At 38.2% G+C, this 72,089-nt stretch overlaps 2 protein-coding genes and 1 pseudogene across 2 annotated transcripts; 1 reads left to right on the top strand and 2 right to left on the bottom strand.

Annotated features, from left to right (window-relative positions):
- Positions 1-17,943: 17,943 nt before the first annotated feature.
- LOC104115353 (uncharacterized) lies at positions 17,944-23,810 on the bottom strand. The gene is made up of 5 exons (XM_009625964.4): positions 21,714-23,810; positions 20,805-20,884; positions 18,680-18,944; positions 18,310-18,591; positions 17,944-18,213 (listed from the first exon to the last, which is right to left on the bottom strand). The coding sequence occupies exons 1-4, from the start codon at positions 22,474-22,476 to the stop codon at positions 18,320-18,322; spliced, it is 1,380 nt and encodes a 459-aa protein (XP_009624259.1). The 5' UTR covers positions 22,477-23,810; the 3' UTR covers positions 17,944-18,213; positions 18,310-18,319.
- Positions 23,811-26,888: 3,078 nt separating this feature from the next.
- Positions 26,889-57,599, bottom strand: LOC138907669 (uncharacterized; annotated as a pseudogene).
- Positions 57,600-70,383: 12,784 nt separating this feature from the next.
- Positions 70,384-70,863, top strand: LOC138907670 (uncharacterized). The gene has a single exon (XM_070198275.1). The coding sequence runs from the start codon at positions 70,384-70,386 to the stop codon at positions 70,861-70,863; it is 480 nt and encodes a 159-aa protein (XP_070054376.1).
- The last annotated feature ends 1,226 nt before the right edge of the window (positions 70,864-72,089 follow it).

The following is a 72,089-nucleotide window of genomic DNA, read 5'->3' on the forward strand; positions in this document are numbered from 1 at the left end:
ATAAAATATTCCATAATCTACAACTATTAATTGAATAAGATATTATACAACCTGAACATAGTAAAAGTATAAAAAGATATACCCTATAAATATGGTAGCTCCCTATAAAGAAGGAAACAAATTCTGAAACTTATCTCTTCATCAATCTATCCCTAAATATTCTCAATTACATTAAAGATTTATAATTATCCGAATCCAAGACGATCTCCATTCTTTCAACTAATTTTTCCGATAAGTCATTTTGATAAGGTTCTCTTTTTTTGGCCTCCTTTTCATTTTTATTTTTTACTTTTACTTCTTCTTTTTTATGACTAAAAAGATTGTTGGAATTATTTGTGTTTTAATTATTTTAAAATTGCTTGAACATACGTATTAGTAGCTATTATTCGCGCTTTTGAAAGCAAGTCTTGTGAATTTTCAATTCAACGTTTTTTTACTAACATAAGGTATATATATATAATTTATATATATTTAGTATAATATGCATGTATAGTATGTGTGACATATTTTGTATATTGTTTACCCGTAAAACGGTACAGTTGAATTTATACGTGGTTTCTAGACAAGTGAACTAATTTGATCCTGAAATAATACAATAATTGAAGAAATGTATAATACTTAGCCTTGAAATATAGATGAAAACAGTAGAGATGACAATTCCGGGAACAGTGTTTCCGGGCACAGCGATGATGAGATCAAAAAGCAAGAAAGTAAAATTGTATAAAGTTTTGTATAGAATAGAGTGTAAGTTTTGCCCGAAAATTTGTGTCCTTTACAATAATAAATGAGTTCACTATTAATATGTGTTACGACCCAAAAATCTGACCTGTCGTGATGGCGCCTATCTCAATACTAGGCAAGCCGATAACATCAATAACCCCCTATTTCCTTTAAGTTTGAAAAATATAATATTTGAATACAATACAAAATCCCACAAATACTGATACAAACACTCCCCAAAACCTAGTATCACTGAGCACATGAGCATTTATCATGAATACAAGTCTGGAAAAATACGGTCTATAATAGTCTGAGACCAAATACAGTAAGCAAGGAGATAGAGAAGGAGAGACAAGGTCTACGAAACACGGCAGTTACCTCTAAATCTCCGAAAAACTAACTGTGTGAGAGAATTAGCACCTGCTATGTCCGGAAACACCTGGATCTGCACACGAAGTGCAGGGTGTAGTATGAGTACAACCAACTCAGCAAGTAACAATAATAACTAAGGAACTGAAGATAATGACGAGCTACACAGTTATAGTTCATTTTCAATAATTCCAATAGAGATTAGACATGCTTTCAAATCCAACAGTTTAAGTCAAATCAATTTATACAGTTCAGGTTCATGTAATCCGGATATAAAATCTTTCAGAGAATTTCACAACAATGACATATAGCAACTAAGTGTAACGAGAAATGGAAGCAAGTATAGCCTCCCAGGCAACAGTAACTCAACTCATCACAACAGCTCACACTCAATGGGTACCCGCGCCCACGGGGCTGTACAGACTCCGGAGGGGCTCCTACAGCCCAAGCTCCATAATTCGCACGGATAACTCACGTGTTGTACGGACAACTCACGTGCTATAATATCCTGCACGAACAACTCACGCGCCATAATATCCTTACCTCACCGACAGGCCCTCAGCCTTACTCGGTCCTCAACCTCTCTAGTCTATCGGGCTCTCGGAAATCACAAAGATCAGCCCAAATAAAGATAACATAGTGTATCAACAAATATCAAGAAAGACTGAGGTATGATACGCAAGTAAAATTATGACTGAGTACAAGATAATAATTAACAAATAATTCAACAAGTACGTGACCTCTGTGGGTCCCAACAGTACCATCACATAGCCTAAGCATGATTTACAGTCAAATTTCTTCAACACATAGAGAGCATATAGCTAACAATAAGTTATTCAACTTTACAGTTTCACGGGACTGACCAAGTTACAATCCCCTCGGTGCACGCCCACACACCCGTCACCTAGCATGTGCGTCACCTCACAAATAATCACATGGCACAAAAATTCGGGATTTCATACCCTCAGGACCAGATTTATAACTGTTACTTACCTCAAACCGTGAAATTCTTTACTCTGATATACCTTTGCCTCGCAAATCGGCCTCCGAATGCCTCGAATCTAGTCACAAATAATTTGATTCAGTCAATAAAATTCATTGGAATTAATTCCATAAGAAAATGCTAATTTTCCATAAAAATCCAAAAATTAGCTATAAAATCGCTCGTGGGGCCCACGCCTCGGAACCCAACAAAAGTTACAAAATCCGAAAACCCTTTCAACCACGAGTCTAACCATATCAATTTTACCAAAATCCAACCTCAACTCGACCCTCAAATCTTCAAATTAAACCGAGAGGGTTTTCCAAACTTTTCTAATTAATTCACCCATTAAATGATGGATTCAAAGGCATAATCATGAAAATTAACGAAAAATGGATAAGAATCACTTACCCCAAACACCCACGCAAGAATCTCCTCAAAAATCGCCTTCTACCGAGCTCCTAATTTGATTTTGTGTTATGAACTCAAAACCCCCGTTTTGGAACTTTTAATTCTGTCCAGAAATGCCTTCATTGCGTTCGCGACCATGGCTTCGCGTTCGTGAAGCACAAAAAATGTGCTGCCAAGGTTCCTTCTTCGTGTTCGCGACCTCTTCATCGCGTTCGCGATGCCTTCCTACCTCGGCCCTTCACGTTTGCGAGAAACGAGCCGCATTCGCGAAGGCTTAACACTAGGTAGGCCCCAGCTCCCTTTCCTCTTCGTGTTCGCGTCTACCCACTCGCGTTCGCGTAGGCTTTCCCCAGCTCCCTTATTTGCGTTAGCGTCTTCTTCATCGCGTCCGCGATGGGCAAATCCCAGTCGTCCAAAATCCTTCTTCGCGAATGCGTGAGACCCTTCGCGTTCGCGAAGAACAATACCAGATATCAGTTCCAGCAGTTGCAAAACAAGAAAAAATGATCTGAAACCGTCCCGGAACTCACCTGAGCCCTCCGGGACCTCAACCAAATATACCAACAAGTCCTAAAATATCATATGAACTTAGTCGAACCCTCAAATCACCTCAAACAACGCTAAAACCATGAATTACACCCCAATTCAAGCTTAATGAACTTTGAACTTTCAAATTCTATATTTTGTGACGAAATACATCAAATCAATCCGGAATGACTTCAAATTTTGCACACAAGTCATAAATGACATAACGAAGCTATTTTAATTCCAGAATCGGATTCCGACCCAGATATCAAAAAGTCAACCCCCCGGTCAAACTTTCCAAAATTTAACTTTTGGCATTTCAAGCCTAATTCCACTACGGACCTCCAAATAATTTTTCGGACACGCTCCTAAGTCCAAAATTACCATACGGATCTATTGGAATCATCAGAATTAAATTTCGAGGTCGTTTACACATAAGTAAATATCCGGTCAACTATTTCAACTTAAGCTTCCAACATAAAAATTTATTTTTCCAAGCTAACTCCGAAATACCTTAAAACCAAACCCGGCAATTCACACAAGCCATAATACCTCTAGGAAGTTATTCAAGACGTCAAATAGTTGAAAGGAGCGTAAATGCTTAAAACGACCGGTCGGGTCGTTACAATCTCCCCCACTTAAACATACGTTCGTCCTCGAACGTGCTGATCATGCCCAACTATGCCTTATTAAAAGGACTAAGCGGTCGTTACAAACATAATCCGATTTACAAGTCTGAAGTCGAATCCCACATAGAACTAAGGCTCAGCTACAATTGTTCAATATCGCTTAGAAACACAAGTCCAAACAATTTCCTAATTATAAAGATTATATTATTTATTTTTATCTAATTAACTAACAAATACTAGAAAGCAGTAAAACTATCAATTAACAAGGATAAGGATTGGAGACAAGATTAAGGAGGTCTAGAGTTATGATTTTTCCTGTTGTCGGAATCCTTTCCGCTACGTTTTCTATAAATTTTTCTAAGTTTTCACTATCGCTCATGAGCGCTCTGAGTGTCGTAATTCTCTCCCGAGTAACTACCACAATTTACTAGACATATTCTTCCAAACTACGCTAACTGGCACAAAGTTACGGCTCACTCGGATCGCATCAAGGTTTCATTATCCCTAATCCCACCTTTAAACTCTCCGTATTGATCCCTCATATATGTTAGGAGTGATGTTATTCAACAAATACCTAAATATACACTCTCTCCCGAGTAATACACACTAAATTGGCACAGTCGATTGAGAGCTCTTCAACCAACCACAATATAAACGTAGTTGAACAAATAGAGAAAAAGCTACAGCAAATCTATATTAACGTAACAGAAAAATCATCCTCCAATAGGTTCCATCAAAACCCTAGATAACAAATTAGCTATTCATAATAGTATGCATAACTACAATACTAGAATTCATAACTAATAATGGAAATAGGAAGAAGGAAGTGAAAAACTCGTAGAAGAATTCTCTGCCTTGCTCCTAGTGTGTTCTTGCCTCCTTAGATCAAATCCCTGTCCAATCTCCTCTCTCAAATTGATGTTTAATGCCTATTTATATGTGTAGTAAAAAGGCCTAGACGAAATAACCAAGTCCAAAACCAAAAAGGAGACAAAATAGGTCTCAAACCCGGAACACGCATCGCCTCGCGTTAACCCTGGCGGCGCGAGCTCTAACGCGAGCAAACTCCCTCGCGTCGCCAGGCTCTTTGCTGCTTTGTTTCTAAAATTGATTTTGCTGCCTAACTTCACATTCTCTTTATCAATTCTTTCTTCATTTCACATTAATTTGCTTGTTTCTTTTTGTCTTCTTTTAATTTGTTTTGTCATCTTTTCATTTTGTCTTCAATCATTGTTTCATTATCTCATTATAATATTTCTCATCATCAAATAATCACGAGTCATTCTTGTAGTGCATAAAATGCACATAAAATCTCTACTTTGCTCCTAATTTCGTCTTCAACGTACCTACACATAAAATAGACTCAATTAAGCACAAATATAGTATAGTTTAGCATTAAAGCACCTAAATGTAAGGTAAGCGATGCACTAAAAATATATAATTATAACCACACATCACGTGCCAAGAGTTGCTTCTAACCTTCAAATCCCTATTCCACATTACCACGCACATACCCGGGGTGATCTCACGTCACCCTATTCTATATAGGCCTGACCGTACAACTGAAAATCCTTAATTTAGCCTTAGCCCAAAAACCTTGGAATTTAATTCCCAACCTTCAAAATTTCTTTTCAAGACACGAATCTTACATTTACACACTGTATGAGTCTGAACAAGCTGCATCGAGCTATAACTATAATCACGGATATAATCACCCAGCATATTACACAACTCGCCCGCTCGTAGCACCATTCCTGATCACAGTAACTACTCCAAACCAACCAAGTACTAGCATTAAACCCCATATCGAACAAAAACTCATCCCAACACCTTCGTACACTGTTGATAATAAAAGAAACACGCAAAAACTCGTAACCATTCATCAGATCCACCAGTTGGAGTTCCCTCTCCTTCGACAAGAACCATAGCATATTTTTAAGCCGACTTTCAATATTATCCTTCCGAATATACTGTAATCAAACATGATAGTACCCATTATAGGTTCAATGACCTTAGATTATTAAACACAACTATCCCATAGACACGCTACATCAATATAACTCAAGCCACAACTGCGCAATCTGTGTACCCAAATAGGGGAGATGTCTTAAGGAATAGAACTGTATTGCAAGTTCAACAAGCACCACTACAACCGCAATGTTACAACTAACTCCTCAAATTTCATGAAGAGGATAACTGTAGGCGCATATGCACAATTGTAGAGGAAGGAAATTAATGAATCAGATAAATTATCATAGAAATAAAATTCTCACACACGGCACGGACAACTCACGCGCCAATAATATGAATCGCCTGGCATGGTCACACGCCTCCAGTCCCACCATATCATACAGGAGCAATTAAACAAGTACACTTGTATATGATAATGAAATAAAATTCTTATGCTCCTGGACTGGTATAAATAGTACGCCATAGTGCAAGCATGTGCAAAGTTTGCTATCACACTTCAAATCGGTAATTTTACGCAGAATTAGTAACTACCCCATTTATTTAGGGAATCATCTTCTTTGTAACCTCAAGTATAGCCTAGATAGTTCTCAACAAAGGTACGAATACGGAAAACATTATAACTTTACACTTAACAGTCAACTCTAGGCATATTATAGCCTAAGCATTCCTCCGAGTCTGAATACTTGTTCTAATGCCCGCACATGGGCTCAAACCTCACATATATGCGCACTCATAGAGCATAGCTCTTACAAATAATCAACGCAACTAGTGCCTCGACCGAGTTTTAAATAAAATATCCACCTCAAATAGGTCGCAACCTCGAAACAATATACTTCTGAGAACTCCCAATCTCCAAATTCATTGAACACACGAATCACCGTAACTGATCCCAACTCTAGCACTAAAATGACTAACACATCCTCCATTCCCGATAATTTCATGAGGAATACTTTCATAATTCTTCCGTGCCACATAGCAATAATTTGAATATCAGCAGTCTATCAACCAGGTGAGTACTGCAATACCGATAAACATTCTTAAGTCAAAACACAACGCGCCTTATGAAATGCGCACCCTTCTCAGGAATTACCGAGTAGTTATAACATTCATCGAATATCTGAAACTGACCATGCTGTCCAACATTCGTTACCTTCTCTTCAAGACTGAACTGCCACCTTGTACATGTAATCCTAATCTCGCACAACACACCACATCTATTATGTCATCATGTGACAAGCACACGAATCCTATTATCAACTCTGAGTCACCAGCAAATTACATACCTTATTAGTTAAAAACCTCTCTCTTGCTTCTTTCCAGGAGGAAATCACAATACACAACACGTTTCATACACCGGTAGAAAATATCCGGTTCAAACCATGGTAGAAACCATCATGAACACTTTGAAATCCATTTGCACATAACCAAACTATCAGAACTGAATTCCTCCAACTCCACCAAGCCACACAAGTTGCCAAATCCGAGAGTATTGCCACAAAACACCCGTAAAGTCCCATATCATCATAAGAACCAAAAGAACCGAGCATACCATTACCATACTGATCCAGCATGTTACCCATTTGTCCTATTTTCTCCGAGTGCTTCTGAATAACCCTCAAGTTGACATTTCTCCTTGTCAAAACACTACTATCTTTACCCAACGCTCACTACAAGACATCCTAACATAAAACCACATCGCCCTAAGGCCCATAAACTACTGTAATCTTCTTAAGCACCTTCATAAATACCCTAACCGTAACACTCACTCTGAAAATACCTTATGCGAATTTAAAATTATTCCTCTTTCCTTTCTTATACTGAAATGTATAATCCATAGTCAAACAGAATTACCGCACGCCACGATACCATCCAATGTAAGTAATTGATTCTAGTGATATACAAATTCAAAAAAAATTCAATTTCCACATATACATTTTGAATCCATTAGAACCCTCTCGATAGCCATCCACTCTGCCCAAATCTAATTTACTCCGCCCCAAACGGGCTGAAAGACATGTGCCCTTTTAGCACAGTCAACACTCAATTAAGTAACCCTGCCTTAATACGACCAATCAAATTCATACTTCGTGTGCACTACATCCTTCAAAATAACAACTTAATCGCTCTATAATTTTTTTCATATTTCTATAAAGTGCCATATAACCCGTATTCAGGAATTTTCTTACTCGGGTCATCCTCGATCTCCATCTCTGCAAGTCATAACTGATCTACAAGTATGGCTCCAACCAAATCTAAAATTTAACACATAACCATGAAATCAAATTGTCAATAGCAGGCTCCCTCACTTAGCCTTAAGATACAATTATATAAAATTAGAACCCGCAGGGATTTCTCCTTCTCAATTACCAAGATCTGGCAGAAGTTTCATCAACATCACACCACCGCTAACTACTCACAGGAGATAATCCACCTGTGAAATTCCTTACCGACATCTTTCAATGACGCTGCACTAGGTGCAACGACTACGTAATTAGTAAATTCTCCTGAGCTCATGTTCGCCCACCATTTGTATAAGTCTGCACTTTCCCTATTGACATCAACTGAAAGTTCAACAATACCTTCTGAACTCAAGTCATATTGCGCCTGAAACGATAATCAGATCTTCATATCCCGCTTCATTTCAAACAAACTCTTTTCTGCCATATTCAATCTTTCTCCATACAGTAACCATCACTTCAAATAAAGTCTGTAGGCCAATCACATTCTATCATATTTCCAAACCGTTCTACACTTTCTCAAGGCACACGACTACCCTACCACAGAATCCATATGCTAATCTGCCACTCTTACTTTGGTTAAACCATCTCCTTTAAGCAAGTTCTCAACCTCTACTTCTCCTACTTGACATGCTAGTACATCAACCACCGCGAAACACTTCCCGTCATATCTTTCCTCACACTTTGCTTCCCAACTGTTGCATCAAATCAAAATGCATCTCTGTCACACCTGAACCAATAAAATGTTACCGACTCTAAGTCTCTTCGAATATCATCTTTCTCGAGCCATCAATATTAGAAATATCCATTCGCAACCACAATTACTACATAATCACTTACTCTTCTTGAGTCCAAACCCATTGACAAGACATGAGAATTTAATTTGTCCCACAATTTAACATGAAAGATACTTCAATACACTCACAACTCGAGACCATACGTCAAATCAAGACAGAAATCAAGTACCCAATAGCAAATTCTTGAGTCACAAGTAAACATTATTTGTCTCATTCAACCCATCTGAACACATCCTGCATTCACATCATACTTATCATATAGTCATTCAACCGCTCATCGATCCACAAATTCTACTCGTAGTGACATTACCGGACATATGAGTCAAAATGTACACGTTACAACTGAAGCTACCGAGCTTAAGCTGCGGTCTAACCCTGGCCTCAAGTCCTCCAGACTGGCCCATCATCAAAACACAAAATACAGATCTCGAACCTCGTTCACGGAATCACAAGCCAACGATGCACAACTGATACTGAGCGCTCACATACGCACACGAATGCGTGGAAGGAATTCAAAGAGTTATGTTTCAAGCTGAATCAACTCCGCACGATAGAATACAAGAAAGTGAAATTTTCCTAAGGTTTCGGCAGCCTCTCGTAGATAAGTACAGACGTCTCTGTATCGATCCGCAAGACTCTACTAAACCTGCTCATGACTCGTGAGACCTATGTAACCTAGAGCTCTAATACTAACTTGTCACGACCCAAAAATCTAACATGTCGTGATGGCGCCTATCTCAATACTAGGCAAGCCGATAACATCAATAACCCCTGATTTCTTTTAAGTTTGAAAAACATAATATTTGAATACAATACAAAATCCCACAAATACTGATACAAACACTCCTCAAAACCTGGTGTCACTGAGTACATGAGCATCTATCATGAATACAAGTTTGGAAAAATATGGTCTATAATAGTCTGAGACCAAATACAGTAAACAAGGAGATAGGGAAGGAGAGACAAGGTCTGCGAAACACGGCAGCTACCTCTAAATCTCCGAAAAACTAACTGTGTGAGAGAATTAGCACCCGCTATGTCCGAAAATACCTGGATCTGCACACGAAGTGCAGGGTGTAGTATGAGTACAACCAACTCAGCAAGTAACAATAATAACTAAGGAACTGAAGATAATGACGAGCTACACAGTTATAGTTCATTTTCAATAATTCCAACAGAGAATAGACATGCTTTTAACTCCAGCAGTTTAAGTCAAATCAATTTATACAGTTCAGGTTCATGTAATCCGGATATAAAATCTTTCAGAGAATTTTACAACAATAACAGATAGCAACTAAGTGCAACGATAAATGGAAGCAAGTACAGCCTCTCAGGCAATAGTCAGTCAACTCGTCACAACAGCTCAATCACTCGGCTCTCAACCCTCACCACTCACACTCAATGGGTACCCGCGCTCACTGGGTTTGTACAGACTCCGAAGAGGTTCCTACATCCCAAGACCCATAATCCGCACGGACAACTCACGTGTTATAATATCCTGTACGGACAACTCACATGCCATAATATCCTTACCTCACCGACAGGCCCTCGGTCTTACTCAGTCCTCAACCTCTCTAGTCTCTCGGGCTCTCGAAAATCACAAAGATCAACCCAAACAAAGATAACATAGTGTATCAATAAATATCAAGAAAGACTGAGGTATAATATGCAAGTAAAATCATGACTGAGTACAAGATAACAATTAGCAAATAATTCAACAAGTATTTGACCTCTGTGGGTCCCAACAATACCATCACATAGCCTAAGCATGATTTACAGTCAAATTTCTTCAACACATAGAGAGCATATAGCTAACAACAAGTTATTCAACTTTACATTTTTCACGGGACGGACCAAGTCACAATCCCCTCGGTGCACGCCCACACGCCCATCACCTAGCATGTGCGCCACCTCCAAAATAATCACATGACACAAAAGTCTGGGGTTTCATACCCCTCAGGACCAGATTTATAACTGTTACTTACCTCAAACCGTAAAATTCTTTACTCTGATATGTCTTTGCCTCGCACATCGGCCTCCGAATGCCTCGAATCTAGTCACAAATAATTCGATTAAGTCAATAAAATTTATTGGAATTAATTCCATAAGAAAATGCTAATTTTCCATAGAAATCCGAAATTTAGCTCAAACATCGCCCGTGGGGCCCATGCCTTGGAACCCGATAAAAGTTACAAAATCTGAAAGCCCTTTCAACCACGAGTCTAACCATACCAATTTTACCAAAATCCAACCTCAACTCGACCCTCAAATCTTCAAATTAAACCGAGAAGATTTTTCAAAATTTTCTAATTAATTCGCCCATTAAATGATGGATTCAGAGGCATAATCATGGAAATTAACCAAAAATGGATAAGAATCATTTACCCCAAATACCCACGCAAGAATCTCTCCAAAAATCGCTTTCTACCGAGCTCCCAATTTGATTTTGTGTTATGAACTCAAAACCCCCGTTTTGGAACTTTTAATTCTGCTCAGAAATGCCTTCATCGCGTTCGCGACCATGGCTTCGCGTTCGCGAAGCACAAAACATGTGCTGCCAAGGTTCCTTCTTCGCATTCGCGACCTCTTCGCGTTCACGACCTCTTCGCATTCGCGATGCCTTCCTACCTCTGCCCTTCGCGTTCGCGAGACACGAGCCGCGTTCGCGAAGGCTTCACGCCAGGCAGGCTCCAGTTCCCTTTCCTCTTCTCGTTCGCATCTGCCCACTCGCGTTCGCGTAGGCTTTCCCCAGCTCCCTTCTTCGCATGCGCGTCTTCTTCATCACGTTCGCGATGGGCAAATCCCAGCCGTCCAAAATCCCTCTTCGCAAACGCATGAGACCCTTCGCGTTCGTGAAGAACAATAGCATATATCAGTTCCAGCAGTTGCAAAACAAGGAAAATGATCTGAACCCGTCCCGGAACTCACCCGAGCGCTCCGGGACCTCAACCAAATATACCAACAAGTCCTAAAACATCATAAGAACTTAGTCGAACCCTCAAATCACCTCAAACAACGCTAAAACCATAAATTACACCCCAATTCAAGCCTAATGAACTTTGAACTTTCAAATTATATATCTTGTGCTGAAATACATCAAATCAATCTATAATGACTTCAAATTTTGCACACAAGTCATAAATGGCATAACGAAGCTATTCTAATTTCCAGAATCGGATCCCGACCCCGATATCAAAAAGTCAACCCCCCGGTCAAACTTCCAAAAATTTAACTTTCGGCATTTCAAGCCTAATTCCACTACGGACCTCTAAATAATTTTTCGGACACGCTCTTAAGTCCAAAATTACCATACAGAGCTATTGGAATCATCAGAATTAAATTCCGAGGTCGTTTACACATAAGTCTATATCCGGTCAATTATTTTAACTTAAGCTTCCAACATGAAAATTCATTCTTCCAAGCTAACTCTGAAATACCTTAAAACCAATACCGACAATTCACACAAGTCATAATACCTCGTAGAAAGTTATTCAAGACTTCAAATAGTTGAAAGGAGCGTAAATGCTCAAAACGACCGGTCGGGTCGTTACATTATGTCTAGGGAAGGAGGTCCTAGGATCGTGCTCTCCTTTAATGTCATGAAAGTCATTGATGAAAACGTAACGGTGAACATAAATGCCAAATTCTTTGTAACGGATCGTCGCTATTAATGTTGCAGAATATTCCCTATTAAATGCTACCGGATGCAGAGCATTTAACACACATCTATGAACGTTATCCTTTTCGCTGACAAGCGGAATGGCTGCATTCGGTCTTCGGCCATCCCTGTCTTGGGTTCCACGTGTCCTCCCTTTAGACGACCACGTATCATATCATATTTCACCCTATACAGATAGTCCCATTGCTTTCCGGTGATATAACTTTGTGTTACCAGGAAGTTGGTAGAAATACCTTTTTGGCGGGAATTACTATAACTCCCTGTGAAAGTCCCTGACAGTTGATTAGACGCACGTCTCTCTGTATTTAATTCCCTGAACATGCGTCATCCCATGATTCAGCACAGCTTTTGCCGATTATCGAGGTAATCGTGGCCATGAATTTAGCCGCCAAAATTTTACTTATACGCCACATTCTTTTCCTTTGCGTTTCAGAATTTCTCGAACTCCTGATTTGCATCTTTGTTTTCCACTCTTTCTCTAGTTTTCATCAAACACAAAACCTTTTCCTTCTTCTTTTTCAATGGCTTCTTCCTCTAAGCGTGATGATTCTACAAAGAACAAGAACAAAACTGAGGACTCCGTTCCTCCAATGGTAGGTTCCATCATCCCAAGAAAACTCAGTACCACAAAGGACCTTGAAGAGAAATTCCCTACTGCTAACCCTCATACATGGATTGTTAGTAAGTACCCTTCTTCCATTCGTCCTTCCAGTATTCCTGCTGTGAAGGAAGATTGTCGCTGCCATGAGTTGGATATCATCGCTCCTGATCTATCGGAGCGAGTGACCTTCCCAAGGATGGCTTTACATACTTTTACGTGTATCTCTTTACTTTGGATACGTTTTCTTTGAGTGGAGAGCTTGATTCCGTGATTGCGGAGTTTTGCCTTCGCTACCAAGTGTGTTTGGCACAGGTAAGTCCTTCAGTGTGGAGGACGGTCGCCTGTCTTCGACGCTTGTGCTAGGAAACTGGAGATGAGCTAACCTTAGCTCATATGATGAATCTCTATTCTCCCAAAATCTTTCGCGGGGGAATGGTAACCTCTGCAAGCGTGGCCACCATACTCCGTTGTCTAGCATGGATGATGACAATGACCGTGGGTGGATGGAACGGTTCATTGTGGTTGCCACCAACGACATCATTCTGACAACGGCTTCATCCTTTCCGGTTGCTTGGAACTGCACTCGTAAGTTCTTTGTTTTGTATTTCTTTTTACTAGATAGTCCTTTATGGTCGTATCAACTCTTCACCCTTCGCATGTTTCACCAACTCAATGGATCGCACCGGTGGTGGAAGGTTTGGACTGGTGGGTTCAGAAGATGTTGGATGTCACAACTCCCGAAACTCGTTTGTGGAAAGAACTTGCTCTTAAATATGGGTGGAAGGCCAAAAATCATGGTAATTTTAATTTACCTTGCTTCCAATTTTTTGTATATGGAAAACTTGGATGAACCCTTCTGACTTGTTCATGAAATTAGGTCTACTTGCGGGCTCTGTTGTTGTCCCCGAGGAGGACGTTTTGGCTGATCCTGCCGATGCAGCGAGGCTGCTTCAGGAAGCACTTACTCGAACATGTATCTCCGGGCCTATTTTGAGCGCAAACACTTCCTTACGGAGTCCCCGGCCGGAGGATGAGCAACCAAAAAAAAGACATTCCTCTACCGCCAGGGGAAAGAATAAGAAAGCAAAGACTGATGCCCCTGAGTCATCTCTGGTGGCGATGATGACTGGTCCTCCTTCCGGGCCGGTCATAGACACTGTGATGATTGATGACGATGAAGAAGTTGTCGATGATGGAGCTTCTTTACATATAAGGCGACGATCCTCATCATCTCAACAGGATGCTCGACCTGTTGAGATAATTACGCCAACTGAAGACGATGTCTCGGCACTTTGGGGAGAATCTGATTTGGTAGAAAATGCCGACTCCCATTTTCGGGCCCCAATTGTTGTAACCGGTGTTGCGGGGCTGAGTACCGGGTCCTTGCCGTCTTTGGTTGGAGAGCATCCAACAGCCAGCACTGCATTTGATGCAGCTGTTTCTCACTCTTCAACTCCATCAGCTTCATCTCCACCTTCACCAATACCAGCAACAGCTACATCACTTCCATCTTCATCCACTCTTCCATCAACAGTTGTTATATCTCCTCCATCGGCCGCATCTGACCATGAAGAAGGTGTTCCTCTTCCACAGTCCCCAGTTCATGGGAATTTGGGGCAAAATTACGTTGCCCCTTCTGAAGATCCACAAAGGAGGAGGAACGTTACTCTTTCAGTCTCTACCGGATGCAACTTGCTATCCCGGCCGGTGGAGCTTGCTAATTATCTAAAGCCTTTGGCTTCAGAAAAAGACTGGGAAAAGATTCAGGCACTCTCGGGAGAGTGCTTGTTGAACAATACCATGCACAATGCTGTAGTGGTACGTCATTCTCTTCCTTTATTATTTCTTATACTTTTGTATGAATGTATTATAAGTTTTACTTCTTCTTGTCTTGTAGGCCAACTTTCTTGCTTCTGAGGGCCTTCAAAGGTTGATTCGTGAAAAGGAAGAACTCACTTCTGAATGGAATCAGCTTTTAGTGGAACGAGAACAAACTGTTCTCCACCTCTTGTAATTGGAAAACAAAGCTATTGAGGCCGTTGTTTTGGTGGCTCGTTTGCAGCAAAGAGAGCAAGAAGTTACCCTTAGCCAAGAAATTGGCTTGCCTGCTCTTCTCCCGTCCTTTGGCCGATGATGTAGAACCGACCTGGGCATCCTCGATCTTTATCTTTGACTCGTACTGATTGTGTACATCTGCCCAAGTTGTTCCTTGAAATTCAAGCAGGCTCTTCTTCAGCTTCCGGGAAGCGTCTGAGCTTCTCGGGCTTAATCCTTTGGTGAATGCTTCAGCTGCCCATTCATCCGGGACAGTCGGGAGCAACATTCTTTCTTTCTGGAATCGGGTAACGAACTCTCGTAATAATTCGGATTCTCCCTGTGCGATCCTGAATATATCGGTCTTTCGGGATTGCACTTTTCTAGCCCCGGCATGAGCCTTGATGAAAGAATCTGCGAGCATCTCAAAGGAATCTATGGAATGCTCGTGTAATAATGAATACCACGTTAGGGCTCCCCTCGTGAGAGTTTCTCCAAATTTCTTTAGCAGCACAGATTCAATTTCGTGAGGAGCTAGATCATTCCCTTTTACCGCCGTTGTGTAGGTGGTAATATGCTCCTATGGGTCTGAAGTCCCGTCATACTTCGGAATTTCAGGCATCTTGAACCGCTTCGGGATTAGTTCTGGTGCCGCACTCGGCTTGTACGGTAATTGAATATACTTCTTCGAGTCTGGGCCTTTCAATACTGGTGGCGCCTCCGGGATTTGGTCCATGCAGGCGTTTACTTCCTTCATGAACCGTAAAAGTTCATTCTTGAACGGGTCGTTCTCGTTGTTGAGACCGGATCTGCTCCCCCCAACCCCGTCGGAGCCAACTTCGCCCCTGGGAGTGTTGTTATTGATTCTCTGTGTTGTTTGGTTTGCGGGAACATCGGGAGGAATTGGATCTCGTCTGTTTACATTATTCGAAGCCCCCGATAGCGCCTGCTTCAGTTCCATCATAACCTGATCCTGCCACGTGAGATTGCCTAAAATGATTGCATGTTGCTCTTGCAGGATCCTCACCGCATCCACAACATGTTCCTCATCAGCATCATCGGGAGTTGCATTCCGAACCTGTCCTAATCATGCACCAGTGTGGCGTCGTTCTCCTCATTGCGGGTGTTACTGATTGAATCCTCGAAATGAGGTTGATCCCCTCGAATTTCGGGGTTGTACGTGTTGTTAACAGTGTTATCTACCTTTTTTTATTTTTTCTAAGACAAAAATAATCAAATCGCGTTAGTAAAAAAGACAAGGATTAATTTAATTGCACGGCTGTCTAGGCCCCAAGGTGGGCACCAAACTGTTTACCCGTAAAATGGTACAGTTGAATTTATACGTGATTTCTAGACAAGTGAACTAATTTGATCCTGAAATAATACAATAATCGAAGAAATGTATAATACTTAGCCTTGAAATATAGATGAAAACAGCATAGATGACAATTCTGAGAACAGTGTTTTCGGGCACAGCGATGATGAGATCAAAAAGCAAGAAAGTAAAATTGTATAAAGCTTTGTATAGAATAGAGTATAAGTTTTGCCAGGAAATTCAAGTCTTTTACAATGATAAATGAGCTCACTATTTATAGTTATATCTAGGGAAGGAGGTCCTAGGATCGTGCCCTCCTTTAATGTCAATTATGAGAGTCATTGATGAAAACATAAAGGTGAACATAAATGACGAATTCTCTGTAACGGACCGTCGCTCTTAATGCTGCAGAATATTCCCTATTAAATGCTACTAGGCGCAGAGCATTTAACACACCTTTATGAACGTTATCTTTTCCGGTGACAAGCGGAATGGCTGCGTTCGGTCTTCGGCCATCCCTGTCTTGGGTTCTACGTGTCCTCCCTTTAGATGACCACGTGTTATATCATATTTCACCCTATATATATATATATATATATATATATATATATATATATATATATATATATATATATATATATATATGTGTGTGTGTGTGTGTGTGTGTGTGTGTGTGTGTGTGTTATATTAACGATATATACTAGTACATTTAATTATATGTCTATATTTCTACATGTTACGTTTGAAGTTTGGATTTGGCATTTACCCAATTGAAGAGAACAAGTGTAAGTTTAAATAGTATGTTAATGCTGTGTGTGTATATGTGTATGTATGTGTGTGTCTAAATAATATGTGACACATTTTATATATATATATATATATATATATATATATATATATATATATATATATATATATATATATATATATTAAGTATTAGATATACAATAGTATATGTGATAGTTAACTTAATCTTAAAATTAATTAAATTTTCAAACCTTGCTATTGAAAACGGCAGAATAACTGACATGCAGTTCTGTAAAAAATTAAAAGAAAGTAGATTTCTCAATTAAATCCTCTTTTTCTCTTTATTTTTGCTATGTTTTTTCATGTTTCTACTTCTCTTCTGCCTTCTAGTTCGAGGTTGTCCTTGATTTTGCTCTTCTTCTGATTGTTTTTGTGAAAAGATGGCGGCTTGAGAAATTGTGGTGGAAATGATGCAGAGAGATGATCTAGTTGAGCCTTTTTTATGCATTTTGACCTACACAGAATATATGGGACGAAGAAAAGGGGATAAACGCGTGTGATATACAGTAATATCTTTTGCTGAAGGAATTTGGGGGAAATTGATAGTGATAGATACTTTAGGTGAGAGAGAATGAGAAAGAGAAATCTTTTAACTGGGAGGGAATCTCAAGGGAGAGATTTTAGGATATGAAAAGTTGTACATAATTTAATTAAAAAGGTAAGATTTTAAAATAAATTGTACTAAAAGTAATTTTGTAAAAGCAGTTGTAGAAAATATAAATAAGTCTTTAAAATTAAAATGTTGTATTCTATGTAAATTCCTCCATTTCGTTTTCATTTTTAGAGTGCTACCTCTAGTACCTGTTTTCGTGATTTAGCTTCCTATATTCATCCATCAAATATCTAGAACTAGAACAAAAAAGAAAAAAAAAGAACTGTCACATTGTAATAACAGCAAAGCTGAACTTCTGGAACAATTGGAAAAGAGAATTCTCTATACAAGCACAAGATTTCGTAAAACAAAGAAAGGAATTGGTAAAACATTGGCTCACCTTCAACTCACTATTACGTCCATCATCCTTCTAAGTAAGAATCGTGTGAGAATTTGTGTTTTCAGGGAACAATAAGACACATCAACTAAAATGTCAATGTTGCGCATGCGGTGATATGACCAGCTTGAAGTGTGCATATATTTCCTGAAAGAAGAAATTGTACCAAGCCAGAGTTATTTAACAAAACTGATTCTGTTTCATGTTGGAGAAAGATATGAAGGAAGAAGCAGATTAGCCTACCAATTTCATCTCAGTATAGCCTCAAGTAACCTCCCTTTTCATTTCTTTCCCTAACTCCTGTACTTCTTCTAAGGAAGGATCTCCGGTTGAGAGACCAACTTCTTTTCATGTCTCGCCTTCTCTTCCAAGCTACTACGTGACTATAAAGCGCGGGAAAAAGGAAGCAAAGGAGAACCAACAGTAGCAGAGCCACACAGAGCAACATAACATTGCGGAACCCCTCTTTCAACTCAGGTTCTCTTTGATTGGTCCAAGGAACTCCTCCAACATTCATCCCAAACACTAGCATAGCAGACAAATAAGTGATCTCAAACTATGAAATGATAAAACATGACTTGGAATTATGAAAGAAGTTCCTTAAGAAGTTCACCTCCGGTTACTACTGACAAGGGAAGAAAGACGATGGAGAGGAAGGAAAGGTAGTAAAGTTTTTTATTTATCTGCTCAGACTGCCAACTGTCAAGACCCGCCTGAATTGCTGTTACACGATTGGCGATAAACCCAACATTCTCCTTTAGTCTTCTCAGTCGACCAATTAACTCTTCAAGTGAATTGATGTCATCGCTGGCAAACCAACCTTTTGAAGAACATTTCTCCTTCACTCGCGGAAATACTTGCTCACCATGTGCAATCACCTGCAACAAGAGTGATTAAGATCAAATCTATCTCTAGAATCTAAACTATACATCTGAAATCTCAGGAAAAGGAGAAGTTGTAGATATAGCATAAGGAAGCTGCTATTTATACGACCAAAATGGGCAAGGTATTCTCAATAAACTATTGCCTTCCATAATGGGGACTAAATTTAGAAAACCACAAGAAAGCCAGGAAAAGTGAGAAGATAACAGCTCAGGCTTGGTAACCAACAGAAGTCATTGGCTCATTGAAAGATGCCGGTGTCATGTGTCACACACACACACACACACACACACACACATATATATATATATATATATATTGATGATGGGAATAATGTACTTTAGGCTGGTTGTGCAGCTTGTGGAGGTTACCAGCCTCTTTTTTTTTTTTGGACAAGGAAAAGGACAAACTAAACCTAAGCCAGCACCCTTTCAGGAAGCCAATCCAGCCTTTTTGTTTGTGCTTGTCGATCTTTATGTCGACTAACATTTCCCCTTAATCCATTCACTGCACACTTTTCCCCTTACACTTAGTAGCTTTTCCCTCCCCTAAATGGTCATAGAAGTTCCCTCTATGAACTCGCTCTGCAACTCTTCTTTCTCAATTTACTTCATTCTTCTTCATTTGAAGTTTTTTCTTCCTAAATTGTTTTAGTGCATGTGTTTGTGATGCTCCTTTCTGTTCCCTCCCCCAACCCCAGGGAGTTAATGATTAGAAAGCAAACCACTCCACCTATATGCATTAAAGAAGATATATAAAACTGGTTATATACAAGTCATGCATATTGTTTTTTTTTTTTTTGCCCAGACCTTGTTCTTCGTTATAGGATAAAGTCAAGGATGTCATTTTTCTCTTCCCCCTTACCTCAATTAAGTATAAGGCCACTTAGGTAATAAATCAGTGCAGTATGCCGCTCCGCCAAGCAAGGAGTGTCAAGCACAGAGCAAAAAGAAACCAAATTTAATATCATGAGGGTACGTTACCTTTTTGTTGCGACAACTACCAACCCCGAACTCTTGCCCTAGTGGCATGGAGAGGACTCTCTCGACCACTATGAACAAGATTTGCCGGTTTTGTGCCACTTAATTATTTTCTGATTCATCTTGCAATGTTAATGTTTCTGTACTTGGATCTTCTTTCATTTGATTGGGTTTGATCAATATGTAAGGAGACGGCGGAATTGAAAAAGTAATAAAAAGAAATGGAGCAGCGAGAACATAACATACAACAAAACCTATGTTTTGAATTGAACTGCAGCAAGGGCGTCTAGTTATACAGAATATTTGTTGAGAGATGAAACTGATAACAAACAAACCTACCTCTTTTACTACTCCTCATCTATTTCTTACCCTAGACTTTTATCAAGTACTAGTGCTTTACATGGTGTGTCATGTCTTTCTTCTGTCACTTGAACATCAATCACTTTTCCATCGAAGGTTAAACAACCTGACAACTTTCCTCATCCCCTCCATCCATCTACATTCACTAGGCAGCATCACCATGCAATTAAATTTAATTGTTTAATCACAGATTTCTTAAAAGTGGGGCGACCAAAGAAGAAGAACAACATCCATGAAGGAACTAAAGAATCTTAGCACAAAGCAAAAATCAGTAGGAAAACAGAGAGGATCAGATTAAACCAATCCCAAACTTAAATGTTCCTCAATAATTGTTAAATTTAACAAAAATGGAGAACATTTTGTGCTAGTTAAAAGATATAACCCTCTTTTTAGTCATAACTACATCCTCATTCTTTCTAAATTTAAAAAAGGAAGAAACAATTTTGTTCAGTGAAGGAAAACAGAAAAAAGAACTAATCTTTCCCCTTTGTCAGATCCACAGGAATGAACAACTACCTGGAGGAGGCGCTGCAGGTCAAGATGCATCTTTGGAAATCTTCTATCGTCCAGCAATTGTTTCTTCAAAGCAAAACCACCTGCAGCCAAAGCAGAAAAAAATCATTCATTCAAACAATCAACAACGAACTCCAAGAAAATTAATAAAAGGAAGATGGTTTCAGGAATTAAATAAATGAGTATTTGTTTTCTTCATAAAGCAGCACCAACCACTAAAATCAAAGGAAAAAATGTAATGCATTGCAGTGAGAGAGTAAAATCAAGAAGTAATTTCATGAGTGATTTTAGCACTAAACAATTATAGGAAGTAATGGGGATATTTCCTAGTCACCTTTTGTTGGTATGGTAACCCCAGGTCCACCCAAACCTTTTGCACTCAGGAAACTGAGCAGTGGGCAGTGGCTCATTCCTATTTTTTCTCCTTTGGTGAGTCGAACCACCAACCTTGATTGGAGGATGGAGAGTCTTTACGCTATCCCTCAAAATGTAATTCAGGAAATCTTCTTTATCTTTTTAGTATTACTAAATAGTTATTATTCTAGCCTGCTGACCCAAACGTAAAGGCCGACTAATGAGATGTCTATTTTGATCTGAGTTTATGTACTCCTACTACGCATATGAATGTGCAAGTAGCCTGCAAATAGAATTAGTATGAGGGTTTAAGCTTGAAACAAGGATTCCTTCAACAAGTAAAACATGAACTGTCCATCAAACTGTATCATCAATCATGAGGACTGCCATCACGAATTGACAATGTTGTCAGGTTGCAAACATTCCATGAACCTTATGTGATGGAATGTATTTTCCATCTCCAAAACCAGAACAAAATGATTGTTTAATATTACACAATAGGAAACACAAAATCACAACAATTGATTTCCCAGTTTAACATTTATAAGGAAAATATACCTTTGTCCAATTCCAGCTCCATTGAATCCAACTCAATCTCCAGCTTCGTCACAACATCTTGAAGGTGATCCACATGAGTGTCTATGATGTGAACAACCAGATTTGAAAGAGATTTAGGTACAGGATTATCAGCTTCTTCGGAATGATTCATCATCAACAGAAAATCAAGAACATGCTCCCTGATAACAGTCCCACCCCTTTCTTTCAACTCAACACCACCAGATCTTGGACTTTCCACAATGGGAACCTCTGAGAGAAGAGACTCATTTACTGGGGAGAAACCCAATCTTGGAACACGGCCTAGTGACACCGTGATCACAGAATTCTCGGTAACTCTTGCTGCAATTCTAAATGTAAATTTACTGGATGCAGGGCCGGGTGAATTAACTCGAAACACAAGAGCCCCATCAACATGCCCACAAAAAGGTCCATTGCTAACAAGTGACAAAATGTCTTGGAGCTTCAGAGGGGGACAGAGTACATCAATAAGATACTGTGCAGATTGTGAGAGTCTCTGGTTCCACTTTGGTAGCTCAACGTGGTACCAACAGAATTCCTTGCCTCTACCCTCTGTTAAATCCCATTCCTTATTAAAATAATTCCCTTCTCCATCAAAAATATAAGCTTTTTGCCTCATAGCACCAGACAAACGGGAGTTATGGTAAGAGATGTCCCTAATATGTGCTCGTGAGGTCGGTTCTCTATCCATTTCCTCTTCTTCTCCCTCTCCCTCTACATTTTGATCTTCGCGACTAACTTCCATCACTCCTCAGCCAACTTTTAAATCCAGCAAAACAATAAAGTAACCCTCAATAACCTAAAGGCTATTTCAATATGGATATCTACTTAAATTCCCAGATATTTCCCACTTTTATATATTCCCCAGAAACAAATTTCGGGCACAAAGAACTAAACCAACAATAATGACCCAAATCAAGATAGGCAGAAATGTAGAGAATTCATGGAAACAGCATTATCAGCATTTTCCCCCAAAAAATAGGCTAAGCGCATTCACATTTTCCCTTCAAGGAATTCATGCTCATAATAATTCGATCTCATCACATGCTAACTGATAAGAATAAGCACATTTCAAAAGACACGCGGATTAACAGAATTAAAACCCGACTAAAACATATTCAAAGACCAGCAAAAATATAAATCTGTTCCCTGCCAACCGCGAAGAGAGCAACAATGGAATAACAACAAACAACACAAGACAACTCAACTACGCCTAAGCTCCAACTAATTGGAGTCGGCAATATTCATTCCGCTCCATTTGGACCCGTTTCATGCCAATACAAACAATCAGGAAATGAAAGAAAAAATTAACGGAGAAAACGAGAAAGGATCAATTGCTCAGATCAATAGCTTTTCAACATGTTGGGAAGTTTCTTTGAAGGTTCTTGTTCTTCCGTTGAATATGTTATGTTTTTAACATTGTTTTTGTTTATTTTAATTTTAAAGAAGAAGTCTGGTCCACCAAGTAAACACTCGTCGCACTTCCGCTCATGTTCCGTTTGTTTGTTTTTTCTACAAGAGACATCCGAAAATGTTTGTTCCCACTCATTACTCAACGGTGACATTCAATATGCCTTACATTAAAGCAGAAAAGAAGGTAAGTAAAAGGATAAAAAGGAATACCGCATTTCTAGGTGTTCTATAAAACCTCTGAAGTTTCTGCATTTATCTTAATTTTGGAATCGATAATAAATGCTAGTCCGGTAAACACGTAATTGTTTAATTGGGTGAATGCAAACTATTGAGGAATCTCTAGATAAAAAGGATAATTTGATATTTATATATCATGATTAATAAGCCGGGAAAATTTTCAAATTTTGATCGTAAACTTTGCGAAATGGTTAAAATTTGCCTTCAATAAATATTTACTTGGGATCAAATATATTCTGATGTTACAATAATGGTCCAAATATGTCCTTATTCACTAACAGTAAAAGCTTCACAACATGTGTGCCAAATTTGCACCTGAACTATACGAAATGGTTCAGATTTACCCCTGAACTTTTAACAAGAAGGTCATTGTTTTGGCAGCTGTAGACATTTAAAATTTATTGGATTTAAATTCATAAAATAATTTGAATTATAATTTAATTCAAGATATTTTAGTCCAAATAAATATTAGAAAAATTAACTAAATTAGCCGTCCATCTAATCTCTTAAACTAAAAATAGCTGGTGGATGTATAATATACATATAATTCATATATAACATATGTATAACTATACATAATTAATGTATAATCTATGTATACAGGCTAGAGAAAAGTAAACATTGATTATGGCCGGCTATTTGTGTAACAATCCCTAAATAGTATGGGATAATATAATTAGATTAATCATATACGTCCAATATGTATGGATTAGATAAATAAGTTTAAATCCATTTGGCTAACCCATTTAATTGGGCTACAAATGATTAATTGGGCTACAAATGATGAGCCCACTTCAGTAAGCCCAAGATGTCATTTTTCTAGAGGCCCAGTTTGGTGTCACGTGTTAAATGATGTGGCATGACAAGTCAAATGGGAGAGCCAATAGGATCATGCCGCATGTGGGCCGGTCCCGGGCCTAAACGGGCCAAGTAGGCCGGTCCCAACGGTCCCGGACCGGGCCCAAATTAAACGGGTCAAACGGGCCCGGGCATAAACGGGCTTTTTCTAAGGACCGGCCCGGGACCGGGACCGAGATCGTTTGGTTCCGGGCTAAACGGTTCCGGACAGCGGGCTAAACAGGCTAAGTGGGCTAAGTGGGCCCAATATTTATTTATTTATTTAAAATAAATAAATAGATATTAGAGACAAAAGGATGTTAAAATAAATATCTAAGATGTATAGATATTCGAATATATATAGTATATAAGATGTATATATAGTATATCGATATAAGATGTATATATATATATATATATATATATATATATATATACACACACACATCTTATATATATATATATATACACACATCTTATATATCGATATAAGATGTGTATATAGAATTGTGACCTAAATTTTAATATTCAATATTTAATATCGAATATATATAGTATATAAGATGTATATATAGTATATCGATATAAGATGTATATATAGTATATCGATATAAGATGTATATATATATATATAGTATATAAGATGTATATATAGTAGATGAATTCTTCTGTATCATTTAAGTCTTCTTCAGATAATATTCTTTCTGCTTCAATGGGCTGAGAATCTTCAGCGATATCATCGTTGCTGTTTACACTCTTATTCTTACTATATTAGAACACTTCAATGGTAGATTTACCAACCAGAATGAGACTGTTCGTACTCTCCTTAATAGCCTTAGATGTAAGACTTTAAGTGAGTTTAGGTGGTATAAAGACACCTTTATGAGTAGAGTGATGGAACTACCTGAAAATAAGCTTGAACATTGGAAAGCTAAGTTCATAGATGGCCTTCCCTCTTTATTTGCCGAAAGAGTTAGAAAGGTTTTAAGAGGTAGTTATGGGGAAATTCCATACACAGACTATACCTATGGTAAGTTAATAGGAATTTGCACACAGGAAGGATTAAACCTGTGCAATGAATTAAGATTGTCCAGACAGCTTAAGATGGATAAGCTTAAGGAAAGAAACCAATTAGGAGACTTTTGCACCCAGTTCGGTTTACCCGAGACTTCTACTCATAAAAAGAAGAAACATAAGTATCATAGATACCCAAACCAAGATAGTCCTTATAAGAGAAAGAGATCTAGATATAGATCCAAAGAAGAACGAGAAGCTAAGAAAGCCCATCGCAAGGCTACTAGATTTACCAAAAATAGGTCTAAGAGAGATCTAGCTGATATTAAGTGTTATAAGTGTGGTAAATTTGGCCATATAGCTCTGAATTGTAAGCTTCAAAAGCTGAAAACCTTAGGAATGGAAACTAATACGTCTTACAGCGGTTCCGAAATTTACGAATGGAATCTTGATGGATTTATACTCATAAAAAGAAGTATCATAGATACCCAAACCAAGACAGTCCTTATAGAAAAAAGAGATCTAGATATAGATCCAAAGAAGAACGAGAAGCTAAGAAAGCCCATCGCAAGGCTACTAGATTTACCAAAAATAGGTCTAAGAGAGATCTAGCTGATATTAAGTGTTATAAGTGTGGTAAATTTGGCCATATAGCTCCGAATTGTAAGCTTCAAAAGCTGAAAACCTTAGGAATTGTAAACTAATACGTCTTACAGCGGTTCCGAAATTTACGAATGGAATCTTGATGGATTGATTGATAGACAATTAACTATTCTTGTGCATAGAATGCTTATGTATGTAACTATCTGTAAAAGTATAAAAAATACAGATAGAAATATTTGCAGAATGATTGTTGCAGGTTTTACTGGCCAACTTCGTGGCTGGTGGGACAATTATTTGACTATCGATGAAAGGGCAATGGTTATTAATGCCAAAGCCACTGAGGATGGAATTGATAACTTAGGCATGGCTCTAGTAGCAAATAAAGAAGATGCCCTTTTAACTCCTTTATCGGGCTGAGGTTCACGGCTGGCTAGACGAAGCCACTAAGGCAAAGCCAATAAGAGCAGTGTTATATCAGACTGTACCAACCATCTTGACACCAAGTCAAAACTCTATATATAAAACTCATTTATATTTTAATAGATGCCGTCGCTTTCATGGTGTATATAGGAGAGAAGTTAGATACTCAACATAGATATGATGTCTCTTAGCCGGACATCGTCACGGCCAGAGAGGAGAGACTAGAAGAAAAGCTAACTAAGAAAGATAGAAAATATGTACCTTGTGGCCAAGAAGCAAGGCCCTGAAGATGAAGAATTGAAAACTTTTATTTACTTGTTCTTCTATTACAGGCTACCAGCTACAAACTTCAAACTATCAACTAACTCTTTACTTACAGTTTAGAGAGAGAGAGAGAGAGGGTCTCGACTTCTGCCTCTGAAGAATGAACGAATGAATTCTATAAATAGAAAAAGAAAAGGAATCTATGAACAGTAAAAAGTGGGTCCCGTGGGTCCCTATTATAGTGTTTCTACTGTTGAAACAGTGTATCTACTGTTGATGAACAGTGTATCTACTGTTTGAGTAGGGTCCGGCGGCTTCACTGTTGCTGTGGGTCCGGCGGCTTCACTGTTTTTGTGGGGTCCAGCTGTTTCACTGTGCTGATCTCTTTTCTGCTTCTTTCATTTTGCGGATGAATTCTTCTGTATCATTTAAGTCTTCTTCAGATAATATTCTTTCTGCTTCAATGGGCTGAGAATCTTCAGCGATATCATCGTTGCTTGTTTCACTCTGCATTGATGTATCTGATTTTTCATATTGATTAATGGAATGAAGTAAATTTCTTTTGACCTCTTCCAAGTATTTATTAATCATCTCTGCTTTATCTCCTTCTTGAAAGGAGATTCTTCTGGCAATATGCCTTACTGAACTGTCATCAATTACCTCTTTCTGAGGTTTGCTGGAATATTCTTGGATTTTTATCTCGATTGAATCCAAGAGTTCTTGACCATATAAGGTCTTTGTTTTGGGATCCTTCTTCATTAACTTGTCCCAAAAATTGTTGTAAAAAGTCCTGTATAAGCATGGGACTTGTTCTTCGGTGAATCCGACTTCTGGATTCCATTTGTGTATCCAGGGAATAGAAAATTCCAGAAAGAAATAAATCTGGTTGATTTTGTCTGGGTAGCAGATATGATCTGCGTGATATAAATTGTTTATAAAAGGAGAAATTTTTATCCATTCTTTGTATAACATGAGAAATGGATTAGGTAAAATTTTTATTGTTGGACCGTGGTATGACCACCAATTTAGAAACCAGTTAGGAATTGGCTCTGCAAATATCTTTGCACATACTTTAATAAACTAAGTATGTTTGTGTCTGTCATTGTTGTAGTATAATACTTTATCAAATGCTTGGATATAATCCCAATAAGTAAAATTTATTTTATTTTTGTTAAGGCTTATCTGTCTTTCCTTCATTGTGGATATACCCCAGTCTTCAACAGATATAATCTGTTTAATTATAATCTTCGAGAAGTTATAAACGTTCTCGTCTGTGCTATACCCAGAAAAGTGCTGAAATTCTGCACTGCCAGTACTGGTTAGTATTGTTTCATAGTAGGAACGGGTTTTGTATGACTCACCCGGATAATATAACCCATTTATTAAATACCTTTGGAATATCTTCCACGGTTCTTCTTTTCTCTGAATGTCAGAGTTTTCTAAGAGAAATATCATTTCTCTTTTCGACACTTTCTCGTATGACTTGATATCATCATTGTCATCTTTAGTAATGGAAGCAAAAGTATCACTTTGCTTAACAGAAGTATCTTTCTGTTTTTGAGCAGTCAAATATGCCTGCAAATGTGCGTATAATGGATTGTCTTCTGGAATATCTTCCAGATGGACGGATGGTCCGATCGATGCTTCTTCTCGGAGAGATATCCTCTCATTGACTAAACTTCTTCTTCCCATTTGTATAACTGGGGAGTTTGATGAGGATCCGTATGACGATCCTGAAGGTGATGACCTTCCTCTGGGTTGTGGGGACTGATCTTCCCCAACCTCTACCTCTTCCCCTACCCCAGGGGGTTCCATCCTGTAAATATTCACGAGATAAGAAATCTGGCAGAGAATTATCAATTCCCTTTTTATATTGTATTTCAAAATCAAAAGGGGCTAATTGAGTCTGCCATCTTGCAAATATCATTTTCGAAGCATCATGTTTAAAATCTTTGTTAAACATATATTTAACAGATTGTGCGTCAGTTTTTATCAAAAACTTTTGATTGTATAAGTCGTCTTGAAATTTTAAAACACATTTTACTATGGTTAACATTTCATGTGCCACAGTAGCGTATTTTCTCTGGGCTTCAGACCATTTACCAGAGTAGAATCTAATCAGATATTCATGTTTATCATTGGGATTTATCTGTTTCAAAATCCCTCTGTAACCAATATTAGACGCAGCAGTCTCTATAATCTTTTGCCATGCAGGATTAGCAAGGGTTAAGCAAGGTAAAGATTTAACACGTTGCTTAATATTTTTGACCAAAGTAGTGTGACTATCAGTCCAAGGATTTTTATAATTCTTTTTTAGCCTATCATATAAGGGGGCTAAATCACGTGACAGATCTTTATAAAAAGACGAAATATAATTTAAACTTCCCAAAAATCTTTGTAACTGAGTTCTATCAGTAATAACATCGGGAAATTTTGAGGCAAAATCAATCGATCTTTGAATAGGAGTAATCTTTCCTTGACAAATATAATGTCCTAAGAATCGAATGTTAGTTTGGAATAAACTCATTTTTTGTTTTGAGATTACCAAACCATTTTGTATAACAATTCTTTTGAAAATATCTAAATGCTTAATATGCATTTCAAGTGTTTTGGAAAATACCAAAATGTCATCGATATAAACAATGACGAAGTCTAGATAGGGGTTGAAAATATCATTCATAATTTTTTGGAATTCTGAAGGGGCATTTTTCAAACCAAAAGGCATAACATTCTATTCATATTGCCCAAATGGAACATTAAAAGCAGTCCTATAAGTATGCTCTTTAAATATTTGAATCTGCCAATATCCAGATTTTAAATCAAATTTTGAAAATATATTGGCGTCATATAATCTAGACAATAAATCTCTTTTATTAGGAATAGGATACCTAACCCACTTCAAATATTTATTCAAGGGCTTATAATTTATGACTAGTCTAGGAACACCACGTTCCTTTTCAGCTGCGTTATTAACATAAAAGGTTGTACATGACCAAGAAGATTTTGAGGGTTTTATCAAACCCTTTGATAGCAAACTATCAATCTCTTTTTTGCAAAATTCTACTAATTCTGCGTTCATCTGACAAGGTCGAGATTTAGTAGGAATATCATCCTCAGAGAAATTGTCTCCATATGGAAGAGTGACAATATGCTTTTTTCGATTCCAAAAAGCACTAGGATGCTCAGCACAAATATCAATAGCAATTTGCTCAGAAATCAATTTGATTTTATCTTGTACTTTATTAGAATTTAAAGTGTCAAATATATTCATACTAAACAATTCTAATTATAAAGAATCAACATGTTTTTGCTTCATATCAATTAAAGCATTAATATCTCTAGTTACTGGATCTGTAACAAAAGTATAACTTATCTCTTTATCCTTATAGGTAGCAGTAAAACCTTTCGAGTCTATGCTAGTAAAAGGATAAACGGCGTTAATAAACGGTGTTCCAAGTATAATTGGAGGGTATAACTGGTTTTTTACCAAGAAAAAGAAGTGAGAAATACAGACTTTATTCTGACAAATACCCGTATTAGGAAGTTTATACTTTATATCTAAAGCATGTCCGGATGCAGATCTAACCATATGAGTAGTTTTTTGAAAATATTTCGTAGGTAATAAACCTTCTTGAATGCAGCTAACATCTGCTCCATTATCAATCATGGCAATGTTTGTAATTGAAAAACTATTATCAATGAGAATAGTACATTTGATATACCATTTATGAGCAGTAATAATTTGCATCATCCCTAAAAACATATCATGTTTAGGATTAAAACTAATAGGTTTTTCTTCAATATCATTTTCAAAAATACCTTTGTTTTTATCATTAGATTTCTCAGTTGGAGAATTGATTTTCTCAATCTGAATAATCCTATGATCACAAATCATTTGATTTTGTTTAAGAGATTTGATCTCTCGTTTCAAGTTTTCAACTTCAATTTTTAAATCATCGAAAGAAGAATCTCTTGCTGGAGTTGCATTTTTGTTTAACAAACGGTTATTAACCTCTAGTAAAGAATAAGGCGGGGAATATTCAAATTCTTTTTCAAAAGGTTTTGCAAAATTAGAACTTGAATTAGAACTTGAACTAGCAGCCAAATTAATAATTTTTTCACGAAATTTTTCATCAGTAACTTCTTTTAAAAGTTCTATTACATTATCAGATGTAATAGTTTTCATATTCAAATTTTCAAATTGTGATTGTAATTTATAAAATTCATCATCACAAGCACATGTATCACCTTTGCAAGTTGTACAAGTATTATCAACATTTTTATCACTATCAGATAAATCAAGTAAATCAATTTCAGCTTCGGATTCTGATTCAGAATAATAATCAGATTCTGATCCAGAAGTGTATAACAAACCATAAACCTTATCACGTAGTTCATCGTCTAGTCCTAAAGTTTTCGGCTTTTGAAGCTTGCAATTCGGGGCTATATGGCCAAATTTACCACACTTATAACACTTAATGTCGGCTAGATCTCTCTTAGACCTATTTTTGGTAAATCTAGTAGCCTTACGATGGGCTTTCTTAGCTTCTCGTTCTTCTTTGGATCTATATCTAGATCTCTTTCTTCTATAAGGACTGTCTTAGTTGGGGTATCTATGATACTTATCTTTCTTCTTCTTATGAGTAGAAGTCTCGGGTAAACCGAACTGGGTGCAAAAGTCCCCTAACTGGTTCCTTTCCTTAAGCTTATCCATCTTAAGCTGTCTGGACAATCTTAATTCATTGTACAGGTTTAACCCTTCCTGTGTGCAAATTCCTATCAATTTACCATAGGTATAGTCTCTGTATGGAATTTCACCATAACTACCTCTTAAAATCTTTCTAACTCTTTCAGCAAATAAAGAGGGAAGGCCATCTATGAACTTAGCTTTCCAATGTTCAAGCTTATTTTCTGGTAGTTCCATCACTCTACTCATAAAGGTATCTTTATACCACCTAAACTCACTTAAGGTCTTACATCTAAGGCTATTAAGGAGAGTACGGACAGTCTCATTCTGATTGATAAATCTACCATTAAAGTGTTCTAAAATAGTAAGAATAAGGGTATAAACGACATCTTCTCTATTTGTCACTAGGGCCATGCCTAAGTTATCAAGTCCTTCGTCAATGGCTTTAGCGTTAATAACCATTGCCCTTTCGTCGACAGTCAAATAATTATCCCACCAGCCACGAAGTTGGCCAGTAAAACCTGCAACAATCATTCACACTTTTACAGATAGTTGCATACATAAGCATTCTATGTACTAGAATAGTTAACTGCCTATCAGTCAAACCATCAAGATTTCATTCGTAAATTTCGGAACCACTGTAAGACGTATTAGTCTGATTCCAATCACGTTCCTCTCTTAAAACATCTTGAGGAGTAGGACGATTGTAATAATAAGTCTGCATTCTAGGTTTATCAGCATATCTGCTATCAGTAAACTTACTATTCTTTTTGGGATAACTTTTGAGTTTATTAAACTCTAACAAAATATCATTTTTATAATCAAAAGTAGCATCCATTTTATCAGCAAAATCTTTTGATAAATCAATAGGTTTGATATTCAAATCGGATAACTTTTTATCAAGAAGTTCTTCTAAATCACCAAAAGATTTAAATTTAAAATTCTGAATATCAGGGGGTCTTTGAATATGAGTAAGAGCAATTTGAGGTTCTGATTTGCTTCCTGAAGAAGAGGCAATATCAGTCAAAATCTTTCCAGTACTCATATCCTTAATCAAGACTGTTAAATCATCAAGTTTAACTAATGTTTTCACCCAAAACTTTAACATATAAACTCAAATAATTATTTTGAGAAATTAATTTATTAATTTCTGTGATGCTGACTGCAGCAACATCTTCATCAATAAATTTTTGAAATGCAATAAAAGTAATACCTGTATTATTAGGTAAAACAAAAGGCGGTTGAGGAGGGTAAATGGCTTTAGTAATATTGCCATTCCCGTCTTTATAAGATCTTTCCAAAACTTTTATAAAAAGTGATAAATATGTGGTTATAAACCAAGGAACAAAATACATAATTTGATTATGTAAAGCACAAGTTTCATAAAACTTTTGGGAAATATTATTTAAATCCTCTTTACTATAAGTATCAAAAAACCAAGTTTTAAACTGGTTCCATTTATCAGTGAAAAATTCTTTTTGAATATAACCTCTAGCTTGTGACCCTGGAATAAAATCAATTTTGTGTGGAATCATTAAGTATCATTTGGGTCAAAATCCATTTCGGACGCAGAAGGAATATCCTTATCAGAAATATTATCATTATTCTGAACAATATTTGTCTTGGGGTTAATCTTAACCCTTTCAACTGGCTTATCACCTACTTTAGTAGAAATTGTGTGTAAAGATGCAGCACGATTTTCTAGCTGGTCCATAGACTGGTTCAACAGGAGAAATGTGTTGAATATCAGGCAACAGTCTACGACTAGTAAATGAATGTCTATTATAATTAGAACTAATAGTAGGCAACAGTCTATTATTAGAAACTGACTGTCTACTATAAGTGGAACTATTATCGTCAAACTGAATGCAAATCCTACCATCCGAATTTTGAGTAATATGAGAATACTCAGTATTACTGATAGCATCAGTTATCTGACTGGGGGATATAACCGAATCCAAAGTCCATGTGGTTAGAAAATTAATTTCTTCCCACTTAATAGGTCTCCTCGTGGTGACCTTAAACTTTGCAAAATTCGTTTTCACTAGAATAGTCTGATCAGATGTATCATATAATTTACATCTGGGGTTTAACGTAGATAGTAATTTAAAATAAATTCTATACGATAAATATATCAGTTCAGAACCAGGCGCATAATTATAACCATGCGTTTTCACATTTAATGTTAATGCATCAAGTATATTAACATCAGATAAAGATAATTACAAATTGGGTTGAGTATTAAAATATACTGGGCCATAGGCGACAGTAGATTCAATAGAACCCATCAGAGACTGTCTAAAATTCAAATTTCTGGCATCTCTGAGAGCAGCCAAAAATGTCTCTGGCAACCCTTTAAGGGTTAAAGGTTTAAAAGCAATTTTAACCATACCAATATGCAAATAATTATACTGGTGTTTATAAACATCTATATCATGCTTGTTTAACAAACGAATAGTCTGTTCAGACGAATTCAAAGCTAAATATTGCTCAGTTGTTTTAACAAGTTGTTTAGAAGAGAGTTTATCAAACCATCCATAATCATAGATTGTCCTAATAGGGACTTTAGGAATAGTTCATTTGTTTAACAAATCAAGGTTTTGAGGTATATCTACCTCTTCCATCCTAGTATTTTTCATACTAGTTTCTCCTAAATCCATATTTCAGAAACATATCTATGTCGAATATTTCATATCTATCTTATATATACCATGAAAGTACCTAGGCTCTGATACCATTTTAACAGGATCAAGTGGCGGGCGGTAATCCGCCATGCCTTCTCAATTAAGATGTATATATAGTATATCTTAAGATGTATACTATCGAATATGACTTATATACTATGTATATATAGTATAGTGTGTGTGTGTATATATATATATATATATCTTAAGATGTTTATATAGTATATAAATCGAATATAGCTTATATATCTTAAGATGTATATATACTTATATAGTATATTATAGTATATATATATAAGCTTATATATATATGTATATATAGTATAGTATATCGAATATACTATGTATATATAGTATAGTGTGTGTGTGTGTGTGTGTGTGTATATATATATATATATATATATATATATATATATACATAGTTTATAAGTCATATTCGATAGTATACATCTTAATATATACATCTTACTATATATATATATATAGCTTATATTTCTTAAGATGTATATATATCTTAAGATGTATATATATATCTTAAGATCTACTATACTATACTATATATATATAGTATATCTTAAGATGTATATATAGTATATTTTAAGATGTATACTATGTATATAATATAGTATATATATATTTTAAGATGTATATATAGTATATAAATCGAATATAGTTTATATATCTTTATTACTATTTTTTTCTCTAACTTCTATAAAAAAAATTAAAAATACAAAGTTTCTGTTGGGCCCGTTTGGGCCCGGGACCGGCCCACTAAACCCGGGACCGTTAGTTCGTGGTCCCGGTCCCGAGCCGGTTCCAGCAATAAGCCCGCGAAATCCGGGACCGTTTTGGACCGGACCGCATAGGACCGGCCCACTTAGGATCCGGTCCGCAAAGCCCACTTAGGACCGGACCCGGCCCACTTGCCACCCTTAGATTAGAGGTTCCCACGCGCTAGCCAATTTTCGCACTAGTAACTAAAAAATAGCCAATATTTATAAAGTTATTAAAAAGTGATCATTATTTTGCTGAAATACGGAAAGTTCCAGCATAATATGCTGGATTATTGAGCTCTTACGTATAAACTTCCAGCATATTATGTTGTATTTCTAGCACATTATGAAATTCTAGAACATTATGCTGGAATCTCATATATAAAAATTTCGAACTCCAGCATATTATGCTGGAATTTTTTCGGATTTTTAAGGATGTTTTTGTTCAGATTTTATCTTTACATGAAAAAATGACTAAATTCCGATTACTTTTGAAATTGCGATTATTTTTCAATTACCGGTTGTAAATCTGGCTATTTTTTATTTTTTACCCACCTAAGGTGGTGAAAGCTCTCTATGTGGGTTATTAATAATAGAATTTCATTCATCCTAAATTTTTCTTTAGGTTTAATTTTTATATACTTATTGTGAAAAAAAAACTTTTATAATGTCCATTCACCTGAAATATAATATGTAATCATCCATATAAAGTGATATTATAAACTGAAAAATTATACATATTACTTGTTATAACAGATTAAAACACATTGGTAGTGCATAATTTTTCTTTGTGAATATATATCAATTAAACCTTCTCTAATGCCCAAGCAGAAAAATTTAAAGTCGGCACGACCTAATCTGATGTCACGCCCCAAACCTGGGGAGGAGTGGCTGGCACCCGGTGTTGTGCTGGCCCGAGCGAACCACTCTGTAAATCATGATCGTTCGACCAAAACTAGAACATACATAGGTCGAGTTAGCTGAACTCATTCCTTTTGTAACTATTTTGGGCCCGCATGGCCACAACTCATAATGTGCAACTGTAAGTAGTAAAACATTGTATCAATGAACCATCTTTCTTAAAACATGAATACATATAGGTCGTCAAGGCCTCTGACATACTGTACAAAATGAACCTCTGTCTACTAAGCCTCTAAGACTATTTGACATCAAATGGGACAGGATACCGACCTACCTATAAATCTATAGCAAAACGTTGACACGATGACTTATAGACTTGGCTGCACTCCGAATAAAGTGGAGTCTTACCGATCCTTCGCCGAATGCTAACCTCGTCTACTATGAGGGCTCGTCCAACTGATTATCTATACCTGCAGGCATGAATGCAGTGTCCCCAATAAAAGGACGTCAGTACGAATAGTGTACCGAGTATGTAAGGCGGAACTGAAACATAACAATAAGTTAACATTAATTAAAGACATAAAAATCAACCTGAATCTCTGAAGTGCCATCGTATATACATACTTATTATACTTATATATATAATGCTTCTCTTTGAGACTCTTATCCATATATATCGTATGATGCATGACTGCCCAACTGATCAGTGGTAACTGCCCGACCGGCCGTAGCGCGGTGGTAAATACATGACTGCCCGACCGACCGTAGCTCGGTGGTAAATGTATAACTGCCCAACCGGCCGTAGCATGGTGGTAAATGCATGAAGATGCATGTATCATTATATTATAAACATTAACATCTTTATCAAATACCTCAATAGATACTTAGGAGCATACTTAGACATGCTTGAATATCATTTTACATGAATGAATAACATAGACATCCTTAACTGCTAAGAGTAGAACCACTTATGGAATAGCATTTCGTTTACGTATCGTTGCTTGGATCATGCCAAAAGAAAGAAGGGATAACATACCTGAACCGGTTCTCTTAGAATTTGCAATTCACGCTTTACAGAATCAACAACCAACGTTATTTATATTTGGTATGGAATTGTTTTGCTCTTTGAAGAACTCACGACCAACCACTCTCTATAAGAGATTCAATTGGGTTTTAAGACACACATGAATTCCTATTGAAGAAACGCGAAGCAAACTAATTGTAGTGAGATGGCAACTCACGATCAGCCCACTCCCTAAGATATTCAATTCAATTCTTGATCTTTAGTCCTTTATTACTAAGGAATAAGCATCTCACTAGTTGTAAGAAATCTTTAGTGGGTGTGGCCCACTTAGTGGATGACTAAGCCACTTTAAATCCTCCAAAATATGACATTTATACAACACTTAAGTGTCACTTTAATCTTATCCCATAATTTTTACCCCTTTTCCTTAATCAACTTATTAATCCCCCACTAATTTAATAATTAACCAATTATCCACATAATTAAATATCAAATTACTTAAAATATTACTCACTTTTAACACACTTTGTACACCTTACCATTATGGTCATGTGGTACCATATAAAATCAATGCATACATTATTATTTTATTAAAACATGTAAAAATACATATATTTTCTCAACTTCTAATTTTCCTAATCTCATATAAAGAGTACAAATTTTCGTACGCTTAATTCTTAAAATGGTAAAAGATAACCTTCTTTTCTTGTGAGAAAATAATTTCTATCTTTACAATAAAGAAAATCTCATAAACTTTCTCATATTATGTGTATAATTTAAAGCATGTTCGAAAGTGGTAATAGTTAATAACTATATAAAATCATATTTTTCAAACCTTTTTTTTACAAAAATATTCCATTCAAAATACCATATCAAATGTATATAACATCATCAAGGTTGTTAAACTTACGGGGTCTTACAATAACATAATCACAAATCCTTTATAATCTCGTGAATGGTCTTAATTCCTTCAAGCTCATATGGATTACTACGACTCATCCTAGTATTAAAGTACGGGATGTAACATCTAATCACTCTTACATTGTAAGATATAGCTCCAAATTATAAAGTAAACTTCACAAAAATATATCAACAAATAAAGTATTTAGGACAATTAGCCATAGAATATCATTTATCATTTTTTGCCAACAAAATATTACCATTTACATACAACATTAAAAGGACCCATAAAAATTTTCAATATGTGTGGTTGGAATTTATTTAAAATACATTTGCAGCGATGTATAAAATTTAATTAAGATTAGAATTACTTTGGATTAGTTTAGAGTCAAAATTCATAACTAAAATCGAGCTGGAAAAACTTCAATGCGAGACATGTGTATTCATTAATATTACACACATGTATAAATAGATATATAGAGGGATATACGGCAATACATGGGGAATACACAGATATACATGGTGGATATACATAAAAATATACAGCTCGTCTTCTCCCCTATTCTTCATCTACATCGAATTTTGACTCTGAAATTTCACCCAAAACCAGATCAAATTAGCTTTAAATGGAGCTCCAATTTTAGTGTAAATATAACGACCTACTAGTTGTTTTGAGTATTAGAACCCCATTTCCCTATTTGATATTCCATGTATGTGTACTTTATGTTTTATGACATACGGGGATGGGTGATTTGGTTTTCATGGGATTCGGGAGTGATTTGGAACACTTGATTTTATTTTGGAAGCCTTAAGTTGGAAGAGTTTGACCTCTGAATCGTGATTTGAGGGTTAATTTAGACTTGGACATGCGTCCGTATTTGAATTTGGATGTTCCTAAAAGATTTTGATTCTATTTGTCGAAAGTTGAAAATTTGAAGATTTGAGAGTTCTTGAGTTTGATCGATAGTTGACTTAAGGTTATCGGACTCCGATTGTTGTTCCAGGACTTGGGATAGGTTCTTGTTATTGTATGGAACTTGTATGCAAAGTTTGGTTGAGATACGAAGTGGTTAGGCATGAATGGGACACTTGGTTGGAAGTTTAGAAGTTCTTGAACTTAAGAGAAGTTCAACTTGTGGTTTGATTTTTGATTCGTAGATGTGATAATCTTGAATGTGTTTGGAGGCTTTGGATTGGCCCGATTAGTGTTTATGGACTTATTGTATGATTGGACGAGGGTCCCGGGTGGCTCGAGTGAGAGTGGCTCGGGTGAGTTTCGAACCACCCGGAGCATGTTTAGAGTTGCAGATTTTGCTGGTGTTTGGTATGCTTCGCCATCGCGGAGGGTTATTTTAGAGCTGCGGGAAGTTGTTCGTCGCATTCGTGATCGGGCAGTTGCATTCGCGATGAAGGAGTTGGGAACTGGGCGAAGGCCTTCGAGTTCGCTTAGCGTTGGCAAAGCAGGGCAGGCAAGAAGGCATCGCGTTCGCTGGGGTGTTGTCCCATTCGTGCAAGTGTGGTAGGTGAGGCTTCACGATCATGAGGATGCTTCCTCGATCACAAAGGAGGAATTCTGGGTGAGGCCAATTTGTACTTCGCGAACGCACGGCTGGGGCCGCGTTCGCAAAGAGTACCCCTAGGTAGTTCATTTAAGTGGGAATTTCGGGATTTTAGCACATTCTCTCATATTTTGAACCATAGACTTGGAGAGATGCAATTTTTCAAGGAGCTTTTCATACAAGACTAAAAAGTAAGTGATTTCTACTTATATTTTATTATATTTTAAGAATCTACATGGATTATTAACACCCAAAATATAGAATTTTGAGGTGAAATTTGGAATTTTGCCTAGAACTTAAGAGAGTGAAAATTGAGATTTTGAGCTATGGTTTGGACTTGGATTTGAAAACCAAACACATATTTAGACTCGTGGGGTTATGGGCAGTCGGATTTTACCCCTTGACTCGGGTTTTGACCATATGGGACTGAATTGACTTTTGTTGACTTTTTGGAAATTGATTAAAGATTGAAACTTTATTGTTTGAAATTGATTCCTGTGATGTTATTTGACTCTATTGAATATTATTTGGCTAGATTCTAGACCGCTGGAGGTGATTTCTAAAGGAAATGCGATTTTGGAAGGTGGATTGGGTTTGCTAAAGTAAGTGTCTTGCCTAACCTTATTGTGAGGGAATAAGCCTTAGGATATGACCTTGTTTGCTTAATTGTAATGTGTGAAAAGCGATATCTATATAAGGTGACGAGCGTATATGCGGGTGCTATATATGATTCATGAATGGATTAGACTTTAGGATTTTACTATACGTGTTTAGTTATATGCCTTCCATGATTCATGTTCTAATCAATTGTGTGACTATGTGGGCCACTCCTTACATGCTAGTATCCATGTTTAGGATTACTACTTTGTAATTGGCCAAGATGGGATATTTGAGAAATTGTTGTTATGCTTGATTTAGCCACAGTCATACTTTATATATTGAGCACGCATCTACACTTTTATTTACATGTCATTGTGTATCTTATTGATTATTTGTGAGCATATGCCTCTTTAAAGATGAAATGTTATTTCGGATTGTTATGATTATGGCATATTTGGACATGTTGAGCTGGTTGATTTAGCTACGACACGAGATTTCTATTGTGCAGTTATTGTGATATTATTATTGTTGTGGCACGAGATTTCTACCGTGCATTTGAAGGGACACTATCACTATTACAGCACGAGATCATTACTATGTAGTGTGTGGATATTGATCCATTCCCCTAAGGTCTCCCTTATGAGAAACATATGAGTTTCTGGTTGATTGTGATGTGGGACCCGATGTGATGAGTTTTTGTGCATAAAGGTGGAAGCTTTGGCCATTAAGTGAATCCTTTATAACTTATCATGCATTTTATATGCTTTCTATGTTGAATTTTAACATGCTACTTGATGCCTCTGTTATGTTTTTTTTGACTTGTTAGTCGAGATAGAATTTCTTAAAGATTCAAGGAAGTCACTTACAAGGCCTTCAACTAATCGGGTAAGATTTCGCCCCTAAGCTCTCATGCAAAGCTTTGTAATGAGTTTAATAAGATTTTATAATGTTGGGGCTTATGGGATGGTGATCGAAAGCCATTAGCCCTTAAGTTCGAATTTGGGTGTATGTGAAGGATATCGAATGTGATTCTTGAGTTGGGAGTTAGTAGTTGAGAATGCATGTAGCGATGAGGGTGGTACAGGGGTGGTTGGACTACTCTTAGTGAATATTTGACTTGGGGATTGGTTGTGGGGGTGAAGAAATCCCATTGTAAGGAGTAGTAGTCCCAGATGCACTATGAGTTTGATGAAATTTCTACATGACCTAGACTATGAATACCTTTCTAATAATGGTACCATTTGATTATGTTTCTATAGATTGAAGTTGCTAAGAATAGTGAAACATTGTAGTAATCCTAAGGAAGCTTAATTAAGGTATGTTGGCTAAACCCCCTCCGTAGAATTGGATTCCATGAATACCTTATGAATTCCAAGTATAGTTTGTCCAAGTTCCTATCCTTATTGTGTTAAATTGCCACAAATGAATGATGTATCAAATGCATATTTATCCAAGTCATGTCTCAATTGTTCTTGTTATATCATGCTCTCCTTTTATAATTATTTCCAATATGTTTTGAGCTCTTAAGTACTTATGAGTTGAAACTATAATTTTTCCAATATTTTAAATATCTTTAATGTTTTATGATGATCCACGACAAGTAAAGGAATGAAAGCATGAAATATGAAATTCGGCCTTCGTTCCAAGTATGAAGAATATCATGTATGACCAAGAGAGCCGAAGAAAAGAAAGATTATATGAAAGCTATGAGATGAATATATACTTCGTTTATATATAAAATATTTTTTGGAGTATCGTTAGGTCACCGAGGAAGGGTGGGTTATAAAAGCCTAAGCCCAAAATTACACGTGCCGATATAGGAGTTAATTGAGGGACAAGATCCCCTTTATATTATGTTGAGATTATTCCTCCTTGATTGTGATGAATTGATAGCTAGCTAAGACCATGTCAACCCGCATGACATTGTGGCGAGACGGCCTAGCCGATCGGGCAGAGATCGGACTCCATGCCGCGCACATAGTGGTGGTTTCGTATTTCTATGTCAACCCACATACATTGGGGGTAAGATAACCTAGTCGATTGGGTCGTGATCGGACTCCATGCCACGTGCATGGTGGTGTGTTGGTATCTAAAGATCTCCTAACTAAAAATGTAAAGGCTTGTTTGAAAGTTGAGTATGTCTTAACTTGGTATTTAAATATTATTGTTTTCCCTACTACTCCCACTTTTCTCTATTCTTGTATTGGAATTCCATTCCATGTGAGGGTGCTTAGCTTACATAGTAGTATTATTCTATATGTACTAACGTCCCTTTTGTCGGGGACGCTGCATCTTTAATGGATGCAGGTGGTTCCTCAGCAGGTGGTGTAGGATCTTGATAGGTGTACCATCTTTTTAGCTGACTTGGTGAGCCCTACCTCATACCAGGGCCTTTTTTGTATTTGTCTCTTGTTTATTATTTTGAGGTATAGCCGGGGCGCCCCGGAAAATCCCATATTACTCTCATGTTTACTTAGAGGCTCTGTTGATGTACTGTGGGTTATGTTAGTATGAAGGAAACTTTAAAATGTTATTTTGGTCATTTACTTCCACTTAATCTAAGGATTGTGATTGTTTGCCATCTATCAAATGGAACTCTTTTAATTAATGTAAAATTTGGTGTTGGTACATTTTATCCCCTTAATTTGCTATCTCCGGTTGTTTATCCTTGAATCACTCATGGGCAAGGTTGGGTAGTAGGCATCAAGTAGGATTGCTTGACTAGGATATCTCGGTTGAGCGTCGGTCCCGCTTCCCAAGTTCGGGGTGTGACACTTAGTTTAAACCTTTCATGCCATCCCAAACCTAAGATTGTAGCTGAGTCTCTCAACAAACCTCTGTACCCTTTCCTTCTCAATAGGAATCAAGAAAGTTGCATAGCTTTACAACTACTATGAACCTCATCTCATACTGGGTAATGGTCAAACCATCCTACTGCAAGTGCTCAAACTAGTTGCGTAACTCATCTCTCCTGATGGGCGGTATGAACTTCTCTAAGAAGAAGAGTTGAAAACTGAGCCCATGTAAGAGGAAGTGACCCTACTGGTCTGCCCTACTCATAAGTCTGCTACTACCTCTTGGTTGACCGTCTCAACTGAAATGTGGTAAAATTAACTCTATTGGACTCTATAAGTTCTAAATTGCGTAGAATATCATGACACATGTCCAAGAACTCCTGAGCATCAACTGTGATATCACTAGTATAACATGGAGGATCTACTTCTGGAACCGATCTATCCTCTTCTGCTCCTCCACGGTCATAGCAGGTCTAATCTCAGGTCTGACTGTAGCAATAGGTTGAATCGCCTTAACTGGTGGAATAACCGAAACTCATGGAGTTTGAAACATAGCACCGGCCTGCTCCGAAGTGTGAATAGTTGGGTTTAGTGCTCCCCTTCCAGTTTGGGAAGTAGATGGAATCATAAGGATCATACCAGCCTGTAACAATCCATCAAAATAAGTCAAGATCCGAACCATAGTGTCCTGAAGCACTAGGGTGGAAATAAAACCCACGGGAACCTGAGCTGAACCCGGTACAACAACATAAACTAGAGCGTGCTTCGCCACTAGAGCTACTGGTGGCTCCTCAGAAACTGATCTAGCACGAGCACGAGGAACTCTCACAAGTATGGCCATACGTGCTCTGGCCTGAACTCTAGCGCTTTCCTGACCCCTCTCATGACTTTGGACCGGGTTACTGGCTTTTGCTCGGCTGAATTGGAAGAACGTGTTCTCACTATCTGTGAGAGAATAGAAGAGCAAAGATTCAAACTTTAGGATGAAATAAAGCCGCACGATAGAGAAAGGAAGAAAGTGGAGTTTCCTATTTATCACGTAGCCTCTCGAAGATAAGTACATAACTACATACATCTCTGTACCGATCTGCGAGACTCTACTAGACATGCTTATGACCCATAGAACCTATGAACCTAGAGCTTTGATACCAACTTTGTCACAACCCGATATCCCCCCAACGATCGTGATGGCACCTAACCCTTATGCGTAGGTAAGCCAACATCCAATATAGAGCAAACCAACATAATTAAGGTGAAATATAACTGAAATAGCATAAATAGGCGAATAAGATTGCAACAACATTTAACATATGGATACTACAACATCAAATCTCCAAAACCTGGTAGTATGGAGTCTCGAGCTCTAAAACAAGATAAAATAAAATCTCTTAGTAATACAGTAATGTCGGAATAAAAATAACAATATAAAAGTAGGGAAAAAGGGACTCAAAAGGATACATTGCAACAAGGTGGTGCTAAGAAGGTTTAGGGATGATGGTGTTAGGCGATTTTAGGGTCGGATTTGTGTCTCTAATGTTGGTGGTGTTACACCCCATGTTTTCGTACATGAGAGTACGTCGTAAGTCAATTGATATAAGCTTAGAAATGAGATCGTCTTTGAAAGTACATAAAGTAAGTTAATCATGTTACCTTGGAGGTTACAAATCTTTAAGATCATGGATAACAAGTACCAAGAGGGTTGGAAGGCTTAGAAACTAAACAAATTGAAGAAAATAAATTTCGTCGAAAGTCGACACGTTGGGAATATTATAACATGTACTTTTGGGGTGGGACTAGGGTACTTAACATGATAAGAAGGTTATTTTATGAGTTATTTTAGTCGTATGATAGTCATGTGTTACATTTTGAAGTCAAGCGAGTTGTGGAACAAACGTTGGCAAAGGTCATCACAAGTTACATTTATAAATGTGCTGAAATTTAGGTGAAATATAACTGAGCTTTTCTCCCAATATACATGGAATTACGGGATGATCCACCCACAAAATTGAAGATCTATGAGTCTAGTTTCTAACCCATTAAACCGTTCATCGATAAAATATCCGAGTAAAGAGATATTCACGTTTTTGTAAGACCGCGCAAGCAGCTCCCAATGGGACCTACTTAGGCGGTGGACGACCCTTGAACATTTTAAGGGGGTTGGACGGCTCTTTTTTGGTCATTTTAGATCAAGGACAGTTACCAAACTCTATCAACACCTCTCTAACAGTTCTCCAAGGTTCCAAGTCCAATCCAAGGTGGTTTTACCTAAACCTAACCTCAAAAGTTAGCCTAAGTGAAGAAGAGAGTCTCTATGGTGTTGTGATGTCATTAAGGGTGCTTGTAAGCTAAGGGAAGCTTTGGTTCGAGTTTTTTCTGATTATATAAGGTATTTATATCACCCTATTGGTTGTACTTAAGCTTATCTATGTGTTGGTTAAGATATTTGGATGAAGAATTACAAGATAGCATTTGAAATGGTATAAGAAGTTGTTGTCTCTTATTGGACTATTTTGGAGTTGTATATATGACTTCATATAGCTGGAAATCATGGGAATAGATTGGTTATAATATTTTTATTGTTATGCTTGTCAGTATGTTGATGATATTGTAATTAGGAGAAGAAGCGACCACACAATACGTAGAAGTTGTTCATGTCGTTGTTTTATCTTGTGGGGATCTTTGATGTTACTTTTATTATGGATATAAGGTTGGAATGTCATGTAAATATATATGTTTATATGCTGGACCCATTTATGGTGTTGTAAGTACAGGGGAGATGGGAAAAAGAGTTGGGGTTTGGTTCCAATCCAAGCTTGCCGCTCGTCGTGATAAATAGTAGTTTCGTTGGTGACATTTGTGCACTTGTTGTTGTGTAGATTGATTGGTGTTGTTGGGCTGTTGGGTGAGTTGTGGTGCTGAAGGTATATAGTTGAAGGTTGTATGTGTTCATGTTGTTTTGATGGACTTGGGAAAAGCAAGGAAAACATAGGAGATGTTGTTCGTTTTAATATAAAATAAGTTTGTTGTTCGTTGTACGATAGTTTAATCATTCGTAGCTTAACGATAGTATTATTATCGTTGTTGTAGATTAAAGTGCGATGAGACTAGTTCAACATGGTCACTGGACAGATTGTGATAAGGTATGTTAAGGCTATCCATTCTTTCCTTTAGGCATGATCCATATGATACAAACGAAACGAGCAAACGCACAACTTTCACAAATGACTCTATTCTTAGAAGTACTAGGGGTGACTATGTTCTTGATTCCCCATGTATCCTATTATTATATCGTCTGTTCATGGGTCTCAGAAAATACGTAAGTTGATAAAGTTTATTTCGTGATATTAACCGAAGGCATATTGATCTTATGACATTCTGAGAGATCTTATTGACTTACTTCATTATGCATTGCATTCATTTACACATGTACATTGACCCATGACCAGATGGCATTATATACGCGTATATTATATATATATGGACTATGGGTAAAGGTTACAACGTTATATACGCACCACCACCTGATTAGCTGGCATACGCTGATGATTTCGCCTACTAAGGCCGAGATAATATGATGGGATGCCCTCCGAGGCATGATGATGTTATGTACGCATATACCTATGCATGATATGACATTTATATACATATACATGACAATATAAATGTTCCATGATTCATTGAGCTATTCAGACTTACAGTTTGAGTTCTTTACTCCGGGTTTCTTTCATGTCTTTTATACACTGCTTTTCATGCCTTACATACTCGGTACTTTATTCGTAATGATGTCCCTTTTACTTGGGGATGCTGCGTTTCATGCCTGCAGGTCCCGATAAATAGGTTGACGGTCCTTCTAGTAGGCTATCAGCTCAGCGGAAGGTGTTGGTGCACTCCACTTGCTCCGGAGTTGCCTATTTGGTCAGTATGCTTTGGACACGTATTGATTGGTATGGCGGGGCCCTGTCCTGACCTTTATGATGTTTATGTACTCTTAGAACCTTGTAGACAGATGTCATACATATGGATGATTGTATGGCCTTGTCGGCCTTTGTTTTAAGTGTACAAATGATCATTTCGGTTTTATAGGCCCGTATGTCACATGTATAAGTTTGTATACTATATTGGGTCGTCCTATGTCGAGTATTCTCTTATGTTTAATTCTGGTTATCTCATGACGGCCTTTCCATCTCATTTACCCATGATAGTATGATAAGAAGGATTCGTTACGTTGGTACTCTGTTGAGTTAGGCACCGGGTGCCCGCCGCGGCCCTTCGGTTTGGGTCGTGACAGAAGTGGTATCAGAGCAGTTCTGTCCTATATAGTCTACAAGTCGTGCCTAGTAGAGTCTTGTTTATGGATGTGTTGTGCCCCACACTTATAAGCTGGAGGCTACAGGGCATTTAGGACTGTCACTCTTTTTTCTTACTCTTGATCATGTGGTAGAGCTTAGTTGTAAGAATTCAAAATCCTAAATTCTATTTTATTCATAATACAATGATACCTACATCTAGAAAGACAATTGGTAAGAGATTGAATGTGGTTGTGGAAGAGTTGAGTCAGAGGAACTCGATTTTGCATCATGCTTATGATGAGTAAATGTGAGTTCTTCAGCAGATCATGTGTATACTAAGACGTGTAAGCTTCTTGATAAGGAGCCCTAAGGCATGAATATCTATCCACCCATATGGTAAAAAGCAATAAGAGAATCAGAAGGTAGATACAAGTTTCAACAAGTAAAAGAAGCAAGGTGAAGAAGCGTACGAGGTACCCAGTTAATAAATATAATCATTATTTACAATTCAGGTAGAGAAATATAAGCATTTTGAGTTATTTTCAACAGTAATAGAGATATGTACAATTGGCCATACCCATCTCAGATATGTCCTATGGGAGCTAACATATATACTTTAAGAGAATGGACGGGATATCAGGATCCAGCTAGGGTTAGAGTAACCCAAAATAATGGATGGATTGTTAGCGTTAGCTGACATTTCTGAAAGATATTGCAAACGTGGTAATAGTTCTCCTTGTGAGACATCCAGGTGGTGCACTCTAGAATAGTACATTTAGATATGAATACTAGCATGTTCATAAAATTCAGAAGATAGGCACTGGTATCCTAGAAGGGATAAATATTTACCTTAGTATGGCTCCCATCCCTAGTCAAGAGAGAATGTTAGGCGACCCGAAGAGCTAGTAGATAGAGCAAGGGGAGCTAAAAGTGAATGAATGTTTTGTTGAAGCTTTCAGAATAAAGTGATAGACCGAAATATTAGCAGGAGAATAAGAAGAGAGTAAATGAAGAATTATGAGTAAAATGTGATAAATGAGTGATAACGGTAATCAAAATATGATAGGATGACAGAGTCTATAGTCAAGTGAAGTGAAAGACACGATGAGATAAGCCTTGAAACAATAAAAGAGTATAAGCCATAAAGTCATATCCTCATTTCGAGAAATACGTTGGTGACTCCAACGTGATTACCAGAAGGAAAAGTTAGACCCCAGAGTAATAGAAATCAGTATGGGCTAGTGAACAAGATAAACTGAACATGAATTAGGGACTGAAGGATTTGATAATAGTCGGCATCGTGAGAATTTCAAATATTGCATTCCGGCGATAATAGAATGGACAACAGAAGAATAACCTTTAAAGGTCATTCAAGGAGATGCTTCCCTAAAGTAAGCACTGTGAGCAGAGTTAAGCTTAAGTGACTAAGTGTGCCAGTTACACTAGGTGTCACCCTCGTGCGTAAGAAACTCAGTTATCCTTAGTACAGAAGGGTTACTGCAAGGCGAGTAAGAGTCAGTGAAGATGTGAAAAGACACTAAAGATGAAAAGAGAGGGGAAGATGGTGAGATATGGTATTAAGTAGGAGTTATATGGTTTAGGTAACTATGGAATAGTAAAGGAAGAATATGGTAAAAAGGCGAAAGGAATGAGATTGCATTTATTCAGATTCTACAGATATGTTATGATTCCAGAACATTATGCAAGCACGACGCCGGGGAGAGGCAGTAAGGGTCCCCGCCAAGGATGTTATTGATAAATAAGTGTGAATGAACACTTGCTACATAAGGAGCCAGTGCGAGATGTAAGTTAAGAAAAAGGAAATAACACAAGAGAGATTATACAGAATATAGATATGAGAATGGACCAACGAGTAGCTAGTAGTTGATTCAGGAAGAGTCTAGTTAGTGCTAGACAAGACGATATAGATAAATCAACTGATCGTGCAAGGTAAACGTAGTGGACCCCAACATAGGGAATTCAGTCTTGCAGATATGGCATTGTAATACTTGAGAAATATTCAGATAGGAGTTGGGGTAGTTAAAGGTACCATATAAGTGTTACAGAAATAAAAGAGAGTGCCACTAGGGAGACAGTCAAAATTTCAGTTCAAAAGTAATCCTATGAGCACAAGGGCATGAAGGTAAGTAACTAAGGATAATTATAGACGAGGAAGAACATCAAAAATTCCATCAGGTATACGATGTAATAAGCTCACAGCTTTACAAGAGTTAGAGGGTCTCCCCTAAGTACTCCAACGAAAGACTAGCTGAGGAAATAAGGAAGAAGGCTTCAACCTAAGCATAGTAACTTGAAGAAGAAATGGCCTTGTAACAACAGTCTCACTACAATATTGTATACACTCCATAAGAAAGTGGCACCTATCGTGGTTAATGAACGGAAAAAAAAAATCAAAGGTGATATTTGAGATCATATGAGTTACAGGAAATTTCAGTATTCATGGGCAATAAGATAAGTCAAGTATTCATGCAACAAGTGGCAAAACGAATAGGAAAAGTAATTTCTTACATTTAAAGACAACTGAGAAGGCACGAAAGGAAATCTATGGTGCTAGCAAGTTAAGGGAAGGTTGCGAGTAGTATAAATAGATATGTGTAGGTTATAAGATAAAGTATCGTAAAGCGACAAGGTTTTAGGTAGATAGGAGTAAGGATAAGAAAAGGTGAGTGAGAAGGTGACGAGAATAGGTAAGTCCTCGGGATTAAACCCATCAAAACAAGAAAGCCGATGGTTTCCGTAAGTTATAGAAAGCTCGATACATCCTGAATGAACTCAGAGGAGTCTAAGTCTAAGAGCAATAAGAAGAGATGAAATGTTTCCCTAGTAGTAGAATAAGGGTGTAATTGTAATAGATAAGAGGATGACGTTTAGGCCTTTGATTGAGTAATGATTTAAAGAAAAGGGATTTCATGAATTGCACGGGATTAAAATATTCCCATAAGATGAATCAAGTTGGGATGCCATGAAATATGGTTATTGAAGTATAGTATCATGATGTTTGGCATATTTCGATATGTGTTGATGTTACTTTACCCATGTTTTAACCACTTCTTGATGTTATTTGATCTTTAAAATTCCCAACATGGTTTAATTATTGGTTTTATGACTAATTAAGTTATGTGTGACGATTTAAGGTGTTTGGAGTGCAAAATATGAAGAAAAGGTGGTCTAGCCAGAGGAAGAAGGGTTGGATGCGTCGCATCCAACCTAGAAAAACATCATCTTTCGTGCACCCTTAGCAGTGAAGTCGGCCCATAGCCGTCCGCCATAGCATCCGAGACTGGGAAGTAGAAGAGAAGGGTGGATGCGTCGCATCCACCCTCGCATGCAAAACTGGGAAGTAGAAGAGAAGGTGGATGCGTCGCGTCCACCCTCACATGCAAAGTTAAGAAATGGAGGACGAGGTGGATGCGTCGCATCCACCTTAGCATCAACCCCTGAAGCCGATTTGGACTAGGGTTAGGAGAACTCTAGCCCACGACTTTTGGACGCAATATATAAGCTTAAAAACGCTTTTTTTAGGCGAGATAGATGAGACAAGGGGGAGAAGCTATAACCAAGTTCTAAAACCACGGAATTCGTCTTGAGTTCTTATTCTCTCTTTCTTTTATTGATTCTTATGCACTCTTATGAAATTTTGGATGATTGCCTGAATATGAGTGGCTAAGAACCCTATTGTTCTAGGGTCATGGGTATACATGAATGTTGATGTTTGAAGTTTAATTTGACGACGTTGGGTTTATCATATTGGGTTGTTTATTTAATTCTGTTTTTAATTATTTTGCTGAGTAGCTAACAGTGAAATACTATCTACGAATCTAGAGTTGAACTCGAAAGTGGGAACCCTAGATTGCATATAGAAGTAAATAGAGTAAGTTCTCAAACCCGGGCATCGAGGAACGGATTCGCGATTAGGATAGACATATACCTAATTGCCTTACTCGGTTGCAATACAGGAATTGTAAATGCGTTCTTGTTAAACTTAATTCCATAGACATATAGGTATTAAGTTAACTTGAATAGGCGAGTAAGAACTCGACAGATTCTTACGAGTGAAATTAACCCTGTGAATCAACAATTCAGATAAATCATTTAGTTATTTTAAACTAAGAATGCAACATGAATGTTAGATGACCCGTGACCCTGGAATATTATATCCTATTGATTGTTATTCAAAACTATTTAAGTGTTGTGTTTAATTCTTAGCAATTCATTATTTGATAGTCTTTAGGTAGTAATTTAGAAAATTATATATTTTGTTAGAAATATCTTGAATCAATAAGCTATTCGAGTTTGAATTAGTCAAAAGTTAATCATAAGTCTTCGTGGGAACGATACTTTATTCACTACTTTATTACTTGACGACCACGTATACTTGCGTGAGTGTGTTTGGACCCGACAAAGTTTTTGGCGCCGTTGCCGGGGACTTAGAAATTAGCTACGTGACTAAGTTAAGCTTTTATTAGATATTTTTTCAAGTTTTAATTTTCAGTTTGCCTTGTTTGTGTCAACGCAGGATCTTCTCTCGAATGCAGAGGAGTAGAAGTGCAAACAACCTCATTCCTCTTGATCCAGAAATCGAACGAACACTACATAGAGTGAGAAGGGAACTCGAAGCTAGAACGACAATAGAAAGAGAGTTGGACATCGCAGTTCAACCACAGCCAATAGAGATGGCAGGCAATGAAGAGCGTCTGGTGATTGAAGCCGCAAGGCCCAATCTTGCGAATATGACTCAGGCTATTGTGAAGCCTGATATCACTGGGCATTTTGAACTCAAACAGTACATGGTACAGCTGATTCAATCCATAGGACAATATGTGGGTCTATCTCATGAGGACCCGCAGAGGCATATTCAGAACTTCTTGGAAATTACGGACACTTACAATTATCCGAACGTTTCCAAGGACTATGTCAGGCTGACACTATTTCCTTTTTCACTGTTGGGGGAAGCTAAGGAATGGTTGCAAAAGGAGCCCGCGAACTCTATCCACACTTGGGATGATCTAGCAAGGAAATTCCTGATCAAGTTTTTCCCAACTAAGAAGACAAAGTCGCTGAGGAGCCAAATTCTTGGGTTCCAACAACGGGATGGCGAGACACTTCGTCAAGCTTGGGAAAGATACAAGAAGCTACTCAGAGACTGCCCGCATCATTGTCAAACTGATGAGGTATTGGGTCACACTTTTGTTGATGGGTTAGATGAAGCATCAAAGATGAATCTTGACTCAGCTTGTGGGGGTAGTTGCATGGCAAGGCCGTATAGTGAAATACAACTCTTGCTAAATAACTTCACTGCTAATGACCATAATTGGCAAGGAGAGGGGGATTCAAGAAGGGGAATTAAATAGAAGGCAGCCGGGTTGATTGAGCTTGATGACTTTTCTGCCATGAGAGCCGATATAGCAAAATTGGCAAATTAGATGAATAGAATGACAACACAACAAATGCAACATGTACAGCAGATGTCTATTTATTGCGAACTATGTGGAGACAGTCATATGATTGACATGTGCCCCACGAATCCTGAATCTATATACTATGTGGGGCAACAAAACAGAGGTTCTATGAATCAACATGCACAATATGGGAACACTTACAACCCAAACTGGAGGAATCATCCTAACTTCTCATGGGGCGGAAATCAACAGAATCAGAATCAGTATAAGCCTCAAGGAAATTTTACTCAACCTCAGAAGCCACCCCAACAAATGGAAGAAAGTACGAATGACTTGCTGAAAAAGTTGTTGCTAGACAATCAACAGCTCAGGACCGATTTCAGAAATCTTGAGAGGCAAATGGGGCAGTTAGCAGCAAACCAAAATACTAGACCTACAGGCTCACTTCCCAGTGATACAGAGAAGAACCCTCAAGTTAATGCAGTTACACTTAGAAACGGGAGGGAACTAGAGGAAGTGCCAAAGAAGATAAAGGAAAAACCTATACCTGAGGGGGAGCTGACACCTAAGGCAATACAAAAGTCAAAGGAAAATGATGCAAGTTCAGAGCGAATGGAGGTTACAAGGCCACCACCACCTTTCCCCCAAAGATTGCAGAAAAAGAATGACGATCACATATTCAACAAATTTCTCTCTATGTTGAGTCAGGTTCAATTAAATATTCCATTAGTGGATGTACTTCGTGAAATTCCAAAGTATGCTAAGTACATAAAATACATAGTGGCTCACAAGAGGAAATTGACTGAGTTCGAGACAGTTGCACTTACTGAGGAGTGCACATCAAGGGTCCAAAACAAGCTTCCCCAAAAGCTTAAGGATCCTGGCAGCTTCACCATTCCAGTGCGAATCGGTAATATTGATGTGGGTCGTGCTCTTTGTGATTTGGGTGCAAGCATAAATCTGATGCCTTTATCCTTGTTTAAGCAATTGGGTCTGGGAGCTCCGAGACCAACCACTGTGATGTTGCAATTAGCTGATAGGTCCATAGCCTACCCCGAAGGAGTGATTGAAGATGTGCTGCTGCAAATTGGAAAATTCATCTTCCCAGCTGACTTCATTATTCTAGACTTCGAGGTTGATGAACAAGTTCCAATCATATTGGGACGACCTCTCTTGGCTACTGGTGATGCAATAATTAAAGTGAGAGAAGGGAAAATGATTATGAGGGTGGACAACGAGGAAGCAGTCTTCAATGTCTACAAAGCAATCCAACTTCCCCGCCACTATGAGGAGCTCTCTATGATATCTGTTGTGGAGGTGGATGAGAAACTTCTTGACACGAGTGTATATCTAGACAATTATCTAGAAAAAACAATCATGATGTTTGATAGCTTGGAGATGGATGATGAGGTTGAGGAGATGATGCATATCCTAGATGCATCATGTGCTTACATGCAAGGAATAATCCCGTTTGAGCCCCTGAATAGGCCAAGTGGCCCCCCACCAAAGCCGTCAATTGAAAAAGCTCCAAAATTGGAACTTAAACCCCTACCCCCTCACCTTCAATATGCTTATTTGGGAAGTTCTGACACTTTACCTGTCATTATTTCTTCTCACTTGTCTAAATTACAGGAAGAAAAGCTATTAAGGGTGCTACGTGAGCACAAGCGAGCAATTGGGTGGACAATGTCTGACATTAAAGGCATTAGTCCAGCTTTCTGCATGCACAAAATCCTCATGGAGGACGGACACAAGCCAAGTGTAGAGCACCAACGCCGACTAAATCCAATCATGAAAGAAGTGGTAAGAAAAGAAGTGATTAAGTGGCTTGATGCAGGTATTGTATTTCCAATCTCTGATAGTAAATGGGTAAGCCCCGTTCAATGTGTGCCGAAGAAAGGGGGGATAACCGTAGTAGTTAATGAAAATAATGACTTAATTCCTACAAGAACTGTCACTGGATGGAGAATTTGCATAGATTATAGAAAACTGAACAATGCCACCCGGAAAGACCACTTTCCCCTTCCCTTTATTGACCAAATGCTTGATAGATTAGCTGGCCAGGAATACTACTGTTTCCTGGACGGTTATTCGGGGTATAATCAGATTGCTATAGCCCCAGAAGACCAAGAGAAAACTACATTTACATGTCCTTATGGCACGTATGCATTCAAGAGAATGCCCTTCGGTCTTTGTAATGCACCTGCGACTTTTCAAAGGTGTATGATGGCTATTTTTACTGACATGGTTGAAAGATTTGTAGAAGTATTCATGGACGATTTTTCTGTGTTTGGATGTTCTTTTGATAGTTGTTTGATGAACCTTGATAAAGTGCTAGCTAGGTGTGAAGAGACGAACTTGGTGCTAAACTGGGAAAAGTGCCATTTCATGGTACGTGAAGGTATAGTTTTGGGGCACAAGGTTTCAAAAGATGGTCTACAGGTGGATAAAGCAAAGGTGGAGACGATTGAAAAATTGCCCCCACCGACATCCATCAAAGGCATTCGCAGTTTCTTGGGTCATGCAGGTTTTTATCGTCGTTTCATTAAAGATTTTTCGAAAATTTCTTCTCCTTTGTGCAGGCTTCTAGAGAAAGATGTTACCTTCAAGTTTGATAATGCATGTCTGAAAGCATTTGAGGAGCTGAAGGGAAGATTGGTGACTGCACCAATTATCATTGGCCCCGATTGGGCACAACCATTTGAGTTGATGTGCGATGCAAGTGACATAGCAATCGGAGCGGTGTTGGGGCAAAGGAGGGATAAAATCTTTCACTCCATTTATTATGCAAGCAAAACTATGAATCCAGCTCAGATGAATTATACAGTTACTGAAAAGGAGTTGCTTGCAGTGGTGTGGGCGTTTGACAAGTTCAGATCCTATCTAGTGGGAACCAAAGTCATCATCTACACAGATCATTCAGCTATCAGATACTTATTTGAAAAGAAAGACGCCAAGCCGAGGCTGATTCGTTGGGTCTCTTGCAAGAATTTGACTTAGAGATCCGAGATCGAAAAGGGACAGAAAATCAAGTGGCCGATCATTTATCCAGATTAGAAAGTCGGGACCATGTAGCTGAAGGAGGGTCAATCAAAGAAACATTTTCGGATGAGCAAATATTAGCAGTCACCTCAGGTGAAGCCCCATGGTATGCAGATTATGTGAATTTTATTGCAAGTGGGGTGACGCCACTAGAATGGACACCTGACAATAGAAGAAGATTCTTACATGATGTAAGGTTCTACATGTGGGATGAGCCATTCTTATATAGGCAGTGTGCAGATCAGTTGGTGAGAAGGTGTGTTCCTGAGGAAGAGATGAAGGCTATACTGCATGACTGCCATGCTTCGCCATATGGAGGTCATCACGGCGGGGATAGAACCGCCCAAAAAGTGCTACAATTAGGTTTTTATTGGCCAAAATTTTTTAAGGATGCACATGCCTTCGTTAAAAATTGTGATAGATGCCAAAGAACCGGAACTATCACGAGGAAGCACGAGATGCCCTTGCAAAATATTCTGGCAGTAGAACTTTTTGATGTTTGGGGGATTGATTTCATGGGACCATTCCCATATTCTAACGGGCACAGATACATCTTGGTGGCGGTCGACTATGTTTCTAAGTGGGTGGAGGCCATTGCTCTTCCTACTAATGACGCAAAGGTAGTGGTAAGCTTTGTAAAGAAGCACATCTTCACACGTTTTGGGACTCCAAGAGTGTTGATAAGCGACGGGGGAACTCACTTTTGTAACAAATTGCTGAATAATATTCTTGCAAAATACGGAGTTAAGCACAAAGTTTCCACTGCCTATCATCCCCAAACGAGTGGTCAAGTAGAAGTTTCCAACAGAGAGGTAAAGCAGATTTTGGAAAAGACAGTAAGTATGAATAGAAAGGACTGGGCCGGGAAGCTGGATGACGCATTATGGGCATATCGCACTGCATACAAGACCCCAATAGGTACTTCTCCGTACAGGTTGGTTTATGGGAAGGCCTGCCATCTGCCCGTCGAGCTTGAACACAAAGCATATTGGGCGATTAAAAAGCTAAATATGGAGATGGACTTGGCCGGTGAGAAGAGATTGCTACAACTCAACGAGCTTGATGAGTTTCGATTGCATGCGTATGAAAATGCCAAATTGTATAAAGAGAAGACCAAAAGATGGCATGATAAGCATATCCAACATCGTGAGTTTGAACCAGGTCAAGAAATTCTACTGTTTAATTCAAGGCTAAAGCTTTTTCCAGGAAAGCTTAAATCTCGATGGTCGGGTCCGTTTGAAGTGGTTAGTGTGAAACCTCATGGTGCGATAGAATTGTGTGATAAGGGGTCCAATGCGACATTCTTGGTAAATGGCCAAAGAGTAAAACACTATTGGGGTGGTGACATTGCACGTCACAAGACCACGAAGGATTTAGTGGAGGCATGAAGAACATGTTGCGTCGTGCCGCGACGTTAAATCAGGCGCTTCTTGGGAGGCCACCCAAGTTAGTTAGTTCATTGTTTTGTAGGAATTAGATCTTGTATGTATAAAATAAAATAAAAAATAAAAATAAAAAAAAAAATTTCCAGATATGAGAAAACGAGGCGGATGCGTCGCATCCCCCTCAGCATGAAAAAAATTGACGGGCCAATTGCTCAAAGCAGTGAAGTCTGCCTATCGCGTCCGTGTCGCGTCCAACAAATTTTGAAGGAAGAAGAGGGGATGCGTCGCGTCTAAGCTCGCACGCACAGGTAAGTACTATATAATTTAACACATCTTAAGAAAAAAAAAAGTCAGGCATACAAACGCATACAAATTCGTTAGTCGAACTTGCGACGCATACAAACGCATGCAAATCTCTTTAATTCAACTTGCGAAGCATACAAACGCGACAGGTACGCATCATCTTCTTCGTTCTTTCTTTGGCTTCTCTCCTAATTCTTCTCTCTTCCCTCTCTCAATGGTAGCAACAAGTAGGTTTTGCAATTTCAAATATCACACATGTAATTAAGAAAGGAACTGACAAAGCCTGGGGTTTAGGGCTGTCGTTCTTGGTAGTTGTAATGGTTGCGAGATGATAAACTATAACTCCCTTCATCTCGTCAAATTTTGGGAGGGTAGTCGCATTACCCAACTGATAGAATGAACTAGGCACACTTGTTACATATCACATGTTCGACGAATTGTCCATGAGGAAAATTTAGGCGTCGGTGAAGTCTGAGTAACCGAGCAACATTGGTATATGCTTGAGAATAGGTGTGGGGTCGAGTGAGGTGCTATATGAAATTGACCGTGGTTAGTGAGTGTCGCTAGGATAGACCTCATGTTGGGCATAACGATATCTATATAGCACAATGCTTATTTGTAAAAATTGAAGAGAGTTATCACATACTTGCTGAAAGCCATGAGCTATAATTCCATGAAGTATTGAATGGCATGACTTTACGAATAATTGGAAGTGCAAGTTGTTGCAACTGCTTTAAAGCTGAACTTCGCTGTTTCATATGCTAATTGTTGATTTCTTTGCATTGCAGGTACTTAGATTCGTAAAATGACAGCAACGAGTAAACCGTCCAAGCAACAAGACAAAGATGGTAACAAGCAACCGCCCAAAAAGCCTACCGGAAGGGCAGCAGGCGGCCCAAATCCACAGAAAAAAAGGAAGCGGACAGAGAAGGAAATGGAACTGCTGCCTAGGCAGTTAAGTGATGATTCAGAGCAAGAGGAAGAGGAAACATTAGTCAGGAGGACAGTGAAGAAGGGTATTACACCAAGCAAAGGAATTCTCTATAGAGAGCCTATGACATACCAAAGAAAAGCCTCCAAAAAGAGTGATCCGACTGATAAAGGGAAGGAGAAGATTACTACAGAATCTGAGTCCGAATCCGATTCGGATAATGACCTCCTACATGTCAACATGAGTGATGAAGATGAGGGTAAACCCATAGACCGAGTTGCTTGGGAGAAAAACTTTGTTAATGAGAAGGCATTTCGAGCCTATAAGAAGATACTGGTTTCAAAGAAGTATATTCCGGAAAAGCTGATCAACATCGGAACACTTAAGAAAAAGTACTCAGAGTTTCTAAAATCAATTCGAGAGGTGCAACAATGGGGACCCATCTTGAAAGGTCACGGCAAAGCCAACCTCACCATTGTTAGAGAGCTTTACGCCAATTGGTGTCACGCCAGGGGCAACATTGTGCGAGTAAGAGGGGTAGATATTAATGTGTCAGCTGAAGCTCTGAATAACTTCTTAAGGGTGCCACACACACTTACAGATAGGTTTGACTCCATATGCAAAACACCAGATTATGCACACATTAAGTCTGTCCTATGCCCTACCAGGAAGGATGCAGAATGGAAGCATGGGAGTATGGAGTACCACTCTATAGCCAAGGAATTCATGAGTGCGTTAGCACGTGTGGCTCTAAATTTCATATGTAACTGCCTGATGCCATGCCAACACAAAACTGATGTCCCTCGTCACCGCGCACTAGTATTATATGCTTTATTAGAGGGGATACCGCTCAACTTAGGAGCCATCATGCATGATCAAATGCAGCGCACCAGGATGAATTACAAGTGGAGGCTGTTCTTTGCTAATACCCTATCGGCTTTCTTGACAGAGATGGGAGTACTATGGGACAAGGAGAATGACGACATTGAGGCTAAAGCTCCAGGACCATACGATGTCACTCATGTTCTAGAGCCGAACAAGGGAAGGTCTTCTAAGCTCACCATTCAATAATTATTTGAGCAGATGCAAGCAGATATGCAAGAGAACAGGGCTGAGCTGATAGCGACTCGTGTCGAGTTGAGTGCCACCAGGGATGAGTTGAGACAGACTCGTGCGGATCTAAGCCGAGTTCAGACCGAGCAGGCCACGATGATGAAGGAGATATCATTACTCCTCAGAGCTCTGGTTCAATGTGCAGGTACAGACATCTCACAGCTGATTGCATCATCCACTGCCGGACCATCCACTCATGTTCCTCCTATAGTCACTGAGGCTCCACACAACAGGCCTACTGAGGTCGCTGTAACACCTGCTACAGAATCAGCTCCAGTTGTTGATGATAGGACAATGACAGCTCTCCCTATGCGTGAGGATGATGTTGAAAGGCCGGAGGGGGTCATGATGAATGATATGGATGCAGATGCTCTTCCACAGACTGCGGATGAGCCCTCCACCTTGACTTGAGGGAGTTTTTCTCACCCTACTTTACCTTGTTTGTGTGCATTGGGGACAACGCACAGTCCTAAGTGTGGGGTGGGGGGCTATTCATATTTTGTTGTATAGATGAATGTACTAAAATATTCACTGGATTAATGGCATATAATAGCAGTAAATTCATCTATATGGAGTAACTCTCAGTTTATTCTTGAAGTTAAAAAAAAAAATATATATATATATATATATATATATATAGAGTATCTTTGTAGGTAGTAATAATCCCCTGTAGTTTTTCTTTGTGCATCGGTTCTTTTCCATGGGATGTATTTTGAACCGGGTAGAAACTTTTTCTTTTAGAATAGATTAGAGTTAGAAAATAAATGGAGGAAGAAATATGAGATTCCGAGGGGGCTACTGACTTATTTGATAGTAGCATAGTCAGGCTTTGGCATATGTAGGGCCTCTCCTATGTTTTGAAATTGATCATGAAGCCTTCATGTATTGGATAGCATGTTTGTGATACCTATGTCTCATTTACATGACTTATGTTCACTTTGCGCTTAATGTTTAATATCTCGTGGCTTCGTGAATACTTGCATTGTTTGAGAGTCGGAATGTGACTGTCCTTAATGAGTCATGTGCCATGTGTGGTGAGATTTTTTGTGTAGTCCATGTATTGTACTTGTGTCTAGAACTTGCCCGGTATGTGAGTTGAAGCGAAATTTTAGGTGATGCTCGGTTTGAAAAATGATTTTAGGCTTTCTTTGATCTTTTTGAGCTTAGTACTTATCATAAATAAAATTTATCCCTAGTTAACCAATTTGAGCCTATTGACTTTTATTTGGTACCCACATTACAAACCTATACCCTTTTTATTTGGAATTGACATTGTTTTGATCCTTTTACCTCTTAAAGCACTTTAATTGTTAGATGAGCGCTAAAAGAAGTAAGAAGGAACTAAGTGTGGGGTGGCCTTTGAGTGAAACCAATGAAAGGAAGAAAGGTGCACTTATTTTGTAAAATAATACACCACTAGCGGAAAATAATAATAATAATAATAATAATAATAATTTGGAATAAATATAGATGAATAAATTGTTGTTTTGTTCTTGCTAGTGGGTATGAATTAAAGTAATGCTTAAAGAAAGAGAAAATATTGTTGAGGGTGATATTATTTGTGAAATTGAAGTGGGGTTGAAGAATTTGCGCTTAAGTTATTTGGTGATGTGTTAAAGTGCTTAGGAGGTTGAGTCACTATTCCTAAAATATATCCTACCCGTCCCTTAGCCCACATTACAACCATGAAAAAGTCCTAATTGATTTTAGATCGAGCGAGCTTACATTAGTAGAGATTTACATTAAGGGCAAGCTTATGGTATCAATTACATGCATGTGATTTCTTTTGTGAGAGTGAGCGATTTTCGTTGATATATGAGCATGAGATTCGAATATGTGGATTGATTTGACTTTCTTTGTTTTTGTGAGGGCACATGGTTTCAAGAGGGATAGGTAACATTATTAGACTTCTCTAGGATGTTGGGTGTTCAAGCCACGAGTACATTGTGACAATGAGTTGGTTTTTGAGGCTAGGATTGTTATGAGCATGCTGACTTGTTTGAATATTTTTGAAGAAGGGCATAAGTAAAGGGAAGGGTATGTGATGCATAGCCTAGAGCCTAATTGTTGCAAATAACCACGGTCATAGGTGCAGTGTGCTTTGAATGATAAGAGCTTAATTTTGTTTCGTCTACTATAGGATGGTTTGTTCGAGGACGAACAAAGGTTTAAGTGTGGGGTAGTGATGTTTGGCATATTTCGATATGTGTTGATGTTACTTTACCCATGTTTTAACCACTTCTTGATGTTATTTGATCTTTAAAATTCCCAACATGGTTTAATTATTGGTTTTATGACTAATTAAGTTATGTGTGACGATTTAAGGTGTTTGGAGTGCAAAATATGAAGAAAAGGTGGTCTAGCCAGAGGAAGAAGGGTTGGATGCGTCGCATCCAACCTAGAAAAACATCATCTTTCGTGCACCCTTAGCAGTGAAGTCGGCCCATAGCGTCCGCCATAGCATCCGAGACTGGGAAGTAGAAGAGAAGGGTGGATGCATCGCATCCACCCTCGCATGCAAAACTGGGAAGTAGAAGAGAAGGTGGATGCGTCGCGTCCACCCTCACATGCAAAGTTAAGAAATGGAGGACGAGGTGGATGCGTCGCATCCACCTTAGCATCAACCCCTGAAGCCGATTTGGACTAGGGTTAGGAGAACTCTAGCCCACGACTTTTGGACGCAATATATAAGCTTAAAACGCTTTTTTTAGGCGAGATAGATGAGACAAGGGGGAGAAGCTATAACCAAGTTCTAAAACCACGGAATTCATCTTGAGTTCTTATTCTCTCTTTCTTTTATTGATTCTTATGCACTCTTATGAAATTTTGGATGATTGCCTGAATATGAGTGGCTAAGAACCCTATTGTTCTAGGGTCATGGGTATACATGAATGTTGATGTTTGAAGTTTAATTTGACGACGTTGGGTTTATCATATTGGGTTGTTTATTTAATTCTGTTTTTAATTATTTTGCTGAGTAGTTAACAGTGAAATACTATCTACGAATCTAGAGTTGAACTCGAAAGTGGGAACCCTAGATTGTATATAGAAGTAAATAGAGTAAGTTCTCAAACCCGGGCATCGAGGAACGGATTCGCGATTAGGATAGACATATACCTAATTGCCTTACTCGGTTGCAATACAGGAATTGTAAATGCGTTCTTGTTAAACTTAATTCCATAGACATATAAGTATTAAGTTAACTTGAATAGGCGAGTAAGAACTCGACAGATTCTTACGAGTGAAATTAACCCTATGAATCAACAATTCAGATAAATCATTTAGTTATTTTAAACTAAGAATGCAACATGAATGTTAGATGACCCGTGACCCTGGAATATTATATCCTATTGATTGTTATTCAAAACTATTTAAGTGTTGTGTTTAATTCTTAGCAATTCATTATTTGATAGTCTTTAGGTAGTAATTTAGAAAATTATATATTTTGTTAGAAATATCTTGAATCAATAAGCTATTCGAGTTTGAATTAGTCAAAAGTTAATCATAAGTCTTCGTGGGAACGATACTTTATTCACTACTTTATTACTTGACGACCACGTATACTTGCGTGAGTGTGTTTGGACCCGACATATCATCCCTAGGTGGATCAGGCAAACCACTTCAGATGTTCCACGATGAGACGTGAGACCTAGTGAGAAGGTATTACGTAAGAGGTTTCAAGTTATCAATGGTAAATTATAGATCAATATTAAGGTGAATCAACAATAGATGGATAAGAGATTAGGATGTCATTCTTTAGATGAACAGTAATAAGGAAGCATTAAAGGACTTAGATTTACACATATAGGATAAACAATGAGAGAGTAACCTGTAGTTAGGTAGCAGACCTCGATAATAATAAATCGAAGTAAGAGTTATGGTATAGTATGACCCACCTAGATGTAGTAAATCCATAAGCATAGGTAACAGAGGCTATGAAATAAGAAATAGCAATAGTTGCCCAGAGGGACAACTTGTCATAGTTCTGTATATGTTCACAAAGTGAGGCCTAGAGATTTGCTAAAAGCTGGAGGAAAAAGGAGAGAAGAGTCGAATAGGCGCACATACAAGGACAAAGTCGTACATGCTACATGAAAGAAGGTAGACCCAGTTACGATATTGGAAGAATTCCAATCACATGTCGTGGTGTGAGAAAGAGGCCTAAAGGGGGGAATGCCCTAGCCTTTGGATTTATTCATAGAATAGTTGCTCAGATGGCAAGGATAGTATTAAACTATTCGTAAGAGCTATAGGTTATGAGACTGATAAGCGCATCAGTCAACATTCAAGGACGAATATTCCAAAAAGGGGGGGGATGATGTTACCCATGTTTTCATATGTTAGAGTACGTCGTAAGTCAATTGATGTAAGCTCAGAAATGAGATCGTCTTTGAAAGTACATAAAGTAAGTTAATCATGTTACTTTGGAGATTATAAATCTTTAAGATCATGGATAACAAGTACCAAGAGGATTGGAAGGCTTAGAAGCTAAACAAATTGAAGAAAATAAGTTTCATCTAAAGTCGACACGTTGGGAATATTATAACATGTACTTTTGGGGTGAGAATAAGGTGCTTAACATTATAAGGAGGTTATTTTATGAGTTATTTTAGTCGTATGATAGTCGTGTGTTACGATTTGAAGTCAAGCGAGTTCTGGAACAAAAGTTGGCAATGGTCATCACAAGTTACATTCATAAATGTGCTGAAATTTAAGTCAAATGTAGCTGCGCTTTTCTCCCAATATACTTAAAATTATGGGATGATCCACATACCAAATTGAATATCTATGAGTCTAGTTTCTAACGTATTAAACCGTTCATCAATACGATATCCGGGTAAAGAGATGTTCACACTTTTGTGAGACCGCGCAAGCAACTCCCAATGGGACCCACTTAAGCGGTGGACGACCCTTGAACATTTTAAAGGGGTTGGACGGCTCATTTTTGGTCATTTTCGACCAAAGACAGTTCCCAAAATCTCTCAACACCTCTTTAATAGTTCTCCAAGGTTACAAGTTGAATCTAAGGTGGTTTTACCTAAACCTAACCTCAAAAGTTAGCCTAAGTGAAGAAGAGAATCTCTATGGTGTTGTGATGTCATTAAGGGTGCTTGTAAGCTAAGGGAAGCTTTTGTTCGAGTTTGTTCTGATTATGTAAGGTATTTATAGCACCCTATTGCTTGTGATTAAGCTTATCTATGTGTTGGTTAAGTTATTTGGATGAAGAATTACAAGATAGCATTTGAAATGGTATAAGAAGTTGTTGTCTCTTATTGGACTATTTTGGAGTTGTATATATGACTTTATATGGCTGCAAATCGTGGGAATAATTTGGTTATAATTTTTTTATTGTTGTTATGCTTGTAAGTATGTTGAATATGTTGATGATATTGTAATTAGGAGAAGAAGCGACCACACAATACCTAGAAGTTGTTCATGTCGTTGTTTTATCTTGTGGGGCTGTTTGATGTTACTTTTATGACGGATATAAGGTTGGAATGTCATGTCAATATATATGTTTATATGCTGGACCTATTGATGGTGTTGTAAGTACAGGGGATATGGTTAAAAGAGTTGGGGTTTGGTTCCAATCCAAGCTTGCCGCTCGTCATGATAAATAGTAGTTTCGTTGGTGACATTTGTGCACTTGTTGTTGTGTAGATTGATTGGTGTTATTGGGCTGTTGGGTGTGTTGTGGTGCTGAAGGTATATAGTTTAAGGTTGTATGTGTTCTGGTTATTTTGATGGACTTGGGGAAAGCAAGGAAAACATGGGAGATGTTGTCCGTTTTAATATAAAATAAACTTGTGATTCGTTGTACGATAATTGCATCATTCGTAGCTTAATGATAGTATTATTATCGTTGTTTTAGATTAAAGTGCGATGAGACAAGTTCAACGTGGTCATTGGACAGACTGTGATAAGGTATGTTAAGGCTATCCCTTCTTTCTTTTGGCATAATACATATGATTCAAACGAAACGAGTAAAGGCGCAACTTTCATAAATGACTCTATTCTTAGAAGTACTAGGGGTTTCTATGTTCCTGATTCCCCATGTGTCCTATTATTATATCATATGTTTAAGGGTCTCAGAAAATACGTAAGTTGATAAATTTTATTTCGTGATATTAACCAAACGCATATTGATCTTATGACATTCCAAGAAATCTTATTGACTTACATCATTATGCATTGCATTCATTTATACATGTACATTGACCTATGACCAGATGACATTATATACGCGTATATTATATGTATATGGGGTATGGAGAAAGTTTACGATGTTATATACGACATTATATATACGTTTATATGATATATATGGTATTATATACGTGTATATTATATGTATATGGGGTATGGGGAAAGGTTACAACGTTATATACGCACCACCACTTTGATCAGCTGGCATACGTTGATGATTTAGCCCACTAAGGCCGATATGATATGATGGGATGCCTTCCGAGTCTTGATGATATTATGTACGCATATACCTATGCATGATAAGACATTTATACACATATACGTGACTCTATAAATGTTCCATGATTCACTGAGCTATTCAGACTTACAGGTTGAGTCCTTTACTCTAGGTTTCTTTCATGTATTTTATATACTACTTTTCATGCCTTACATACTCGGTACTTTATTCGTACTAACGTCCCTTTTGTATGGGCATACTGCATTTCATGACCATAGGTCCCGATAAATAGTTTGACTGTCCTCCTAGTAGGCTATTAGCTCAGTGGAAGGTATTGGTGCACTCCACTTGCTCCGGAGTTGCCTATTTGGTCAGTATGCTTTGGACACGTATTGATTTTTATGGCAGGGCCCTGTCCCGACCTTTATGATATTTATGTACTCTTAGAGGCTTGTAGACAGATGTCATCAATATGGATGATTGTATGGCCTTGTCGGCCTATGTTTTGAGTGTACAAATGGTCATTTTGGTCTTATAGGCCCGTATGTCACATGTATAAGTTTATATACCATGTTGGATCATTCTATATCGAGTGTTCTCTTATGTTTAATTCTGGTTATCTCATGATGACATTTCCGTCTTATTTACCAATGATAGTATGATAAGAAGGATACGTTACATTGGTACTCGGTTGAGTTAAGCACTGGGTGCCCGTCGCGGTCCTTTGGTTTGGGTTGTGATAGATGGCTTGAGAGACTTGATTCTTGAGGAGGCTCTCAATTTGTGGTATTCTATTCACCCAGATGCTACGAAAATGTATCGTGATTTAAAGCAACATTACTAGTGGATGAGTATGAAGAAGGACATTATTGGGCATGTTTCACGATGTTTGAATTGTCAACAGTTCAAGTATGAGCATCAGAAACCATGTGATTTGCTATAGAAGGTTGAGATACCAGAGTGGAAGTGGGAGCGCATGACTATGGACTTTGTGGTAGGTTTGCCACGAACTTGGAGAACGTTTGATATCATTTGGGTCAGTGTTGATAGGTTGACCAAGTCTGCACATTTCATTCCTATTATGACTTCTTACACTTTAGAGAAGTTGGCTCAAATCTACATTAGAGAGATTGTTCGCTTATATAGTGTACCTCTTTATCATTTCAAACCTCGACACTTAGTTCACTTTGCACTTTTGGAGAGCTGTTCAGCAAGAGTTGGGCAGGCAGGTGGAGCTCAACACTGCATTCCACCCACATGTTGATGGACAATCTGAGCAAACTATTCAGATCCTTTAGGATATGTTGAGAACCTGTGTTATTGATTTCGAAGGCCATTGGGATCAGTTTCTACCATTGGAGGAGTTTGCTTACAATAAGAACGATCGATCAAAAATCCAGATGGCTTCGTATGAGGCCTCGTATGGTAGGCAATGTCGATCTCCTATTGGTTAGTTCGAGCCTGGTAAAGCTAAGTTATTGGGTACTAATTTGGTTTGTGACACCTTGGAGAAGGTGAAGTTGATTCAGTAAAGGCTTCTCGTAGCACAATCCAGATAGAAGAGTTATACAGATAGGAAGGTCCGTGATATAGATTTCACTTATGAAGAGTGTGATGAGATTTGGGAAGAAAGGCAAGTTGAGAGCGAGGTTTATTGGTCCATTTTAGGTGTTGGAGAGAGTTGGCGAGGTTGCTTATAGGCTTGATTTGCCTCCTAGTATTTCGGTAGTTCATCTAGTATTTTATGTTTCTATGATCTGAAAGTATCATGAAGATAAGTCGCATAATTTGGACTTCAACACAGTGCAACTAGATGAGAATCTTGCTTATTAGGAGGAACCAGTGGCCATTTTGGATAGACGGGTTCGGAAGTTGAGGTCTAAAAAGATCGCGCCGGTGAAGATGCTTTAGAGATGTCAATAGAGTGAGGAGGCTACTTGGGAGATCGAGTTAGATATGCAGAGCATATATCCACATATTTTCAACAGTTCAAGTATATTTCTAAACTCATTCGATGACGAACGTTTATTTAAGAGGTAGAGAATGTAACCACCCGATCGGTCATTATGAGTTTTAGAGCCTCGTCCCTATTTGATGCTTCCCATATATGTACTTGATGTTTTATGACTTTCGGGAATGGGTGGTTTGGTTTTCATAGGGTTCAGGAGTGATTTGGAATACTTGGTTTTATTTTGGAAGCCTTAAGTTGGAAAAGTTGACTAAGGTTTGACTTTTGAGTAAACTACCTCCGAATTGGGATTTGAGGGTTCTAATAGGTTCGTATGGTGATTTTGGATTTGGGTGTGTGTTCGAATTTGGATTTGGAGGTTTCTAGAAGATTTTGACTATATTTGTCAAAAGTTGGCAATTTGAAGAATTGGAGATTTCTTGAATTGACGATAGTTGACTTTTAGGTTATCGGACTTCGATTGTTGTTTAAGGACTTGGGATAGGTTTGTGTTGTTGTATGGAACTTGTATGCAAATTTTGGTTGAGATCCGAAGTGGTTAGGCATAAATCGGATGCTTGGTTGGAAGTTTGAAAGTTTTTGAACTTAAGAGAAGTTCAACTAGTGGTTTGATCTTTGATTCGTAGATGTGATGATGTCAGATGTGTTTGGAGGCTTTGGATAGGCTTGGGTAGTGTTATGGACTTTTTGGTATGATTGGACAGTGTCCTGGATGGCTCGGATGAGTTTTGGACCACATGGAGCATGTTTAGAATTGCAGATTTTGTTTGTGTCTGATGTGCTTCATGATCGCAGAGAAGGTCTTGTGATCCCTTATACTTTATCATGCATTTTATATGCTTTCTATGTTGAATTCTAACATGCTACTTGATGCCTCTGTTATATTTTTTTTACTTGTTAGTCAAGACATAATTATCCATATTGAGTCGATATTTCTTGATATGATCTTTGATGATTTTGTATCTCTTTTCATAGTCTTGTTGTGAATAATTATGAACTATACATGTTTATTTGATTAGTAGGTATCACATGACTTGAACCTCGTCACTACTTTACCGAGGTTATTCTTGATACTTACTAAGTACACATTATCCCATACTCATACTACACTTTTGCATATTTTTGTGCAGATCCCGGCATTGGCAGTAGCAGACCTCTAGAGGGAGCGGGGAGCCTAATAGCTGTCAGTGGAGACTCGAGGTAGTACTGCATGATCATTCGCAGACCCTTGGAGTCCCCTTCCCCTACTTTTATACTGCTATTTATATTTAGACAGTATTGTATTATTGAGAGATTTCATTTTATCTTGCTTTAGAGCTCATGACTCCATACTACTAGGTTTTGGGGATTTGATATTGCAGTATCCATATGCTATTTGTTGTTGAAGTCTTATTCTGCAATTTATGCCATTTCAGTTATATTTCACCTTGATTATGCTGGTTTTCTCTATATTGGATGTTGGCTTACCTAGACATATGGGTTAGGTGCCATCATGATTGTTAGTGGGATTTTGGGTCGTGACAATGTTGGTATCAGAACTCTACGTTTATTGGTTCTATGAGTCATGAGCATGTCTAATAGAATCTTACAGGTCTGTACAGAGACGTCTGTACTTATCTTCGAGAGGCTACGAAAAAAATAGGATATTTCTCTATCGTGCAACTTTATTTTATCCTAAATTTTGAATCTTTGCTCTTCTATTTTCTCACAGATGGTGAGAACACATTCTTCCGTAGTAGCTGAGCAGGAGCCAGTACCCCATGCCAGAGTCGTGAGAGGTAGAGGTCGGGGCAGGGCAAGAGTTCATGCCACAACACGTACAACCACACTTGTGAGAGGAGCACCTATAGTTCCTCGTGCTTGTGCAAGACCAGTTTCTGAGGAGTCATCAGTAGCTCCAGTGGTGGAGCAGGCTCCAATTTATGTGTTCCACCAAGTTCAGCTCAGGTTCCCGTGGGTTTTATTGCCACCCTAATGCTTTAGAATATTATGGCCCGTATCTTGAGTTATTTTGATGGATTGTTATAGGTTGGTATGATCCTTATGATTCCATCTACTTCCCAGATTGGAAAGGGAGCACAAACCCCAGCTATTCACACTCTGGAGTAGGATACTACTATGTTTCATACTCCAGGAGTTTCGGTTATTCCACTAGTTGGGGTAGTTCAACCTATTGCTACAGTTAGGCCTGAGATTAGACCGGTTATGACCGTGGAGGAGTAGAAGATGATGGATAGGTTCTCGAAGTTAGATCCTCCATGTTATACTGGTGATCTCACAGCTGATGCTCAAGAGTTCTTGGACAAGCGTCATGAGATTCTACGGAATTTGGGACTTGTGTAGTCTAATGGAGTTGATTTTACCATATTTCAGTTGAGACATCCAGTCAAGAGGTGGTGGTAGACTTATGAATAGGGCATACCAGTAGGTCACTTCCTCTCACACGGAATCAGTTCTCGACTCTCTTCTTAGAGAAGTTCATACTGCTCACTAGGAGAGATAAGTTGCGCATCCAGTTTGAGCACTTGCAGCAGGAGGGTTTGACCGTTACCCAGTATGGAATGAGGTTCACAGAGTTGTCACGCTATGAAACTTTCTTGATTCCTACTGAGAAGGAGTGGGTACAGAGGTTTGTTGATGGATACAACTACAATATTAGGTTTGGGACGGAACGAGAGGTTGAGACTAAGATTACCTTTCACCAGGTTGTAGAGATTGCTAGGAGATTACTGCATATCCGCAGGCAGGTGAGGGAGTATAGAGAGGGCAAGAAGCCTCATGGTACTAGAGGATTTAGTGGTACCTATTCTGGAGGCAAGGGTCACTATGGCAGAGTTTATTATCGTAGTCCAGTTAATTCAGGACTAAAGACTTCGTGTGGTGCTCCAGCTAGCCATGGGTTTTAGAGTAATCATCTAGGGCATTCGTCATTCAGCGCTCCTTCCGCACATAGTCCTTACAGTGGTTCTTCCAGTTGTTCGGGGTAGGCTTAGCCCCAACAGACATGTCCGCAGAGAGCTTGCTTTGAGTGTAGGGATTCCAATGCACATGAGGAGGGGTTGTCCCAGGATTTAGATGGATGTACCTCAGTAGGGTACTCAGACAATGATTCCCGCACCAATTGTTACACCACCTGCACATCCAGCTAGAGGTGGAGGTCAGGCGGGTAGAGGTTGTCCTGAAGGTGGAGGCCAAGATCGTTGTTATGCTTTCCTTGGTAGGCCTGAGGCGGTTACGTCTGATACAGTCATTACATGTATTGTTTCAGTTATTCATAGAGATATTTTAGTGATATTTGATCATGGTTCTATTTATTCGTATGCACCATCCTACTTTCCATCATGTTTAGATATGCCTTGTGATTCTTTGGATATTCCTGTCGATGTGTCCACACCTTTTGGAGATTCTATTATGGTAGATCGTGTCTATTGTTCTTGTGTGGTCACTATCAACGTGTATGATATTATGGTTGATCCCTTATTATTAGACATGGTTGATTTTGAGGTGATTCTTGACACAGATTGGTTATCCCCGTATCATGCTATCTTAGATTATCATGCCAAGACTATGACTTTAGCTAAGTAGTGAGGGTCGCTTGGTCTTTCCACTAGTAGGGTGATTTCATTTCTGAAGGATCAACATATGGTTGAAAAGGGATGCCTTGCATATTTGGCTTTTATTCAGGATTCTAGCGCCGAGGTTCCTTCCATGGATTCAGTACCGATGGTGAGAGAGTTTCCAGAGATGCTTCCTATGGATTTGGCGGGTATGCAACCGGATAGGGATATTGATTTTGATATTGACTTGGTTCCGATTACTTAGCCCATATCACATGGCTCCAGCTAAGTTGAAGGAATTGAAGGAGCAATTGCAAGATTTGCTTGATAAGGGATTCATTAGGCTAAGTGTTTCTCCTTGGGGCGTGCCAGTGTTGTTTGTAAAGAATAAAGATGGTCCCATGAGGATGTATATTGATTACAGACAGGTGAACAAAGTTACTATCAAGAACATGTATCCACTACCGTGCATTAATGATTTATTTGATCAGCTTTAGGGTGTTAAGATGTTCTCAAAGATTGACTGAGATTAAGATATCACCAGTTGAATATAGGGCTTTGGATATCCCTAAGACGGCTTTTATGACTCGTTATGGACATTATGAGTTTTTGGTGATGTCTTCTGGGTTGACCAATGCCCCAATGACTTTCATGCATTTGATGAACAGTGTGTTCTAGCCTTATTTAGATTCTTTTGTCATTGTGTTCATTGATGATATATTGGTGCATTCCCATAATAGATAGGGGCACGAGCAACATTTGAGGATTGTGCTTTAGTCTTTGAGGGTGAAGAAATTGTATGCTAAGTTCTCCAAGTATGAGTTTTGGTTGGACTCAGTGGCATTCTTAGGTCACGTAGTATCTATTGATGGGATCAAGGTGGGTCTGAAGAAGATTAAAGCAGTTCATAGTTAGCCCAGACCTTCTACCTCTACTGTGATCAAGAATTTCTTAGGCTTGGCTGGGTATTGTCGTTGCTTTGTGCAGGGGTTTTCATCTATTACAACTCTATTGACTCAGTTGACTTAGAAAGGATCTCCTTTCAGATGGTCTGGCGAGTGTTAGAAGAGCTTTATAAGATCAAGACATCTTTGACTATGGCTCCAAATTTGTTATTGCCTTTAGGATCGAGGTTTTATACAATTTATTGTGATGATTCGCGTGTAGGCGTTGGGTGTGTGTTAATGCAGGACAATAGGTTGATTGCCTACATGTCGCGCTAGTTGAAGCCCCATGAGAAGAACTATCCAGTGC

Source organism: Nicotiana tomentosiformis, chromosome 3 (genome assembly GCF_000390325.3).
Source record: "Nicotiana tomentosiformis chromosome 3, ASM39032v3, whole genome shotgun sequence".
NCBI classification, from domain to species: domain Eukaryota; kingdom Viridiplantae; phylum Streptophyta; class Magnoliopsida; order Solanales; family Solanaceae; genus Nicotiana; species Nicotiana tomentosiformis.

What these genes read in the sequence shown, in the direction of transcription:
- LOC104115353 (XM_009625964.4), bottom strand. Translation starts at nt 22,476, where the DNA reads ATGGAAGTTAGTCGCGAAGATCAAAATGTAGAGGGAGAGGGAGAAGAA. An exon ending in ACCTGCAGCGCCTCCTCCAG is followed by an intron (nt 18,945 to 20,804) that starts GTAGTTGTTCAT and finishes CTCTTGTTGCAG; the next exon opens with GTGATTGCACATGGTGAGCA. An exon ending in CTTGTCAGTAGTAACCGGAG is followed by an intron (nt 18,592 to 18,679) that starts GTGAACTTCTTA and finishes CTGCTATGCTAG; the next exon opens with TGTTTGGGATGAATGTTGGA.
- LOC138907670 (XM_070198275.1), top strand. Translation starts at nt 70,384, where the DNA reads ATGATTCCCGCACCAATTGTTACACCACCTGCACATCCAGCTAGAGGT.